We start from the raw sequence: 72089 nt of genomic DNA on the forward strand, positions 1-72089 counted from the left end.
CCACAGTGGTCTGGACCCACCCACATCAATCAGCAATCAAGAAAATGTGCTAGAGACAGGCTATTGGCCAATTTGCTGGAGGCAATTTCTCAACTGAGATTTTTCTCTTCCCAAGTGACTCTAGTTTGTATCAACTTGAAAAAAGGTAACCAGAAAAGTCTGTAACTATAATGCTCATTTCTCTGAAGGAGCTTTCCTACCTTGCTCTTCATGTTCCTGATGTCTCTACATTGAGAATTACTCATCTATTGGTATAGTTTACTATGTTCGTTCTGTAGGATGACTTTTGGCACAGCATATTTTTTTCCTGGAATGATTTCTACAGTGTTACTTGGATGGAAGACTGATTCCAGGTGGCTTCATTAATAGTATAGCTGCTGCAGGTGTCATCAACATGAGTGATGCCAGGGACCAGTATTTGTGGGAATGTTCATGTGCTTAGTTGCAGCTCTTTTAGGGAGCGTGAATTCACCCATAGCCCTTCTTAAAGCAGTTTGGTTGAAAGGGCAGGTCACTTGTGGGTTTCTATGGGTTGCACAGTGCAGGCCTTGAAGTGAGATAGAGCTGCAGTGGTAGCAAAAGGAGCACACACGTCAGTGTTTACCAGGCCATACTGAGTGGCCAGAAAAGGCAAGGAGCACTTTCTATGTGTGTGTGTGTGTGTGTGTGTGTGTGTGTGTGTGTGTGTGTGTATGTGTGAGTGTGCGTGTGCATGCGTGTGTGTGTGTGTGTATGTGCCTATATGTGTGTATAGACAAGAATACAGGTACCTCTGATCAGCTATAAATTTTCCATTTTCCATACTCTTATCACTTAGAAAGAATCATTTATTTTGCTATCTCCCAAGTTTAACTATTTTTGATTCATTTTATAGTTGGTATCATGATGTTTTTTTTTTTCTATTCTGGTTGTATTTGTTTATTTTGCTTAGTGTGATGTCCTCTTGGTTCTTCCATTTTGTTCCAAATGAAAGAACTTTCTTTTCATAAAAACTGAGTAATATTCAATCGCATGTCTTTCCTCTACTTTCTTTGCCTTTTCATCTTCTGGTGGTGATTGTCTCCAGGTCTTTTCTTCTTCTGGTGGTGATTGTCTCCAGGTCTTTTCTTCTTCTGGTGGTGATTGTCTCCAGGTCTTTTCTTCTTCTGATGGTGATTGTCTCCAGGTCTTTTCTTCTTCTGGTGGTGATATTCTCCAGGTCTTTTCATCTTCTGGTGGTGATTTTTTCTCCAGGTCTTGCAACTGTGAGTGATGCCACAATAGGCACAAAAGTTCTGATATTTTGGGCGGAGCCTTATTTCAAATTATTCAGATATGTAATACATATCCAGAGAGGAGGAATTGCTGGGTTATATAGTAGTTATAACATTGGCTAATCACTTGCTCTTCACCAAAGTAATAATTAATGTATAGTACCTCTTTACTCACAAAGATAACAACAATAGAAGGGTAACCCCAGTGTAGGAGTGATCAATGCCAACAGCACAAAGGAGTAGACTACTAATCATTGTCTGAAAGGATGTACAGTGAAGCCTTTTCATCTTAGCATTATGACTTCCATTATGGCATTGAAATGGTTAATACAATCAAATGAGAAGAAGGAAGCATCAATTTTGTAGTTAGAGTTGTCATGACCTTTCCTCCGTGTTAAATTAGCAAATTACTGTTCACATTTATGATTCTTGAACAAATATTATTCTCTTGAAGATAATTTCTCCACTTCCCATGGTTATCCCCTGTGCCCCTGTGTGCTCACAGCATTCTTAGACTCTGTGCACCTCATCTGTCAATGGCCATAATCACCTCTGAGACAGGCTGTTTCTCTGCACCTGTGTGTGCCTATAAACATTGCATTCAGTAAACCATTAAGGTCTCTGTGATGGTACTGACAGGGTATATATATATATATCCCCACATTTAGTTATCTATCAAATCCTCAAAGCTATTAGGCCCTACATCGTCCTTTTGATTGAAAAAAAATATTGAATTCAATACTGAAGGGTGTTTTGTTTAGCTCAGTCTAAAATAAAGGGTAGAAATGGCTGACTGTTTCAGCAGAGGTGAGAGAAGGAAATCAGTGAACAGTGCACAACACCTCCCAAGGAACAGTTTCCTTTTCTATTCAGAAGATAAAAATAATGCATACAAAACAGGATTTAACCTACTCCTATAGAGAATATAAGGACATTAGGTAAAACTCCATGTATATGTGAAGTGATTGATCAGTTGTCTAGAATGCCTAATGTGTTCAGTTTTGTGTCAAGTCATGAGTGACACTGAACACCCTGTGACTGTTCCCTCATCACTTTTCTTTACACATAGTCACATTAGGGGACAAAACTGGCTTTCCTCTTTTTCCAGATGGTAGCATAAATTTTCAGGTCAAGTGATATTAAAAATAGATAATAGTCAGGACCCCATGAGTCTCTACAGAAAGACTAAACAGTCACAATGGGGAATATCACTGTTTTGGTTTTAGTTATGAGCTTTTATGTACTCAGCTGCTTCTTGGGCAGACTTTTACTGCAGTGGGACTTGGAGCTCTCTGAATTCCGGTTCCACATCACTTCCCGTCCTTTACACTCTCTCAGCTCAGTGCCACACAAGTCACAAGAAACAGTCTCGCAGCTGCACTCCTCTCAGAGCGTGCTTTCCCCAAGGCACTGGTTTGGTTTGGCTCTCTGAACTAGAATCCTGTAAGTTGTCTCTCTAGTTCCTGTTCTCTTCAAATACTCAGGTTTCCTAACAAACATGAACTCATAAAAAATGAGAACCAAATTATTTCAAATCGACTTAAAAGGTTCAGTTAGTTTTGTTTAAAGTGGACAGGGATTAATTTGGATTTCAATTAATGACTGTGTCTGACAATCTTAGTCCACATCTCTAAGGCTATTCCCATCAGGAAAGTTTTTTTCAAGCTCAGCAACCTGAATGGTATCACTATTTCTTCTTTAGTACAACTCATCCATTTTTCAAGTTTCTTGCATCCATAAAGCACTTGCTTCATGGGACCTCTATGTGTTGCTTCCTGGTGTCCACTGTGTAGCTAATGTGAAGAAAGGAACACTTGATTCACACTGGATATATGTGTTAAAGGCAATCATCTGATATGGGCTGACAGCAGGATGTTACACACATATTAACCAGAAATGACTAATGCTGAATACACAAGTCACTTTGTGATTTCAGTGAAGATCACCTTTGTTTTCATTATCATTATTTGCTTCTAGTGCACCTTCTAATAATTACTACTAAAAATCAAAAAAACCGTGATCTGGATTAAATGTAGGATAATATAAAATAAGAAAAAAATATTATTAACATTTCATAAAAATTAAAGCTGAGATGGGCCACATAAATATTCTAAAGAACAGCTTAGCTTTATGACTGAGAAACATGGAGGCTCGAGTATGTGTGACTCACATTAGATCACACAGTCAATTGGTAATGGGTTGTAGGCTAAACTGAGGTTTTTCTGAAAGCATTACCTAAGGCAGTAAGAGAGTCATGCATTCCTGTCCCAAATTTCATTACCATTCTATATCCTTGAAGAAATTACTCAAGAATATCAGTATTAAATTGTCCCATCTGCAAAATATGCCAACTCTTAAATTTTTCTATGAAGCTAAGATAATGTAACAAACAACAAAGCACTTGCTGCCCAATGGTAGATGCAAAATGATCACAAAACTCTGTGGCAAGGTTGATGTATTATGTACCTAAGTAGTCTGTCATATCTGTGGGATTATATCTGTATTCTCCTGTTTAATCTCCTTTTAGTACCTGATACTTCATCATCAAACATGAATGATAAAGTGATCATATTTTTTTCTTGAAGAAGTGTGTGAAGAAGTGTGGTCAATCACATGTTACTAAGAGAAAGATGATTTCATCCACAACTATTATGAGAGATCACTCTATCCATATAACTTATGCTGCCATTGTTTATATATCATTGGCTACTCCAGCCAAGCCTGGTCAATGGGATCATGTCTGAAAGAAAAAGGAGAACAGAACCAAGTAAAGGAGTGGATTAGAGTTGTAGCAATGGGGAAATGGAGTGAGTCTGTTCCAATTTTGGCAATATCAGAAGCCAAAGCCCAGAAACTATATTAAAAGAAAAGGAAAATCTTCAATAAAATGGAGAAAGTAATTTGCAGAGAAAAGTTGGAGCACAGAGAGCATCAGGTAACATTATAGTCATTAGAGACCAGACATTGGCTTTGATGTGAATGATGGTGAAGTCATGTACTTCACTGAGATGGACCAGAGCAGATTCTCTTTCTGGTAATTACAATCCCATGAGTAGAGATGATAACTAGGGCTGTAGATAAGGCTCCAGGAGCAAAGGAAGGAAGGAAATATGCTGGATAATTCTATGTTAACTTGTCGCAAGCTAGAATCATTGAGAAGTACGAACCTTATCTGAGAAATTGTTCCTGCCAGATTGACCTGTAGGCAATATAGTACATTTTCTTGACTGACAATTGATTCAAGAGGACCCAGCTCACTATGGGTAGGGACAACCCTTGGCTGTTAGTGCTGGGAGCTACAAGAGAGCAGGCTGAGCAAGCCATGGAGAGCAAGCCCATTGGCAGCACTCTTCCATAGTCTCTGCTTCAGTTTCAGCCATGAGGTTATGACCTTCACATCGACATCTGGCCTTGACTATTCTGGGTAACCGACTATAAATTGTAAGCTCAAATAAACCCCTTTCCCTCCAAGTTGCTTTTGGATATGATATTTTTTAATGAAAGTTTAAAATACACTTACTTATTTTAATTTCACTAGAGAATTGTTTTGTTGTTTTCTAGAGGGCCAGTTTGTTTTGTTGTTGTTTTCTTTTACTTTTGTGATGATATTTTATATATATATATATATATATATATATATATATATATATATATATGTATGTATATGTATTCGATCATTTATCCCTTCTTTTTGCTTGCTCCAAATAGTTCTTCATATTCTCTTTCAAATTTATGTCATGGTATTTTATCAAAGCAAAATAAATATTAAGACACACAGTTGGAAAAGAACTTGTTCCCAATATCAGAACTAGATTGGAGTTCCTTAGCCCCTTTCTAATGGGATGTCACCCAGCTACTTCCTAAGAAGTACTTATAAAAAATATAAAGATACTTCCTAAGATCATGTGGATTCAGCATGAGACACAGTTCTTATACCCATCCCCCAACCCAGGCTTAGCCCCTCTTCCTCCTCTGAATTCTTGAATGGTGACCATGTGAGCTACCACCCAAATGTGTGGTCCAAGCTGGCCTTTGAAGATTGCCATAATGATCTTTGCTGACTTCTGCCCTGTGCTTTTATTTGGAAGCCCTGGCTGTCTGTTTGCTTTTCTAAATGTTTGCAGACTTAGGGCTGATGAGTTTTAAGTGCCTACACTGACCAGCACCAGACCCTTCGGTTTGCATTTACTTTAGATATTGAGAAACGACATGGAATGTGTCAAGATACACAGCATGCCTTGTCCATACCTCCCTTTCTTCTATCTTCTTTTCTTTCATTTCCTTCCATTCTTCCCCCAGTCCTCAAGGTCTGTTAAATAGTTAATGGTAATAATAACCACACTAACATTTTCTGCAGGATTTAGATGTTATGTTCATTATAGAAAATTTGAAAAATAATAAATGTATCAAAAAAGTACCAGGATTTTATCATAAAGCTCTTTGGCCTGGAGAGTGAGGGAGTGGGGGTATGGGTGGAGGGGAGGGGAGGGAAGGGGGAGGAGGAGGGGAGGAGATGGCAATTTTTAATAAAAAATAAATAAACTGGAAACAAAAAAAAGGAATCATTACAATTAACTTTTGGTTTATCCATTTTCTTCTTTCCCAGCTGTTCTTGGATAAACAGTAGATAAACACGGAAAAGAAACTGGTGTATCACACTGAATGATTTTTGCTTTCAATGCCATCAATCCACATAAAGATATCTCTCACAAACATTCTTGTAAATCATTATCTTTAACCACTGATATTTAAACTCGTAGACAGATGTACTACAACTTGTTTAAATCTCTATTTCAGTTAGTAATGTTTTATATACTAGATATATACAATATAGTGAATAGTTGCTATATTTATTTTTATTCTGTGTATATGAGTTTTACCTGAATGTATATCTGTGTACTATGTACATACCCAGTGCATGTAGAATCCAGAAGAGGATGTTGAAACCAGAGGACAGACTGTTTTTAACTTCCTTGTGCCTTCCAGCAACCAATCCTGGGTTTTCTGCAAGGATAGCAATGTTCTTTATGACTGAGCAACCTCTCCATGCCCACTTGCTATATTAAAATAAAGTGAAACTTAAAAGTTATTCAGTGTTAGCTAGGATAAATTAATAAAACTAATTTCATGGTATTAAATGTTATTAACTTTGTATGAGAACTAAATGCATATTTCCAGGAAGTTTATTCTAAACTAAATTTAGAAAATTTAGAAAATCTGAGAGGCTCTAACATATTCTTACCAAGGTCACAAAGGTCATCTGAGAGGAAATAGGAAAAGACAACAGTGCAACAGTAGAGATGACCAGTTTCACTGAGTTAGTGAGTACCACCACTCTTTACGTCTTTACATATGTAAACCACAGAACAGCCCAGCAGGGAAAGGGAAGGAAATCTTTACCCTCAGGATTAATTACAAAAGGAATTCAAAAATGCAGTGAAGGAGAAGCTGGAGCCAAGACCCCAGTTAAGAACAGAACACTCAGGTGACAGCTTCCAGCAAATTCTGTTTAAGCTCCTATGCACTAATGATTATGCCATGCAAGTATGAACCTTTGCAAGGCTTGTGGGCCTCCGTCACACTTTGTAGTACTCGTGTGGACTCATAGATGTTTCTCTATAAATGCTTGCCCATCAGTCTATAACTCTGGTTCCAGAGGAGCCAACATCTCTTCCTGGCCTCCTTGGGTACTGCATGCATGTAGTGCACAGAGACACGTAGGCCAACACTTACAAAAATCAAATAAAAATATATACATTTTATATAACAGTAAAGGATAAAATAGCAAACAGAGTGGAATGTCTATGAGAACAACAATATCTTTGTTAATCAATTGTCAAGTCAGAAAACAGTGGAATTATTGTTAATCATCATTGTCTCAAAAGAAAATAATTTTTATTTAGCTAGAGTTGCATACAGAAACTATTTAGACATGAAAGTAAAAGTTATTACTAACATAAAAGTTGAGAATTTACCAACTATCTTATCACATACATTCTAAATAGAAATGGGTCCAGATCAAGTGGCAAGAAAATACATGTGTTATCTTTTAGGTAATTTTAAACAACCACTAACTGCATGAACAATTGGTATCTAACTTATAAAAAATATAAAATAAAATCTCAATATCTTGTTAAACAATCATATAATTTGTAAGGTTATGAGAGGAGTTAAATTAATATATGGCTGATTTCCATTTATTATTATTATTATTTTTAAAGACAAAATAGTGTTAAATATTAAATATGTTTTGTTTGAGGTATTTCATAAAACAGATACTCCAATTACTAAGAAAACACAATTTCCAAACAGCCATTAAGGGAGAAAATAAAGGAAGAAAAATTAAGAGGAAATTTATCCTCAGTAAGAACCTGAAGAGAGGGGCAGATTTGACCTGTTTTTCTCTGTTTTGCAGCTTGTGGCTGCTCTGAGGTCTTTGTGAAGATTCACCAAGTGCGCCAAGGGATACCAGCAACTTTCTCTGTGTCTGTATATTCAAACTAGAATACTTGTTTAAATAATTGGCTAGTGCTACTGATTAACATGTTGGTCTATTTTAATGGTAATCTCTGGCCACCACCCCCACCAACAAGTCTCTATTCTTTCTGCTATTTTAACTGGGAGATAAAAGCTTTTTTATTACATATTTTCTGTAAATAACATGTGTTTATATGTTTATTGCTATTTCATTGTCTCCATCATTATGTGTTATCTTTTAACTCTTTCAGGTAAATAAGAAAATCACTTTTTTCATGAGGCTTGTGTTTCATGCATGACCATTGTTCCATTACAGTATTTTTTTCTAGATGGATATACAGTGACAATCAAACCACTATTCCTAGATGAGCTGCATGGTAAACTATGATAAAAAAATTATCTTTTGCAATTTTTTTCTTTTTTTACTCACATCATTATTGAAAAGAATTTAATTTGCTACATGGTTCCTATTAATGTGACATCAAGACTTTCAGGAATCAAAATTCCCTTTGGTGACATTCAGATGCATTGTGTATTCTGTCAGTTTGGTATTCATGATCCAGTATCTCTGCACACAGTAAACTGGGCTGTGACTTCACTAACTGGTGTCTTTCCCGTCCTGTTTTGCTAGTCTTCTGGCTTTTCTGTTCTTCTCGGGAGCCACATTCTATCGCTGCTCTGTTGGGGCATCATGTAGTAACTTTCTCACCTTGCATGTGTGCTTCAGACTTGACTCTGCGGAACGTGACTGTGGGAAGATCTTCAAAACACTTGGGCACTTGGTTACCTTTTTTTATGAGCATAAAATTTCAGGGATCGAAAGCCATTTTCCTTCAGAACTTTAAAGGCAGCTCTGCTGCATTTTGTCTTCCAGTGATGATATTTAAGTTGAAAACTACTCAGATTCTTGATTTTGCACACACAACATGCGTATTTATTGATCTACAACTTAACTCTAGGGAATCTCTGTTTGTGAGGCTGAGTGATCCTGTCTGAAGCTGGTATATTTTACAGGTTAGGGTAAGGTGATTTTGTTTTCTAGTCAAATCACACTTATTTTAGGCTCTGTGGAATTCAGATTCTCTGTTAAAACGTCAACATTGTCATTGTCTAAAAACTGCTGAGAAATAACCTGATTCATGGAAGAAAGAATAGGTGTCCTGCCATAGCAGGAGATACTAGATAGACATCAGGAGAAATGGTAAGACACGGAGGAAATGTTATCTATGACACCAAGGCATCTTTTCCTTCCTTTTCTGCAGGAGCAAATGCCTGGTCCCTGTCAATGGCATTCAGCCAATGTCCATTTTGTTTCTCAGAGAGCTGTGTGACAACTTAATACTATAGGTAGTAACAGACTTCGGTTGAAGCAGACATATAATAAATCTAGTTCCACTTCTTGAATATTTGAATGTAGGGAGAATTGAGATAATATAAGACACAGGTTCTGTTTCTTTCTGCTTCTTCTTTTGACTCTGTTGGTATTCAGACATTGATTATATTTGGATAAATCTGGACACACACCAGCCATCTTAGAAGAAATGATAACAGAAATCTCTTTAAGATGTTAGAGTTGAAGAAAATTACAGTTTTGGGTTGTTAATGTATCCAGTAACTAGGTACTTATTTTTTCTTTTTGCTATATGTGAATTTTAAAGCTTGATTATCTTTCTACAGAAAAATTTGTATCAGTGGAACAAATTGTTATATACTGCAAAGTGTCAGTCTTCTGACTATATAACCTGTGGGTAGTTATGATAGTTTTGCCATATTAATATTTATACTTAAAGGAAAATTGTGGTTAAAGGAGTTTTAATATGAGGTGAAGGTGTGGCTCAATAGGATAAGATTTTTCCTGGTGTGTTACAAAATCTGACTGGAATCCCTGGGACATCTAATAAATAGGGAATTTTTATGTAGTCTATATCCTGTGTGTGATATTTATTTTTGAAAGCTACTAATTTTCAAAATTATACAGTTCTGTATTTAAAAGTATCTAACATCTCTGTTTGTAAAATTCACAAATCAAATATATTAAATGGTAGAAGGTAAACCTAGTATTATTGAGTAGCTATCATAAGAACTACGTTTAACACTTAAGTGGTTTCTCATATACACAAGATTTGCAGCAATCTTGTTGTGCTGCAAATTCTGTTTAAGCTCCTATGCACTAATGATTATGCCATGCAAGTATGAACCTTTGCAAGGCTTGTGGGCCTCCGTCACACTTTGTAGTACTCGTGTGGACTCATAGATGTTTCTCTATAAATGCTTGCCCATCAGACTACATCCAGAGTTTCTTATTGTCTTCTACTTTTCTTTATCATTTGTAATAAAACATATGGATATGGAGAAATTTTCAATGTGTTATCAGAAACATTTATTAGTATATAGCCCACTGAAACAACATATTGTAAATTATTCCTGAAATTGTTTTGATTATATATACACACAATTAATTGGGCACTACACACAAACAACACAGACATAAAAAAACTTTGGACCAACTACAGCAACTATAATGTTATATTATTATCTGTATTTTATGCATTGAAACACATTTTTCAAACAAAGAGTTCACGAAGTCCTTGGTGACTGAAAAAGATACCGAAGATGTCAGTAAAAATGCAGACGAGGCCTTGCCCTTTTGACATGGTGAAAATGATTCCATGAGGTTCAGACAGTCATTAATCTCTGAGAATGTGGTATGGAGGGAAGAGACAGAAACAGAAAGGATGGACGTGTGCCACCCTAATGGTCAGAATGAGTTCAACACTATTCATTGAGGACAAAGAGTTCTGATTGGTTTGACAAAAACTCGGGAGGGGAAAATAAAATGGTTTGCAGACATAAGGCTGAGGGAACATGCTACTTTAGGACCTGTATAGATGGGGAGAGAATATCTGTGGGTGTGTGGCGCGAGGTAAGAGTCACTCTGCAGGTATCTGTGGCTTCCTCTTTGATGTGTTTTAGACGGCCTTGCTTTTTAAAGAGGCTGCCCTCTGCTGGCTTGGTCCCTTTTCATGCTGTGTATAGTAAGACACAGACACATACGTAAAGCAACCGGAAGGTTCGGGTTAGCACAATGTGGGGAGACTGATGGACTTGGAATCCGGGTCTCATGATATGTTTGGGAAGCAATACAGAAAAGCAGCTAAAGGGTACGAAAGCGCCCTGGTACTGCACATACAAACCATTTGTCTCTTGTTTCTTCCCATGCATTTGGCAACAGGTAGATGCTATGAACATTTGACTGCCACTATTTTACAAAAAAGACTCAGAAGCTAGCTCCCTGGGGTGGCCGGGATGTTTTGGGGTTCCAGGCTGGGAATGTTTGGGCTTAATTGGTTCAGGGGGTGAAAATTGGTTGTACCTCACAGCGCAGGAAGATTTAATACTTTCCTGACATCTGAAATAGAGTCTGTGCACTGGGGGATGACCAAACATTTAAGTCGTCGCCCGCTATTAACTCTCTGGGCAAGGAAACACGCGTCTCCATTTATACTGAATGTCTTGGCGCTCAGGCGGAGGCAGTGCTGGGGCATATGTTTCTCTGCGTCTGTGGCAGGAGGCCACACGCCATGCCTAGGTGCACGTTAACATGACATAAATGTTAATGTCCTGTTCTAAAACCAAAGCCTGCTGGAGAGAGGAAATACCACCCCCACCATGCCCAGCCCGGTGTTTGGATACTGCAGTCTATATTTTGACTCCAGAGTGTGATGACTATGTAACTTTTCACAAGGATTTCATTTTTTCCTTGTCAAGCCACATTATTTTAAGGGTGACAATAACTTGGCTGCAAATGAGCTGAAACCATCAAGGTGATAAATGAGTTACAGGGAGTGGGAGGCACCGGCTGGGCCTCTGCCTTGCAGGACCACACACCTCTGTCCTCTTCCACTTTCTCTGAAGAACAATGTGTCATAGATCTCTCCTCTCCGTCCCTCCCCCAAGGCTCCTTCCCTCCTGGCCTCCTGCTTCTTAGGGCAATAGAGGACCATGAACACTTGACTTTGGAAAATATACTGTATTGCAGAGAGTTTAAGAAGACGGAGGCAGAGTTGATTTTTTTCCCTTTCTCTGTTAGCAAGGATCTGATTTATAAAACTGCCTTGGAGACAACTTCTCACCGGGTTTATTTTCTCTGTCAGCTGGGACTGTCTGCGAAGTGCTGTTGCCGATGGCTGGCTCAGTGGTCAATCTTAGCTCTTGAGCTGAAACCCAAGAGTTATGTCCAGAAAGGCCCAGGGAGTTGGGATGCTGGGTTTTATGCCAAGAAAGATGATTTTCCTACAATTTTTCAGAATGCAGTAGGGGATAAGGGAAGGCTATGCTTTGAGTTTCACATGCATAATCTTATGTAAGTTGTTCTTGTTTAACATTCTAAAGGGTTCTCCTTGAGACTTAGCAGTCAGGATTTGAACCTGAGCTGTTATTTTCAAACTTCTTTCCATGCTGCTCCCTTCATTTTTGCCTAGGTTTCTATTCAAGGTAACCCTTAGGACAGTAGGGTGTACTGGGACAAGTGAGCCTTGCCAAGGAATGTTCAGGAGCAGAACCCTGCGATGGAAAATGTGATGTGCATTTGCAGAGCCTCACAGAGAACACCAAGCTTTCTGCGTGCTACAATTACATTTGCCTACACTCAGTGTTCACCTGTGTGTGTGAATACACATACTCCTCACATCTGCTTCTTTTTATTATTCTGCCTATGCAGTGGGAAGGCAGAGGCACTAGGGGCATGTATGAACTGTATACGTTGCTGTTCATTGCACCCTCAAGTGAGGCAGCCACTTCAGACGGATTCAGTACATTCCTGGCTAGTAGGCAAAATGGAAGTGCAGTTACAGCAAGGGGCATAGGCCAGGCCAGCTGTCTTAGATGTGACTATGAGGTGGCCTCTCCTACGGATAGCCACTAATGAGGCAGAGCTTCAGGGTCTCGAGAGCTGAGTCATGTACCACAGTGCCATTGGTAGCTTTCACTTTTATAAACTGCTTTGTGAAAGTTGAGTTGAGAAGTCATAGATTGAGGTGTAAGCTCACTTAGGACTAGGTATTTAGTGCAATGATTTGTTTCCATTGTCTAACACGTTCATGAGACTTCAGGGAGCCAGAGAGGCTGGATTTGGTATTATTTGTGTCTTACTCTAGGACAGAGTATAATTTTAGACACATGCTCAATGAATAGTGAATTAATCTGCTATGGAAATGTGCATGATTCTTACTTCTTGATCCTTCATTTGTTTCATTACTAAAGAATAATATAAATAGTGGTCAGACTATGCTTCCGTGAAGAGACAGAGGAAGTTCTCTTTTGTGTGTCAAAGGCATTGTGAAAATTATAATGTAGTTTCTGACATAATATACAGAATGAGTAACCCATAGTGAAATTGTTGAATTTATACTTATAACGTTAAACTTTATAACTACAAGATCAAGCTCCATTCTAACACTACCTTCAAATCTCTAGACTCAGTGATTAACCAACAACATGATAGCTCTGTATTATCTCAAACATTTATTACATTTTATTTATTTATTTTGTTGGCTGCAGGGTTAGTGCATAATGTCATGGCTGTGTGGTGGTTGGAGGAAACCTTTATAGGAGTCATCTCTCCTTCAACCATATGGATTTCAGGGATTGTGTGTGTGTACACATATGTAATATATGTATGTATATATATATAATATGTATGTGTATATATATATACATACATATATATATAATGATTTTGATCTATCTGTCTTTCTTTTGATCTCTTTCTCTCTCCAGTGTATTGACTAAACATGGGTCTCCTGATGAATCTAGAGCTTGCCAATTTGGGTAAACTAGTAATCCAGTTAGCCGACTTGCCCTAGGCATCATGTCTTCACCGCTTGAGCAGGGAGATTATAGCTAGGCTTCCACACATGCTCAGCTGCTATGTCAGTACCAGTCATCTGATTGCCAGTCCACACACTTGGGCTGCAAGAATTTTATGTACTGAACTATCTTCTCAATCCTTTGCAGAAATATTTTTAAAGTAAAATGCATGCTTAAAAAACTCATATACTACAAGGTAAATTTGTAGAATATATTCCTTTGATACATTTATAAAAATAAATTTACTGCTTAATTATTAGTTGGGAATTGAATCTGATCAATTTATTCCTCACTGTGGGTTTCATATTTTCATGTTAATTTTTGTTTTAAATTATATTATACTCATAGTTATGGATTAATTCTTCCATGCAATGCATGACATCTTAGTTAGGGTTACTATCACTGTGATAAATAGTATAACCCAAAGTAAGTTGAGGAGAGAAGCGTTTATTTGGTTTATACTTCCACACTGTAGTCCATTACTGAAGGAATTCAGGATAGGAACTCCAACAGGGAAGGGACCTGAAGGCAGGAGCTGATATACAGGTCATGGAGGAATGCTGCTTACTGGCTTGCTCCTCATGATTTACTCCATCTGCTTTCTTATAGAATCCAGGGATAGTACCACCTACAATGGATTGCACCCTGCTACATGAGTGATGAGTTAAAAAAATACAGATTTGCTAGATGCCTAAATTTTATGAAGTCAGTTTCTTAATTGAGGTTCCCTCCTCTTAGATGACTTGAGTTTTAGTCAAGTTGATTTAAAACTATCCAGCACAATGGGTATGGCTTCAAGTCCAAAATGATATAGTTAACAAGTAGCTGAAGATTTAAAGTAGATGTCTAGATGTCCTCAGCACATTCGTGGCAATGTGCCAGGGCGATGTAATTCTGTTCTGGATGTCCTCAGTATGTTATTAGTAAGGTTGCAATGTTTGTAGTTAGGTGATAGTTTTAGCAGTGTGTATTACTCTCAAAATAAAATAAAAAAATAAACAAAATGTGGAAAGCAGGGCAGTGTGTGGACTGATGATAGCTTGGAATAACTTACAGTTGTGAGCAATTTAGGCCTGTGCATTTGAGGCACAATTCGAAATGGTCACACAACAAAGTGACACATTTTATTAAAGCTAACTTTGTTCCCCACAATTCCTGCTCCCCTGTTGTCCTTGGCAGACATTTTATCCTTTGTTTGTGCAAATTGCTGCTTCCACTTAGCACTGTTTTTATCTCCCTTCATAAATAATCACATAGAATTCCTTCAATTCCTTGAAGGTTTCTGGCTGCTTATAGGCAGGTGCTGGGGCCTCTTTTCCTAGTATCATATTGACACATGGGGCTCAGTAGTTTGATATCATATTATACATTACAGTCACCTTAACACTCGTGTATGTTCCTTGCCCACAAATATAAGTGCCTGCAAAGACATATCTATACATGGTACAACACCAGATCAAACTTCCAAGTCAATTTAAACTCCAACATTGTATGAGTACATCTGATTCATAGTAAATGAATCATCTTTGCTGTCAGGGGTGTGGATTGCAACTGCTCTGACTCATTCTGGTGGAAGTGAAAAATGACACAGCCACTTTAGAAGGCTGATCAGCGTCTTCTGCAAATAAAATATGCTCTCACTATTGCCAATCAGTAATCACACTATCTAGTCAAATAGCTTTAAACCTGAATGTTCACATGAAACTTGCACAATGACATTCATTATAGTGGCTTTATTCATCATTGTTAAAACTTGTATGCAACCAATATATTCTTCATTGGATGAATTTCTTGCCTCTGGTATATCCAGACAATGAAATAATATTCAAAACTAAACAACAAACAAATAAACAAAACAAAACAAAAAACAGGATGACCAAATCATGATAAGAAATGGCAGAAATCTTTTTTTGCTCAAGAAAATAATTGAAGTTACATAGTATTCAGTCCAACTAGAAAAGGAAAAAAATCTGTAGAGACAGTAAAATGATGACTCTTCATTTGGGAGGAAGAAGAAATTCAGACAGATCAGAAAGAATCTTCCATGATATCACTGATTATAAGACTGCAATGGTTGTCAAATGTATAGTTTTCAATGCTTATAGAAAGTATAACACCATATGTGTTTTCTATTGGAAAGTGTGGCCTATGGGGTGATAAAGACTTCTCATTGAATGTTGATTGATTGAACTAAATGTGCCATGCTGTTTGATGATGTCTCAAGAATAAGGCTGGGCTTGTGTGGGGAAGACACAGAGACTTTTCAACACTCTCTACTGACCATTTCTGTGAAAGTAAAGCTTCCCTGAAAATTAAAATCAATTTTAAAGTGAAAATAATATTTCATATTATTATATAAAAGTAATATCTATTCATAAATCCATGGATACTTGTTGATTCAATAAACATTGCTGACTTTCAAGTTTTATTCATGACTTTAGATAGCAGACTGTTTTTGATCTGATAGGTGTTGAAGATTTTACTGAGACTAGTGGAAAATAAATGAATAATCATAACACAGCCTGATAAATATGAAGAAGGGAAGGAAGACATCTCCTTGAATCATTCTGTTCTGTTCTGCTGTGGCTTTCCAGAGTCAAGGCTATGATACAAAGAGCCTGACCCCTCAGTTTATTTGTTTTTCCCTTTCTTCAATGGTGCACCTGTGACCCCAAAGCTCTTCATGACTAACTTTGGTGACCTGAGAAACTGAACTGACTTACCCTGACCTTTAACAACCTACCTTGAGGCTAAATCCAAGCCTAGGGGAACAGACGTTGGTGTGGTCAGGGGCCCAGTTCAGCTGTGTTTATTAAGAGAGGGTCTCAGGGGTGTCTTTGTGCCGTGCAGCCTTCTCTCTGCATGCTTTATTTTTTACGACTCTTAGAGTCATTAATGCATTTCTTGCTTTTGCTGTAATGTGTTATTTAAAATATCACATATCTTAATGTCTGATGATGGGAAGTAATTTTGCTTGAGCAGTTTCCTTAGAGTGAGAGTGGCAAGCAGAGCACAATCAGTCACCGGTATTCACCAAGCTCACTTGGTGAAGACAGCAGGCTCCATCAAAGCAGACACACTGCCTGTTCCGTTCCCATCTGAGTCCAGACATCTGGAGGGCAGGGAGTGGAAGACTCTACAGCCAGCTTTCGGGTTCACCACTCACTCAAAGCCACATTTTCAGTGCTGTCTGTCCATAGTCTGCAGTACTGTCTGTCCATAGTCTTCAGTGCAGTCTGTCTGTCCATAGTGTTCAGTGAAGTCTGTCCATAGTTTCCAGTGCAGTCTGTCTGTTCATAGTCTGCAGTGCTGTCTGTCTGTCCATAGTCTGCAGTACTGTCTGTCTGTCCATAGTCTTCAGTGCTGGTTGTCCATAGTCTTCAGTGCTGGTTGTCCATAGTCTTCCGTGCTGTCTGTCTGTCCATAGTCTTCCGTGCTGTCTGTCTGTCCATAGTCTGCAGTACTGTCTGTCTGTCCATAGTCTGCAGTACTGTCTGTCTGTCCATAGTCTGCAGCACTGTCTGTCTGTCCATAGTCTTCAGTGCTGTCTGTCTGTCCATAGTCTTCAGTGCTGTCTGTCTGTCCATAGTCTTCAGTGCTGGCTGTCTGTCCATAGTCTCCAGTGCTGTCTGTCTGTCCATAGTCTCCAGTGCTGTCTGTCTCTCCATAGTCTCCAGTGCTGGTTGGCCATAGTTATCTGTCTTATCTGTTTGCAACCTCCAGTGTTGTCTGTTCAGCTGTCTAGCCTGTTCAGTGTTATCTTGGGAAAGCTGTTACCTCTGTCCTGTGTTCATTTCTGTTTTATTAGTCCTGTGCAGTGGTCTTTGACCCTGCTCATATACTAAAGATCCTAAAAGGCATTGAAAAAAACAAAAGAAATTGAAAAGAAAACAGTCTCTGAACTGAAGAGATGACTCAGGAGTTAAGAGCACTGACTGCTCTTCTAGAAGATTCAGGTTTGATTTTTATCACCTGAATTGTGGCTCACAACCATATGTAACTTCAGTGTTAGGGGACCAGACACTTCTTATCTACATCTGCACCAGGTATGCAAGTGATATGCAAACATATGTGTAGGCAAAAAAGCTATATACCTGTAAATAAAACTAAAAATAAATTACAATTTTCAGGATCCATTTTAAATAAGTTCAAATATCTTGTGCTAGGTTTAGTTATGGACATTGTTGACTTTTCTTTCTTTGGTCTGACCTCTCTGAGGGTTTCATATACATAACCTGCATGCGAAACCAGAAGGAAGTATTAAAGGTCCTTTCATCTCATAAGACCTCTGGACCTATGAATTCTTATCAGTAACTAAACCTCACAAGATCAACCGTGTTCCCTTATAATAGCTTGATTTGATTCATTTATTCATGAACTAGATACAGATAGGGAATACACTACCTGTTTTATTCTATAGAAGTTGTAGGTGTTACAGTAGGAAAAATTCTGATTGAGTAGAACAGATAAGGGAGCTAGGTAAAAATCTTAAACAAGGCAGGTGGGAAGATTACCTCCACCTTGTTTTAAATATAGTGGTAATTTTTAAAAAAATATTGTAAAATTTTTGAAAGAACAGATATCAGTGCACAAAGTCTGGAACTGGTCATGTGCCCATTGGAGGACTTTGTGGTCCCAGGGGTCTCTATAAATTGGTTCCATATGTTGGAACAGTTTTACAGGAAAAAGAAAAGCCATCACATACAGACATGAACACACACACACACACACATACACACACACACACCAATTCACATAACAGAAATGCGTGGGTACAAGACAGATTTCAGGGATGCTTGACACAGGACTCGTTTCTGTATGGCTGTCTGCTTCCTGAGACTGGATACCATGGTGTTGAGTGCTAATGTGCCACCATGGGTGCCAGAGCTGGGGGGAAGGACAGCAGTTTCTTTGCCAAGGATTTAAACTGTCTTCTCCCAATTAGCAACAAACTCAGCTATGCCCTGTCTGGTCATCGTATACTGACTGGTACATGGTTTTATTGACTGGCCCTGGCCAATCATAATCTGTTGATGGAAAGCTATTCTTCTTTTTAATAGAAGAGGAAATTGGAGCAGAGAGGTTTATGGCTTGCCAAGGTCACAAAGCTAGTTGAGAGTGAACCTGGAATGTGAACCCAGGCACATGATTTCTGGCTAAGCAGGGCTCGTTTGTCCATGGTCTCTTCTTACTGGTAAATGCAGCCCTCTTTGAACTCCAGTGCACCTGTGGCTCTCATGACTTACTTTTACCAATTGCTATTTTGGTACCTGCTGCCAACTCGCTAATATTCTCTTTCCTCTTTCAGGTATTGGATTGGGAGGATGGATTGGCCAGTCCTGACCCTGTCTGAACAGGACTTACTTGTCAGTTCTTGTTACAGTCCAGCTTGCTCTGGAAGGTCTAACCCTTTATCAACTGAAGGTTGATATTCACAGGCAGACACTGCTCCCTTCAGTCCTCCCAGCTGGAACTTGGTCCTGGGCTGCTTCCCTTAGAAGTAAACACTGGTGTTGATTGTGCACTGGAGAGTTCGTAGTGGCAGTCTGAATTGTGGGGCCCAGGTCAGAGCCAACCACACTGTTACAAGGAGTGGGCCCTTGTTTGTCCCGGCTGCCTGGCTAGCTCACAGCCAAAATAACCATACAGAAACTGTACTAACTTAAACACCGCCTGGCCCATTAGCTCTAACTTCTTATTGGCTAACTCTTACATCTTGATTTAGCCCATTTCTATTAATCTATGGATCGCCATGTGGCAGTGGCTTACCGGAGGTTCTAACCGGTGGTGTCCGTGTCAGACAGAGGATCCATGGCTTCTCTCTGTTTCTGCCCTTCTTCCTCCTAGCATTCAGTTCTATTTTCTCTACGTACCTATGTTCTGCTCTATCAAGTAGGTCAAGGCAGTTTTTTATTCATTAACCAATGAAAGCAACACATAAACAGAAGGAACTCCTATACCACCACAGTATCATAGAGACTAAGCAGAAGGAAGTCCTCAAGCCACAGACTCTTCCATATGTGGCCATAACAAGGATCTAGAAGGGAAAGATGGCAAATTAGATAAAAGGACAAACAAAAGCCATGCAGGCTCAAAAGTTGCTGTGTAAAATACTGTGATAAACCATTTCTCTACACAGGAGGCACACATTTAACAGAACTATATTCCACAGAAGCCCATATTTCTGGAGCTGAATCTGAGGAATGAGGGAGCATTGCCAAGTACAGACAAGTGACTGCTGTGGACCAGCAATGGGCTTTAGTTCAGTGCCAATTGTCCTCAATATAAACTCATATATGATCTGCAACAACTTCTATGACTTTACCAAGGAGGTCAGGCTGATATGCCTCCATGGTAGGCCGGCTCCATAGAGGAGGGAACACTATGAAGGGCTTGGATGAAAGGCTAAGACTTGGAGGAAGGCAGGTGAGGTAGAAGGGGAGAGAGAGTAGGGCAAAGAACAGGTCAGGCTTTAAGTCAAAGTTTAAGAGTGACACTTAAGAAAGTGCTGATGGGAGAATGGAGCATGAGGGACCAATGCAGCTCTGTGACAGCATGAATCACGGCAGAGCCAATCTGTTCCAGAGATTACCTAGTAAAGGTGGTCTGGACCATTATTTGTAGAGTTGAGGCAATGCCAAAAAACAGTGTGATGATGTAACTGTGGACTTCTGGCGATGGACCTAAATGTGTCAGACCTTGAGGACGGAAGACCAGATTCCATGTGACAGCTGTTTTCTTAGACTGACTGAGCCATAAACATATGAGACTATATCATATGGCCAAGCAGAAACTCACACAGAGATGGTGTGCTATATTCACGGGTGAATGTATTTTGTCTTGCATGCACATCTGCATGATAATTTTTGATAATTTTATTCCAGTATATTTAGTGTCTGAGAATCAAGGCCACGTGTTAATTCATTTCCCAAACCTCAATATCTAACAACACAAACAGCAGCTATTCAGTAATTACTGAAGGAACAAATGAGTGTTACATCTCCTTCAGTAGTCAGTGGAAAGTTTTGAAGGCAACAGTTAAATACTTGCAGTTGGTCTGGTAAAAGACTCTTCAGCCTTGGTGGTTGCCTTAGAGATGGGGCAGGAAGAGCATCTTTGTCAGAACTGTTGTTGAAAATCATTTTGTGGTGCTGATTAAATTTCTATCTTTGGACAAATAATTTGTTTTCTCAAAGGATTAGTTGTTTTTTTTTTTTTTTTGTTCAAATATAGTATCTAACTCAAAGCTTGGTGAGATAATTTCCTACGCATGGCTAGGGCAGAGCTAGGCATACATGAAAACGTCTGAAAATTTCATATCCTCTCTTGTTCTTCTAAGAATGAATCACCCAGGTCATTCTGCAGACAGTCAGCTTATATACAGGCTCATTGAGAGGAGGAAGAGGACAGCCAACAAGTCACAGCCGCAATGATTCAGCCTGGGGCATAGGAACGACTGGACTGATTTACAGGCAGGCTCATGGCCTGTTAAACCTCTCAACTGCCTATTTGTAATTAATGTGGCAAAGTGTGCACCAATACTACCCTCATTTTACTAGAGTGAAATGGAAGCTTACGGTGGTGAGAAGTCACCCCAGGAACGTGGATGCAAGTGGATACAGTAGGATTCATACCTAATTGTGTTGAAGATGAGTTCCCAACTGCATGTATTTTTCCCCTAATGATGGATAAATAGGAATTCTGAAGAGCAAACAGATCTGGAGTTCTTCCAAGAATTTCCCAAGACTTCAAGGAGTAGTAAGAACCAGACAATACCATCAAAAGAGGATTTAGGGGCTATATGACTCCTTTTGTTGGGATGTTCTGCCCTCTGCTGGTAGATTTTTATGTTTTGTTTTCAAGTACTTAAAAAGCTGATTTTAGACTTTTACATTGGGTCTCCTTGGTGGTAACTAAATTGTTTAAAATGAGAGTACTTTATGTGTAGTTCATTCATAAACATGTGGCTATTGGCCACTGTTTGTATAGGTATTTATGTGTGTATGCATATGTATGAATATATATGTACATATATTCATATGCATATATGTGTAATCACAAAGCTATAAAACCCAACACAATGCCTGTCAAACAGTAAGCAATAGGTAAATATTGAACAAATGTGTGACTGAACGTTTGCACACAGGAAGAACCAAGGAAACCAAAGCGTGACTGTGGGCATCAGCTGTGCCCTGCTCTAAGCACCTCTGTTTTGTACAGAACCATGGTTTTCAAGGCACTGAGTGATGTGCCCCAGAGTGACTCCATTTGATAAGAATGAAGTTTTCTCCAACTTGAGTACACAGGCAGGGGCCGAATGACTCTGCATCATTGAGGTGCTTCAATATTAGTGATTGAGATTAATTCCTGCTGTTCCGCATCTGATCTCTAAAGGGTCATCTTTCTATATCTTCCTCTCAGTGGAAGGCTGAAGAGCAAGTGCTCACCAAAAGAAGATGAACTCACCATTTCATTAGGATCCCCTTCCACCTTAACTGACCAGCTCCTGCAATAATGACATGAATACATTTCTGAGCGCAGAACTTTATGCTGCTTCTTTCTCATTATTACCTCCAGGAGGACTGAGTTTTCAACATTTCCTTTTGAAAATACATTGAAACCATCTGATGTTTAATGTGATCCTTCACTCGAAAATTTGGTTTATAAATATTGTCCTATACATGCCTCAAGGACACCTGAACATACAGAGCTTTCCCCAACATCTTCAGATAAAGAAGAAACTGAGAATCAAAAGGATGCTTGTAGATTGAAACTTGAATGGTCTCCCTTCGTGCCGGGAACTGAGAGCTCATGCACTCAGGGACTCGGCTCATAGCCAGGCATGGAAACACATGAATACTGAGTTTGTTGACTTCAAGGACTTACTGAAATTTCTGTGAAAATGCAATGTAGTATTCAACAGATGAGAAATGGGGGTACTTCTGCTGCTTCATAGACTACAGTTTAGCAAAAAGATTCTAAACTGCCTCTGAGTGCAGATAGGCTTCTGCCAAAGTGTTGGTGCTTGGTGTGTCTTGAATGAATGAATTAGTGAGTGAATGAATGAACCCATGTAAATAATCAAACAGTGTTCGGAGGAGACTGCTTGTTTGTCCTGGCCACCCAGAACAGAAATAATCACACAGAAACTGTATTAATTAAATCACTGCTTGGCCTGTTAACTCTAGCTTCTTATTGGCTAGCTCTTACATCTTAATTTAACCCATCTCCAATAATCTGTGTATCTCCACATGGCTGTGGCTTACCGGATAAAGTTCCAGCATCTGTCTCTAGTGGAGCTACATGGCTTCTCTTTAACTCCTCCTTCTTTCTCCCAGAATTCAGTTTATTTTCCCCTGCCTACCTCTATTCCCTGTGCAGTCCCAAGACAGTTTCTTTATTAACCAGTGGTATTCACAGTATACAGAGGGGAATCCCACATCAAAACACTGATTACTTTCCTGCATTTACAATCGAGTTATGAGATGACAGTTTCTGACCTCTTTTGAGCCTCAAGTAGATTTAGTTAGCAAACTGCAGCTTTACTTATCTTTCCCTAGATAGTCAAGCTGGGATCTTTTATTTTCCCTCTCTCACCTCTAAGTATACTCAACATGTTGAGAGGAAGTCTTTCTTCCCTGGGCCAAAATATTTAATGGAGATTATGTTGAATGTCACTGAATACTTTGACACTTCAAGATGTATACTTTTCTTACTACATCTCTTCCTTCCCCCACTTTACCTTTCTTTCTCTCCTTTTAACAACAGACAGAAGACAGCCCCAAGTGGCTGGGACTCCTATCCTCTGCCATGTTCTTGTTCTGTCTCTGTCAGCTTGAAAATAGCCACTCTCCTAAGGCAGCAGCTGTGTGAGACAAACAACACATTCCCCCTCCCCCTCATCCTGTGAAAACCTCAAAAATGGAGGACTGAGTTTAGAAGGGATTCTGGGATTCTCCCGACTGCAGCATCAACTGGCTCAATATTTCAGGATAGTGTAGATGCATTCACTCTTGGGATCAGTCAACAGACAAGACCACCCAGGTGAGCTGACCTAGTGAGTGTTTTGTCTTCCTCTAGTCAGTGCTCCCCAGCCTGTCTAGTTAGCGCTATACTGCACATGGCTTGTAACTAATGAGATCATTCCAAAGCTCCGGATTCCCTGCCCTCTGGGGACAGGTGGAAAGGGCTGGAGGAAGGGAGCAAGGACACTGCCAGAAGCAGAGCAACTGCTCCCCTGAATTACTTAAGATGGTCCCATAGCATTTAGTTTTTAAGCATATCAAGAACCCACAGAAATATCTTTTTAAAATTTTTTATTTATATATTTGCTTATTCATTCATTCTTTCATGCATTCATCCGTTCCTGTATTTGTTTATTTTATTTATTTACAGTGGGAGAGTTCAGTTGATTAGTACAGAATGATCAGAATGGTAGGGTAAAAGAGTTAGATGTCAAGACTTTCGCTTTCGTGAGCATTCTGAGGGGAACAGGTCCAGATAAGAAACCTTACTTTATGGTGTCTGCTTCCCACAAGTCCTTTTCCCAAGGTCGTGCTTTTAGATAAGCATGTGAGGAACTTCAGACCTTGCCATTAATAAATGACTGGTGCCTATTGTCAAAGTCAATGTTACACCCCCTGAAGCCTCTCCAGAAATATCTTAATAGCACAGTGAAAGTGCTTTCCCTAAAGTTAGATTTTAATGAAGAATACAAATGTGTCACATATGTGTTATAAATTGAATTTAAGTGTGTAAAATATCCACATGGCAATGTATGTTAATTATACATATGTACATATGGGCATTCAATGGTGCATTTAAGGCTTAGATAAAACCTGGTACTGGCTGATTTCTTTGAATCACATCTGAGAGTGAAGATGTATGAATTGGCCATTCACACAGTATAGACCAATGTGATTGATTGATCCTTTTGAACAGCCATGGCAAAGTATATTGAGGTTTTCATACTAGGGCGATTGCAAACTATTAACATCTTAATGTAAAATATTTTGGGTAGAATATTCTATATACATAATATATATAGAATGTATTTTAAATGCATGTATCATATTTATGATTTTCTATACTACTGTATGCTACAACATTTGTAATGGTTCATCTTCATAGCCATCTAGACTAGACTTGGAATCAATGAGGAGACACATACCTGAGGATTTTGAGCATCATTTCTATGGTGTTTAACTGAGGAGAGATGATCTATCATAAAAAATTGTCTGACAGCATGGGCTGAAAACTGAGCATGGCAAAAAAAATTAGAGATTGTCAGCTCTGCTTCTAGAGCATGCAGTACTGAGAATGATTCCACCTCTGCAGCTTGGAGTCACGCTTAGCACCCCATGTTTGCTTATCATCATGGGCCAGATCTCCAAGTGGAAGTCAGCATCAACTTGCTCCTTTAAATTGCCTCTTATCAGGTGTAAAGCTGCAACAATGAGAAAAGTAGCCAATACAGTGACTTTATGACCAATTAAAATGACAGTAATGCTATTATACTAAGTCAGGAAAATATATTTTCACAGGAATTTTGAAAAAAAAAATAAGAATAAAAAGATAGCACATTTCCAATCTCACCATTTTAACATGAGTTTTGATTTTTGTCTCTATTTTTCCATTGTGTTTTCTAAATATTTTTAGTAAATATGTCGACTTTATAGCTTTGTGCTTTATTGTTTTCAGTTATGATAGCAAATGTTGCTATATACTGTAATTCCTTATGTATATTTCTACTTTCATAGTTTTGCAACAGTCCATCAAGTGAATAAAAATGGTTTACTAGCAAATCCACCATGGGGCTTTCCTATTAACAGTTAATACGTTTTTGAAGTTAAAGATTAAGATCACGACAAACGCATTCTTAAATGCCAATACATGATTTACACTTCAGTATGTTTAGAACAAGCTTAGCCACCATGGCAAGGAAGTGTAAAAGCGTTATTTATTCACCCAGTCATGTTCCCTGATGCCTATTGTCAATATCTATCAAATCAGACCCTGCACCCTCCACATAACGTTAGGGAAAGAACCCCGCCCTTAATAATGGTAAGCAGTCATATTATCACTGAACTCTGCTCCAGCCTCTATTGCAAGTGTGTTTGGCTTCCTTTAAAGCATTCTGGTGAGTTCCCCAGGACAATGCTTCAATCTTGAAGGAACACACACACTATATCATGGTGTCATTTTCCCCTCTGTTTTATGTAAGCCTCTCACTTTGTTCTGATTCTTAGAAGTTCTACAAAGCCTTTCAAATATCAAAGCGAGCAAACAGCTCTGAGGAGCAGTTGGGTCCAGAGGAATACATGATCAAGACGTGATGGCCCTTGCTGCAATGTAGAGGTCTGTCTGGGAGGTGCCTTCTCGCGGGCCTTTGGAGAAAACTATTTTGTGGCTCTTGCATTTTCTCATCACCATATCGTCCCTAAATTTCCTCAGACCTCTCCCAGCTGGAGTCTTGTCTCCTTTTCCTCTTAGGCCGGGTGTTCATTAAACAACAACAGGGTTTTCTTGTGGTTTAAGGGATCAAGAACCTCATGTTCTCATGGGCTGTGAAAAAAAAGAGGAAAGTCCAGTGGCTTGGCATTGAAAATAATCTCTGTGTAATTAAGCTGTTTATATTGCTGTTTGTGATGTATGGCTCAGTGGTTAAGAACACTTGATGCTCTTCGAGAGATTCCAAATTGTGTACCTAGCACGAATGTCAGGTGACTTTCAACTGACTGTGACTTTAGCTCTGGGGGATCAGATGCCCTCTTCTATCCTCCACTGGCATACACTTACATGCATGCATGCCCACATGTATGTGAGCATGCACACACACATGCGCACACTATAAATTAATAAATGAAATTCTGGAATTGTATGTATTCTCTTGCTCTCTCTAAGTATGAAAGGGTAAGAAATGAAAGCCACTCTGCATCATTCTAATATCTAATATTAATATCTAATTAATAATTAATCTAATCTAATAATATCTAATATTAATATATATATATAATTAGATAATATCTAATATCCATAGGACAGTGTACATCATTAAGTGCATCAATCAGGGTGTATTATTATAATGAAACCTATTTAGTGAAAATAAAATAGCAAATCTCATCTTGATTGCTGATGCAATAAGTGTACAGTACTGTCTGCTTTCCCCCAATGACATCAGTGGGGCTCTGTCTAACTATACCTCATGTTCAGGGTGGCTCTAGACAAATGGAGTTACACAATCTCTTTTTGCCAATGAGCTGACAAAGAGTACATGTTTGAGGCCCGATGTAGTGTCACATGCTTATTATTCTGGCACTTGGGTGGTTGTAACAGAAAAATTATCAACTCTGAAATAGCCTAGGCCACAAAGCAATACACAGTCTTAAAACAAAAAGAAATGGCAAGGGCTGGAGAGATGGCTCAGCAGTTAAGAGCACTGGCTGCCCTTCCAGAGGACCCAGGTTCAATTCTCAGCACCCACATGGCACCTCACAACTTTCTGTAACTCCAGCTCCAGGGAATCTAGTACCCTCATACAGATATACGTGCAGGAAAACACTAATGCATATAAAAAAGAAACAATAAGAAAATTCAAGTTACCCTCCTGGCCAAATTTTAGTTAGGCTCCCATTAGGCCCACCTGTGTAGTCATTCTAGTGAAAACCCAGTCTAAGCAATACCAGCAGACAACAAGACCTCCCACTCTGTCAGATCTGATGGGTCATGTCTGGTCACATACACACTCTGCATTCAGTCACTCCAAATTACTAACTTACCCTTAGCAAGAAGAACCCTTTTAGGCACGTTCATGCAGAACTGACTGTAATGGAGTAATTAAAAATGCTGCAGATCCCTGAGTAGCTGCAGTGGCAGAAATGTTGCAGGTCCCTGAGCTGCGACAGGCAGTGGGCCATGTGGTGGCAGGTAGGGGGCAGCAGATCCAGAGAGCAGCCAGTCCCAGGCAGGGATGGTGCATGAGACCACACCACAGGTCTCCAAAGGCTGGTCCTGGGCGGCAAGCCACGTAGTGGTGGCCAGCGAGAGACAGATGGATAGACACACAATGCAGAGTGAGGTTGGGTATTTATTTAGTGGGTTATGGAAGTATGGAAGGGAAGGGGAAGAAAGAGAAGAGAAGAGAGAGATAAAAGAGAGAGGAGAGAGAGAGAAACAGAAGCTGCCTCTCTGAGAGGGAGATTGAAAAGAAAGAGACTCTGACTGCAAACAAAAAGGAAGATCTGCCTGCTTTAGTGGAGGGGTGGGATAGGCATGGCTTGCCTCTTAAAGAAACAGGACAGACCATTACAATGACCCCTTACCCACAGTGGTTTCTCTTAGCAGTATTTCCTTTTGTGACCCCTCTCCTTGACAACCTTGCTGCCATGCTTCTTAGCTATGGGTTCCCTCATGCCATCTTGACTTCAGCTCAAGTCCCCTAACTATGAGAACCCACTGCAGCAGCCCTGAATTTGTGTCTACAGTCCTGACCAGCATCTTCCTTATTGCCTTTTAACAAGAACGAGTGAAAACATTTCACTTTGACAGAACACAACAAATCCTGCAAAGTTAGAGTGACTATTTCTTATGAAACCCAAAATCTGTCATCTGCAAAGACTTACTCCCGAGTGGGACATTGTAGTGCTTTGACTGAGAGTGGCCCCTGTAGGCTCATATGTTTGACTGCTCAGTACTCAGTAAGTGGAACTGTACAGGAAAGGCTAAGAGATGTGGCCCTGTCGAAGGAGATGTGACTTTGTTGAAGGAGGTGTGTCACTAGGGTTGCGTTTAGAGATTTCAAAAGTCCATGCCAGGTGCAGTGTCTCTCTGCCTCATGGTTGGTGCCTCAACAAGTAAGCTCTCAGCTACTGCTCCAGCATCATGCCTGTCATCTGCCCACCATGATGGCCATGAAATCTTCTCTAAATAGTAGGTCTCCAGTAAAATGCTTTCTTTGATAAGACTTTGCCTGGCCATAGAGTCTCTTTACAGCACTATAACAGTGACTAAGACAGACATTATCCGTTTATTGTCATTTGTTCACATTCAACATTAATTTGTGAAGTCACTCGGAGAAAACTTTGCAATACTTACTTATTTAATGAAATAGATACTATAAAACATTATGTGTATGTACTTGTGCCGAGTGTGTGTATGTGCTCGAGTTCATACAGGGGCTCGAGGAAGGCAGAACAGATTATTGAGTCCCCTATAGACTATTTGCAAGCTGCCATGTGGATGCTGAGAATTAACTTGAGGTCTTTTGCAAGGACTTAGTTGCCTCTTCAGCCTCCTTCTGAAGTATTCAGAGAATGCTCCGCTTATGTGACTTCCAGTAAGTTGAGTTTCTTTTAAGTCAAGCTCTGAAGGTATCCACATAAAAGCTGTGGTTCATGTCCAGAGATCTCTGGGCTCCTGCATAGCTTTTTCTCTGTCCCCTATATTCCTGCATCATTTCCAGTTAGATGGGCCCACATCAATAACTCCGGCCAATGGACCGATGGAAAAAGTGATTCTGGAGCTCTGCCTGCCTCCTCTACTTTTCTTGGCATAGTGACAAAGTGGGACAAAAAGATCAAATAAAACTGTTAACCCCATATCAAGTTGTGACACAAATAATTTTGTCATTGTGATTTCAGGGGGTCTCTACTGCAGTAAGTTATCCTTAAATAACTCTCTAAGAACATGAGTTGAAATTATCAAATCCATTGTTTCACAAATCACACCAGAAAACCGAGCCTGCCTCACAGCACACTCAGCCCCATCCCTCAATTACTTAAATATACTGTTTTATAGTGTAAATTTTCAATGATGCTGCTTTTTAGAGTGTTCTTGTTCAGAATGTGGTCAATTTTACTAGGCAGTCACATCCCAAATAACTCATTATGTAGTTTAGTTCCTCCCTACCATGACCTCATTAAATATGACTGAATGTATTTATCCATAAATGGGCGAGTGAGCATCTTTTCTTTGAACATACCTTCTTCCTTTTAGAATGGCAGTTTACCATTTGTTTCCTCATAAAAACAATAGCTGTGAGATATGGAGGCTGTGGGGGATTGGGTCAGGGAAAAGACTGAAAAGTGTGAAGCTCTAGCTGAATCTCATTTCTGCCACGCTGCTGCAAGTGTTTCTGCAGGCTCCCCACTTCTTTCTGCCCATTACCCAGACCCCTACACTAGAAAAAGATACTTGTCATTAGGCTGCTGTGAAACTTCAATGGGTAAAAAAACTGATGATGTTTGACATTTTTTTCATAAGAAAAAATTAATTTTTTTCTCAACAGACATTTGCTGCCACTTTTGCTGGAAAAGTTCAACCTTGGCTAGGTTAAAATAGGAAAGCAAAACCTCTCCTGTTCAGCGGCTTTATATCACAGGACCACCAGGTGGCACAATTGAGTCAGAATTGTCTCTTCCCAGACTATACAGTTCTTGAAGTTTGTATATATGCATTTGTCCAGTGTGATTCCCCAACTGCGTCCTTTGTAATGGCCACAAGATCTGAATGTTATGACCTTGGGAGTCTCATGCTGTGCACTCTTTGAGTTTCTTTCTAACCCTATGACATTTCCAGCATGGCCACGTCGTAATTCTTATTCACTATTATAGATCACGAAGTTTTTGTTCATTTAGTGAAAGGAATTGTCTTATTTCCACAGACTAGAAAAAGAAAATTCCAAATTACTTAAATATATGGCATTTAAATGTAACCTGAGCAGAAGGGCTTTTTCCATGATGGTTGGTCCCCAAGGGAAAAAAGCTGCCCTTTACCCCAGAAACCCGAGGAACCACAGAGAAGACCCCACATCTTCTATATCTATTTCCAGGGTTACTTCAGAGAGCATTTTCCATCAGTCCCTTAGAACTCTCCCTTGTTAGCACCTCTGTTTTGGAAAAAAGGTCCAGCAACCCAGCCTCCATTGAACATTGCTAACACCTTGAATCTTTACAAGCCAAGCCCCTGTGTGCCTTAAAGTTCCTATTGCATTCTTTCTCTGTAAGTTAGGAGGGCTGTTTGTTCTGTTTAATTCTGGAGGTACTGAGGGAAAAATTATTTAAAAATTATATCAAGATATGTAAAGCAATTACAAAAGTATATACATATATAGATATGAAAATGTGGCTAGTATGAATATTAGTTTGGTTTCTGTTGTTACCATGACCAAATGCAACTTGGGGAAGAAAGAATTTATTTGCCATACAGGTTATATATAGTCTATCATGGATGTAAGCAGGAACTCAGGCCAAATACAGAGGCAGAAACCATGGAGGGACATTGGTTACTAGCTTGGTTTTTATAGCTTGCTCAATTTGCTTTTTTATACAGTTAATGAGCACCTGCTCAGGAATGGCACTTCCCACAGTGGACTGAGTTATCCCACATCCAACATCAGTCAAGAAGATGCCCCATGGATTTGCCTAGAGGTCAATGTAATAGAGACAATACTTCAATGTTTCCTCTTCCCAGATGACTCTAGCTTATACTAAGTTGACAAAACCAGTAGGGTATGACATCTATGATGCTAGAGATGAAAGTGAGAATTCACTGGCCTTCTGCAGGGGGACAGCTATTAGGTGTAGATCACTAAACATACCCAGTCGTATGTCCTTTCTTGTCTATCCATCTGCATTTACCCCATCTTCATGTAACAGGTACCATGTGCCCATAGTAACATGGGATGCTTTCCAGATGAAGTAGTTGAGAAACAGAGAGGAAGGCAAGACTGTAAGACTGTAAGAGCACAATGACAATTATAAGCAAGTCCTATTTTCTCTCATGACGCCCTGTGGCTAAGGGAACAGTGGATGTAGGACCCTGGAAGTGTGGACAGAACCTCTACTCTTATCAGGAGCTCTCTCCTTCCACCAAGAGGGTCCCCGGGGTCAAACTCAAATCTTGATGCTTGCTTATGATGATTGCTACCCACTGAGTTGTCTTGATAGCCCTTCTACTTGGATTTTGAGGCAGAGTCTATCTTGTTTCTTCCACTTTGCTTGGTATTCAAGGCTTGCTGGCCTTCTAGCATCTGGGTTTTTCTCCTGTCTGTTCCTTGTTTGGGATATAGATGCACACTATCTCATGTGGCTTCCCTGCTGTGCTTCAGGGATCTGAAATTAGATCTTAAGGCTTGTGCTGTTAACATTTTTACCCACTGAGCCATCTCCCCACAGAATTATTTTTTCTTGATGTTTTGATGTTTCCCATGCTCTGGCCACATGGTCTATGTTCTAGGAATTATTTCTGTCCAGATAATGCTTCCTTAGGGTGGATCTTGTCTTCGTGGTTATATTACTTTTGTCCCTGAAGGTTCAAAAGTGTTTCTCCCTTTACTGTCCCGTCTCTCCCGATTCTGTTTTTGTCCCCAGCCCTGACCTCCTTCTTTTCAGGGAACCATTCTTGAGAACTCACATTCTCTTCTACGGACTAAATTGCTTGTTTGGCTCTGTACTTTACAGCCCCCTAAACTATACATGTGTCTTTTTGTTATTCTCCTTCTCTGGACATATTACAGGTACTTTCTATGTTTCCATTCACCTCCCAAGGTGACAACTGCTGCAGGGCAATTACTGTAAATTTCTCACCTCCAGCAAATCCAGCCCAGAAATGGGTTCACTGTATCACCATTAATGCATGAACAGCTTCCCCCTGGAACAGCTCCAGGGGAAGAGAAGTTCAGACTCATTTTATTTTTGCCTCTCCTACCCCTGTGTATATTTGAAGAAATAAAGTTTTTTAAAATCTATTGCATTAGTGTCATAATCCTGCTATTCTGACCTAATTTAAACCTCATCGATTTTGGGGGGAAAGTAAGGACTTAGTTGGGTTTTGAAGATAATATTAAATCATCTTTTTATATGCAAATGACTGCAGAAACAAGAGTTCTCTATTGCTGTTTGCTTCTTAAAGAACCTGTTCAACCTTCCAAGAGGTTGACAGTCTGTATCGATGAAGACACTGCCAGGCAAAGCCTCTTCCAGGATTCTGACTACTCAGCTCTTGGACTCAAGCCCTGTGCTGGATAACTCTTTTTAATTAGCCCCTTGATAATCTTCCCTTTCTCCAAAAATACTATTTTTTCTGCAGGGAGAGAAGAAAAATCTCTTCTCTCCAATAGATAATTCTGAGTCTCATTTCCCAGGATAAAAGTTGTAACATATTCCAGGTCAGGGTGGGGGTTTGTCAAAATGTGCATGATAACTTATCTTTGTCTATCTCTACACATTAAAGAAGATTCTCTAGAGACATGCGGGTGACATGTTCTTACCTCATGTTCTTCATTTTGAGTGAGTTATTTTGAAATCATTTTAATCACCATTTAATCCTCCCTTCTTTGTTTGGAAGATGTGCCTTTTTTTCCTACTGGATGGAATGCTTACATAGATATGCAGACTCAGAAGGTACCATGTGACTTTAACTGGTCATATTCAGCTGCCTCAATGAGACCCAGTCATTTGTCCTGGGATGAGGCTCCTGGCATTACTTTATTTCTTTTTATATGGAAACCTTCTAGAAGGGTGCTTGTGAAAGTAAGCTTTTGAAGGACACAGAACATTTTTTAAAATTTCTGTTTTTGCTTTTTAAATCTTTGACTTTTCAGAGCATGCTCAGAGTTGCTGCTAGATGTGTCTTTTGAAGATGATTGAGAACAAAGTAGCTGGAGAGGAAGAATGGGATCTAGTATTGTATGTGTATATATATACATATATATATATATATGTATACACACACACACACACACACACACACACACACACACACACACACACATATATATATATATATATATATATATATATATATATATATAATTTAGCAGTTAGGGTTCCCTACCCTATGGGAAGTCCAAGGTTCTCCCCACTCCCCCCCAGGTCCACGAAGGTGAGCATCCAAACAGACAAGGCTCCCACAAAGCCCGTCCATGCATTAGAATCAAAACACAGTGCCATTGTCCTTGGCTTATCAGTCAGCCTCCACCGGCAGCCACATTCAGAGAGACTGGTTTGATGGGATCTGGTATTGTGATGTGCTATTTCTCTCTTGTCCCCTCCAGGACAGTATCTTACTGAAGGAACTGATTTTGCATTATACCCAGGCAAGAACATTCACTTTGAATATTTTTAAAGATATTCAGTTGTCCTTGATTTCTTTGTTGATATGCAACATAGTAAGTCATATCAAAGAGTTTATCATTAAATATAAAGCTCAGTGGGAGCACATAGTAGGGTTCTTTTCATCTATTCTCACATACCAATTGGTGATTGTACAACTGAATTGCAATGTTGTCCCTATATACATAAGACTGCATAGGGCACTGTATGTTGAGGTTTTTGCTATAGTAATCAGGTATGTAGATGAGTCAAAGAAGGTCAGATATATCAAGCTACAGACTTCCTTCTATTTAAGAACTGGTTAGAATGCGAAGTCCGATGTCTTAGAAACAATCTTTTTATTTCATGAATTCAAAGATTATCATTACCAAAGCCCTGGTTCCAACACTAGAACTGCAAAAGTGTCTATTATACAAGAATAGCCCAGGGCCAGTACTTCTTATCGGCTTCTGGAAAGAGCTCATCTTTGCTTTGAGAGGTTATTTCTGTGGATTTGAAAACAACTGAGTGTTTGGGGAGTCAGATGACTCATCCAAGTAAAGGCATTTACCACGGAACTTACAGATTCTAGTTCAGCCCTCAGGACCCACATCATGGGAGAAGAAAGCATGCTTCTGTAATTTGTCCTCTGACTCCACATGTGCGTGCTCTCCCTCCCTCCCTCTGTCCTTCCATCCCCAACCCATCTCTCTCTCTCTCTCTCTCTCTCTCTCTCTCTCTCTCTCTCTCTCTCACACACACACACACAAACACACACACACTACATGTGAAGAAAATAAGGATGAACATTCATAAGCAGAAAAATACAAACTAAGCACATTTTTAAGAGTAAGATATTTTTGATCATCTTTAATGAATGCATAAGTGAATTAATAAAACATTTAAAAATCTATATGTGCATAATAACTACTGGTTTAATTAAGTTATAGTTTCAGAGTTGTGAGGTGTTTTGGTGGTGATGATAATATTAACAATAATGGGAGCTAATGATTAGCAAGTGAACAAAAACTTAAGAGTGTGGCACTGGGTTGTTGAATACAAATATACTATCCCTATCAAACGCAAAACTCCAGTAACATTCTGGATCTGTAGGTGAAGATGCTGAAGCTTGCATATGTTTCAATCATCACAAAACAGTAAACACTAAATCTCGGATTTGACCTCAGAGGTATTTTGGGTCAGGGATAAGACTATAATACTCACATAATCTTTAATTTTTATTTACTGAAATTGTTTCACAAGATACATAGTGTAAATAAACCAGACATGCTACATGTTATGCCTAGGGTTAGTCAGTGTGCCATAAATAAATACCAGAGACACGGGTATTGAACCCTGCTATTCTGTCATGCTTTGATATTTATCAAACCTGCTTTCAGTGTAATTCTCAGTGCAGATGCAATCATACCTAATGTTTTTAGCTCAGAAAAGTCTGTCCCATTAGCTGATTCTTATTCTCTAAGTCTCTAAGCTTAAAAATTTACCATTAAAACAAAGCAAAACTAAAAGAGTCACAATAGGCCAGATTGCACTACGGTTCACAGGAATCCCAGTGGCTTAAATCCCCAAGGTTAACTTTTGCCCATATTCTATGCCTACCACTGAGCAGTCAAGGGTTCTGCTTTGTATATAGTTGCTCAGGGTTAAGATTGGTGCAACAGCAGTGATTTAGAAGTTGTTCTTTTCCCATAAAAAGCTAAAGAGCACTAAAATCTCCTTTTCCAGAGCAAGCAGTCAGTGGAGTGATGCCTGGAGTCTCACTTAGAGTTATAATCCTTTATTGGGAAACAACAGGAGGCTCACCCAAACACAATGGGACCAATAGGAAGATGGACCTTTAACATTTACCTGGCATCAGGAGAGCTGGAAATACTACACAAGTATTCTTGAAGACCTCCACAGACACTTCTTGTATCGGGCACAGTGTTTCTTTTTCTTAACCTCAAGTTAGCAACATCTTCCACTTGAGCCACAACTTGTGTAATCATTCCAATATCAGGACTCTGATGCAAGTTCCTCCCACTGTTGCTGTTCATAGTACTTGATGCTTTCTTCTGGGGAGTGGGCTTCTTTAACCCAACCAACAGCTTTGCACACAGTCTTAGCATTCAGGTTCCCTTGGTAACTACTTGGGGTGTTCTGGCTTACATTTTGGACCTATAGTATTCCTTAATCTGTAAACACAGAACAAAGCTTTGATCCTTCCTATTGTCCTTATCAAGGGGAGTTGATCAATATCTTCATACTGATGCCTCTCTTCTTCATAGAGTACAGCATGATTTCTGCCTTTTCTGTTACAAGTTAATCTCTATAGCACAAAGCAAATGGAAGAAACTATTCTTATATCATTTGGATTCTCCCTTTCCCCACAAGGTAAAAACAGAAAAGATTCACATGTCTGCTCTACAGGAGGGAATATTCAAAAAGGACACAGGTAATTGCTTTCCTTTGTCTTTAGGTTATGGGAAGTTTGGATCTGGAATTTGGGACATGTTGATAACTTCACACTCAGGAAACTTCATGACCTCTTCCTTGCCCTTGGTAAATGTCTGTAAAGGTAGTGCCAGGGCGTGATGACTAAGAGGTTGGAAGTTCATTACTATCAAGTGACTTCTCCTCCAAATGTTTGCAGCTGTCCTTAGAGCAAATATTTAATGTACCAGTGTTCCCTGGATTCTAATCCCTGCTTTAGAAACAATGGAATAATCGTGACACAAACTGCTCTCTCTACCTTTAAATCTGATGATCTGTTACCATCTTACACCTGTCAGAATGGCTAAAATCAAAAACACCAATGATAGCCTTTGCTGGACAGGTTGTGGAGTAAGGGGTACACTCATCCATTGCTGGTGGGAATGCAAACTTGTGCAACCACTTTGGAAAGCAGTGTGGCATTTTCTCAGGAAATTCTGTATCAACCTACCCTAGGACCCAGCAATACCACTCTTGGGAATATACCCAAGAGATGCCCAATCATATTACAAAAGCATTTGTTCAACTATGTTCATAGCAGCATTATTTGTAATACCCAGAACCTGGAAACAACCTAGATGCCCTTCAATGGAAGAATGGATGAAGAAAGTGTGGAATATATACATATTAGAGTACTACTCAGAGGTAAAAAACAATGACATTTGAATTTTGCATGCAAATGGATGGCAATAGAACGCAGTATCCTAACTGAGGTAACCCAGACCCCAAAAAGATGAACATGGTCTGTACTCACTCATAATTGGTTTCTAGCCATAAATAAAGAACATTGAGCCTATAATTCATGATCTTAGAGAAGATAAATAAGAAGGTGAACCCAAAGAAAAACATATAGTTATCCTCCTCGATATTGGAAGTAGACAAGATTGTCGGGCAAAAATTGGGAACTTGGGGGTGGGTGTGATAGGGGTAAGGGGAGATGGGGAGAGAAAAGTGTGAAGGGGAGGATGGAGAGAGCTTGGGGTTATGGTATGGTTGGGATAAAGGAAGGGTGGATATGGGAGCAGGGAAGTATATATCTCAATTAAGGGAGCCATTTTAGGGCTGGCAAGAGACTTGAATCTAGAGGGGTTCCCAGGTGTCCAGGGAGATGTCCCCAGATAGTTCCTTGGGCAGCTGAGGAGAGGGAGCCTGAAATGGCCAAATCCTATAGCCATACTGATGAATATCTTGCATATCACCATAGAACCTTCATCTGGCGATGGATGGAGATAGAGACAGAGCCCCACATTGGAGCACTGGACTGAGCTCCCAAGGTCCAAATGACAATAGAAGGAGGGAGAACAAGAGCAAGGAAGTCAGGACCGTGAGGGTACACCCACCCACTGAGATGGTGGGGCTGATCTAATGGGAGCTCACCAAGGCCAGCTCGACTGGGACTGAAAAAGCATGGGATAAAACCTGACTCCCTGAACATGGCCGACAATGAGGGCTGCTGAGAAGCCAAGGACAATGGCACTGGGTTTTGATCCTACTGCATGTACTGGCTTGGGGGGGGGGGCGGGCTAGCCTGTTTGGATGCTCACCTTCCTAGACCTGGATGGAGGGGAGAGGACCTTGGACTTCCTACAGGGCGTGGAACCCTTACTGCTCTTCGGACTGAAGAGGGAGGGGGAGGGGACTGGAGGGAGGAGGAGAGAAATGGTAGGTGGGGAGGAGGCAGAAATTTTTAATAAAAAAAATAAAAAATTACACAACACGAAGTAGCTGATAACAGTACAGCTTCCTTATATCTGGAGATCTCTGGAATTCGAGCAAAGCTCAGATGAGAACCATTCTACAGCATGCAGGTGCTGGCCTGATGCAGCTCGGGAAAATCAATTCTTTCTTTTCTTTCTTTTTTTATTGATTTTTATTGAGCTCTACATTTTTCTTTGCTCCCCTATCTGCCTGTTCCCTCCTTTTCAACCCTCATCCTAGGTCCCCATGCTTCCAATTTACTCAGGAGATCTTGTCTTTTTCTACTTCCCATGTAGATTAGATCCATGTATGTCTCTCGTAGGGTCCTCATTGTTGTCTAGGTTCTCTGGGAATGTGATTTGTAGGCTGATTTCCTTTGCTTTGTGTTTAAAAGCCACTTATGAGTGAGTACATAAGTTCTGGATTACCTCACTAAAAATGATGTTTTCTAGCTCCATCCATTTGCCTGCAAATTTCAAGATGTTGTTATTTTTTCTGCTGTGTAGTACTCCATTGTGTACATGGACCATACTTTCCATAACCGTTTTTCAGTCAAGGGGCATTTAGGTTGTTTCCAGGTTCTGGCTATGATAAACAATTCTGCTGTGAACATAGTTGAGCACATGTCCTTGTGGCACGATTGAGCATCCTTTGGCTATATACCCCAAAGAGGTATTACTGGGTCTTGAGGAAGGTTGTTTCCTAATTTTCTGAGAAATCGCCACGGTGACATCCAAAGGGGCTGTACCAACTTGCATTCCCACCAGCAATTCTGGAGTGTTCTCTTTACCCCACAACTTCTCCAGCATAAGTTGTCTTCAGTGTTTTTGATCTTGGCCATTCTTACAAATGTAAGATGGATTCTCAGAGTTGTTTTGATTTGCAAGCCTCTGATGAATAAGGATGTTGAGCATTACCTTAAGTGTCTTTCAGCCATTTTAGATTCCTCTGTTGAGAGTTCTCTGTTTAGGTCTGTACTTCATTTTTTATTGGATTATTTGTTCTTTTGAAGACCAATTTCATGAGTTCTTTGTATATTTTTGAGATCAGACATCTGTCTGATGTGGGGTTAGTGAAGATCTTTTCCCATTGTGTAGGTTGCCAATTTGTCTTATTGACCACGTCCTTTGCTTTACAGAAGCTTTTCTGTTTCAGGAGGTCCCACTTATCAGATAACCATGACTTAAAACTAGAATTCAACAGGAAAATCAATTATTAAACACCCAGAAAGTATGTACTTACTACAGTAAACCTTCAGATGCTTGAAACTAGATGCAGTACAGATATTTGCATCTCTGAAATGAGTAAACATGAAAATCCATTTTAAGCTTTTCCCCAGATGACCATTTTACCAGAATGCTCTTGCTTCTGCCTGGAATATTCTTCACCCACGGGGATATCCAGCTGGCAGCTGCACTGCCCTTGAGGGGCCATGAATGATTCACTTATGTGGTAGATACCTCACAGGGGATGGCTAGAAAGCTCAGAGGCACTGTCTATCAAACACAGACACTTACACTCTCTGCATGGTGTTCTCAGGGTAGTCAGAGAGATACCATCACTTAAGGCTTTGGGGACAACTACTCTAAGACCTAAGGCAGAAGTTGCCAAGGTTTTATGATTAAATTCAGTTGATGAGTTCATAGGTCAAACAAGTCCTTATGTAGCCTAGATTTGAATGAATTAACATCTAATTTTCAAAGGAAATTATAATAAAGAATTAGTGATTATCTTAGTCTTCTTTTCTTCTTTTAGACATTTGCACAATTACCTTATTAATCTTTCAGTCTTAATGAGACACTGGCATCTTTATCTTATCTTGTACCATTGTATTAATCAGAATAAGTCCCACCATTTCTATGGCATATATATCCCACAAAGTGGTTTCCTTCCCTTATCTTAGTTTGAGGTGGATAAATCCAGGTCCAGGCAGACATCTGGTCACCCTATCTTTCAGAACTCTGTCTCTGTTGTGTTTTAGAAGGGTTTTTAAAACTTGTAGTTATTTCTTATGGTCTGGCAGGAAAGAAAAGGAACCACATTGGAGATTTTAGAGACCTGACAAATTTCTCCCACACTGATAGCTATTTTACCTTCTTTTCAAGAGATGTAACTTAACCTCAGGGTCTAAAAATATTAGACCCATTATAAAACTAGGGTGTTTTTGAATGGGGGTGCTTTGCTATCTCTTCATAAAATCAGATACTGTTCCTTATGGCTCAGTGTTCCTGAATAAGAAAGCAAGTTACCTTTCCCAGGAACCTATACATCCATCAGCTTGATGCAGGACAGCAGTAACACAATTCTCATTTGTTAGGAAACTGAGAGAAAGCATATATTGTTTTCTGGTCTAAGCTAATTCAAGTCAATTTCTTTGCTGCCATTGTCTTCCTTTCTGTCCAAAGGCAGTGAGGACCAACCACAAGGCTTGCCCCTGCTCTGACCACCCAAAAAAGAGAGAACATGTGACCTCCTCCTCAGTTTTATCTGGTCATATATTCAGAGAAAAACCACACCCATAGGGTTAGTCACTCCAAAAATCATTGGCGATATGGGTCAAGCCCCCACATTTCCCCCCTTTTTCCTAATTATGAAAATTCTAATCCTAACACAAAACTATATACAATAATAACTATCAAGAATTGTCCAGAAGAAAGAAAAGGTAATAACATAAACAAAATGAAACTACAACCAACAAGAACAACCTCAAACAAGAAACATATTCTAAATGTCCAGACAATAGGTTAATGGCAATTTAGAGATTAGTCCAATAGTTGTTTTATCCTGAAGAGTCTAAGTCTTATACCTAATATGCCCTTATTTAAGATATGGGGGATTGTAACTGCAACTGTCTAGTCTTCAACCCCATCAAAGACCTGAAAGGGAAAATAATATTACCTGAGTAAGCAGAAAGTGCAAGCAATCAATTTCCAAAGAAAAAAAGTAAGAAATGACAGAAATAGCTGACTGCCTGGACAGTCATTCAAGGGAGAGAGCACATGACCTCTTCCTCAGTTTTATTTGGTTAGGAAACCTTAGAAAAACATGCCCATAAGGCTAGTCACCCCAAATGTCATTGGCTAAATGAATCAGGCTCCCACAGCAGAGACCAGTTCCTCCCTGAACTCCCATTGTGCTGTCAGAAGGACAATCTTCTATTTGATGATCTGTAAAACTACTGATCTTATAGTTTTAAAGGATGTTCTATTATCTAAAGCCATCATTGGCTACAATTGATGTAAATAAAGAGAATAGAGTTTTCCTTATGGAAAACTTAAGCATCATTGATAAAACAATGGTGAATACAGTCTTGTTTTTGGCCTTGAACAAACCTTTTCCCATCTTCTATTACTTTTATTCTAATTTCTTGGTGAAATTGACAAAATACATTCTTTAACAGTTTTACTGGTTCCTATTTTATCTCCCCGCAGGTAACCTCTTGCGCTACGCAGAGTCTTTCATAAGTCATGGCTCTCTATTCTGGTATTTTTTTTGCTTCCTTGTTGTAAGTAATCTTTCTTTCTTGAGTCAAGGTAGTAGATATTTTAAGACATTCTGAAAGAGCATATGAAAAAGCATCAACTGGATTCAGATCTTCTCTGAGGGATGAGATTTTTGTGTAACTAAGAAGTTGTACAGGGATTTCCCACAAAGCCTTTTAAAGGTACATCTGTAGGACCAGAGCTGGCTCAGCTGTTAACAACACTGACTGCTTTTTCCAGCATCCACATGGTTCACAACCATTTGAACTCCATTTCCAGTGGGCACGATACCATTTTCTGGCTTCTAAAGGTACAAGTGGCATATGGATTTACATGTAGAATAAAAAACTCCACATACAATAAATTAAATAATAATTTTCAAAACAAGTTAATAAAATTGCACCTTTTGAATCCCAAGGCTTAGGAATGACTGATTTTCAGATTTTACAGCCCAGTACAATGCTGAATCCCTGAACCTGAACATTCCCTTCTCTGCTACATGCCAAGGAGCTAGTTCATTCACAAGGGTTTCTTTCTTTTTTTTTAAATACTTGCAAACACATATAAAATGACAAACATACACTAATAAAAATCTGTTTATAATTTCTTTTCAGCTCAAAAGGAATAAGGTCCCACTTCCAAATGCATCATATTTTTTTCCAAATGTTGTGGTGCTGTGTGGAATGAGTCTCTGACTGTCTAGTCAGTTGTAACTGCTGTTTGTCACATGGGGATCTACATACTGCAAAGTGATAGAGACCTAGATCAGGCTAATTTTGTTTTGTTTCTGTTGTTTATTTTGCTTTAGTCTATTTTTACAGCAACCACTATCAAGGCACAAATTTCAGATTTTTCAAGGCTCTGCTGACCAGTGAGAAAGAGTACTAGATCTCAGTGAGAAAGTATCACAGAGGATTATTCTTTACTAACATTTTGGTATTACGTGTGTTGGGAGGATTTGTTTGTTTTTATTTTTTATTTTGTGTTTTTCTTTAATATGTTTTCATTGAATTTCTTCCACTTTGTGTTCAAAAACCACCCTTAAATCTGGAAATAATGCCACATACTTTTATTCCTAGCATTTGGGAGGCTGACACAAGAATTTGATATGGGAAGTCCTTCTGTATATGTATTGCTTTTATTGGTTGATGAATAAACATGTTTAAGCCATGGCTTAGAATAGTAAAGTAAAATATTTTATACACACACACACACACACACACACACACACACACACATATATATATATATATATATATAGAGAGAGAGAGAGAGAGAGAGAGAGGGAGAGGGAGAAAAGGCAGAGTCAAGGAGACATTATGGAGCTTCTGAAGGAGACAGATACTGGAGGGAAACTTACCAGTAGGCCACATCTTCATGATGGTACACAGATAGGTTAGTTAATAAGAAACCTGAGCTAACAGGTCAAACAGCGTTGTAATTAATATAGTTTCTGTGTGATTATTTGGGTCTGAGTGTTCGTGAAACAAACAAGCAGTCTCCTACAAATTGGTGCCAACATGGGTAAACTAAATCCACATAAAACCTGAGAGAGCTTGGGAAGGAATTTTAGACAAAAAGAAAAGAGTTAAGCATGGCTTCTTGGTAGCAGCATTTCCTTGGGTAGACTGTTTGCTAGAGACAAGTAGAGCCATGATTTCTTTACGAGAAGGTCTCTGACTCAGAATTAACACTAAAAATGGTACAGCTCCTTTAAGATCTGGCTTCCTCCTTTGTGCTGGTGCAGTTAAGGAACACTTAAGTGGGATTTGTGAACAACATGATACTAGTTGCTTAATAGCAGTATAGACATGCTGTGTCCTTAGAGCAGGGGTGGTGAACATGACTCATACAGCTGGTTGTGAAAATACCTTTACCATGTTGAACTGGGTGGGACGAAAAGACAAAGCAGCCTTAGTCCTAGCCATGCCATTTAGCATTTTAAGAAGTGATCATGGTCAGAAAATGATTACAGATATGCAATAGAGACAGATTCAGATAGAAATAAACCTCTGAACAAGTCATAGTGTATTTAAAAAGTATATGTAGGCTTGGGAGAGAAAGGAAAAAGAGTATGGACAGTTATAAAAAGAAGTTAATAGTTTTTAAAAATAAAACAAAGTCTTTTTAAAAGAGTCTCCTTTTAAAGAGACAGTAAAAGTACTATAAAAAGAGTACAGAGAGTCATAGATTAAAGGAATAAAGGAAAATAAGCCTCGTAAAGGTGGAATATACACAAAGACTCTGAATTATGTATATTATTGTGTTTTCTTTATATTTTTTGACTGCAAAGAGATTTGATTCTGGGGATCCTAATATAAACCAATATAAATTTGTCTTGACTTGAAAATTTGGGTCTAAGGCTATGTTTCTTTGGAAATTAGGTTCTGCTTTTGTTTCTGCAGTAGATGACAACCTGTGGATTCTTTCCAGGCTAATGTGGTTTGATGTATCAAGACCTCCTGAAAGGTATCTGTGTATACTTCACCCAACAAACATCATTAACCAGTTTGGAAAAAATGCCCAATTTCTCAAAATGATTGTTTATAAATGTTTGTTTTTATTTAAAAGGGGTTTATCATAAATGATAAAAGTCACAGTCAAGTTCTAAAAAAAATAACGGAAATATAATATAGAGATAAACACTTTGCATTAGTATGTACTTTGGTCTATTGATACAAACTTAAGGTCAATTTGCTACACTGAGTATATATATATTTCTGCTCTTGTTTAAGGTATTGTGTTTATATAGCTCATTTAAAATATAATGTATAATTAAGAAATATAGATTAATAGATAGTCATCTATAATAGTCAAACTGTAGTTATGTAAGTTATGTTTTCTAGATGTACATAGATATATTTCAGTTAGATAGATAATCTTCAACACTTCAAAGACCTACAGAACATCACATTTAAAAGGTAAGAACTTAGTCTTATCTCAACAGTGAGACATGGCTGTTTCTGGTAGCACCAAATCCTTCAAGAGGATGATGGGCATCAAAGAGACTCCTTATAGTTTTGCTAGCCATTTGAAAAAGAAACTTCTCTTGCCTGGACTGTTTGATGGTATCTTGTATAAACTTGACATGCAGACCCCCCAGAAAAGTGACTTCTGAACTTCCCTAAAGAAGGTGAGACAGCCCTTCAGGGTTCCTGCTTCATTAAAGAGTCTGTGAGACATTCTGCAGGATACAGAGAAAAGTGTCTGAAAAACTGCCAATATAGGCAAAACAGTCTTTGAAATTTCCTGCTTCATGGAAAAGTCTACCAGATACTATGGGCCTGTAGGCTAAAGATGGATGCCCCAGTGATACAGAAGACCTTTGGGTGACTGTCCAAGCAGTGAGGTATAACTGGCAATTCTGAAGTTTTGGAAGTTGCTTACAATGTACTTCCCTTTTACTTAAGCAATATTATTTCATTCTTGGGACTTGGAAGAGCTGAAGACAGATAGTTATAGTTTTCCTTAGTTATGTTAAGGATAAATTAGATATAAAACTTTAAATTCACAAAATAGGACAGATGATTAAATATTGTAACTGTAATTTTTGCTTGATATTTGTATTGTTATATCCAAGTTTATTATGTTAAGGCTAAAATCTTCCTTTTTAATTAGACAGAAAAGGAAAGATAACGTGGGATGTCCTTCTGTATATGTGTTCCTTTTATTGGTTGATGAATAAATGTGTTTCAGCCAATGGCTTAGCAGAGTAAAGCCAGGTGAAATATCTGAACAGAGATACATATAGAGAGTAAGCAGAGTCATGTAGATGCCATGTAGCTGCCTAAGGAGACAGATGCCAGACAGAACCTTACTGATAAGCCACATTCTCATGGTGATACACAAATTGATAGAAATGGGTTAATTTAAGATGCAACAGTTAGTTAATAATTAATCTGAGCTAACAGACCAAACAATGTTGTAATTAATATAGTTTCTGTGTGATTATTCAGGTCCCAGTATCTGGGAAATGAAAAAGCAGTCTCCTCTAAAAAAGATGCAAGTTTGAGACCAGTTTGTGCTATATAGTGAGTTTGGGGCTATCTTGAGATATAACATTATAACTGTATCAAAACAAAAATGTAGAACACTAACCAAGCAACTGAAACAGTGTAGAATCACCACTTGGGTATTTCAGAGACAAGGCGTAAATCCTGTAAACACAACTGATATGCAGATCCTCTTGTCAAGAACTTATGTCTTCAAGCCTTTGTCTTATGTGATACGTAAGAAAAATAATTAATTTGAGGGGTACATAGAATTGTCTCAATCATTATACCCCATGTTTTCAATGTAATTAATGTTAATATTATTTACATGGTCCCAAAGTTATATGCTATAGATTAAAGTGCACATTTCCAATTTTTCACTGAGTCTTAGCATCATGGATCTCTTTCCATCTTGTTTATTGTTTCTGCTGGGATAATAACTGTCATAGTTCAGACATTTACTTTAACATTTTAGAAACATATATAGTAATAACCTTTCTGACTTTCCAATCTCCTGCCAAAACTTTTTCAGTCAGACTTTGAAAGTATAGAGACTTTCTGTTGCCCTCCCAACATTTCCATTAGCAGCACTTCCCCATAGGTGGTATGTGCATTACAGATGATCAAACCACTTCACAAACACAGAAGTCTGTAATTTACCCTAGGGGATACTCAATGTTTAGCTCCCTATGATGTCATGTATTTACCAATTCAGTGTGGAATGCAAGGATGGCTTAACATGCAATTCAATAAACACAATAAAATACACAACAAAAATCAAAGATAAAAATTATGTTTATTTCAACACATAAAGAGAAAGCCTTTAGTGAAGTTTAATATCAGTTCATAAAAAAAGTTCCAAAGAAGCTACAAATATAAGATCATACATCATCATTGTAAAAGCTGTGCACCATAAACCTATAGCCAACATTATACTCAATGGAAAAAAGTTGGAAATATTTTCACTAAAATCAGAGATGAAAAGAGTGTCCATTCTCTCCACTTATGTTCAACAATGTATTTAAAGTTTTAGACCAATGACACACAAACAAATGAGAGAAGGGTCCCACATATGTAAACAAGAAATCAAATTGTCTTGATTTGCAGGTAATCTGATTCAATACTTGAAAGGCCTCAAAGAGTCAACCACCAAACTCTTGTCTGAAAATATTTAAAATGAAGTGTCAAGATACAAAATTAATATACAAAATTTGGAAGTTTTCTGAATACTAGCTATAAATAGGTGAGAAAAATTAGGTAGGCAATCTCATTCACAAATTGATTTTTTTAAAAAAAGAACCACACATAGAAGTAAATCTGGCAAAAGAGGTGAACCACCTACATAATGAAATGTAAACACGAAAAAGGGAAACCAAAGAATTCACTGAAAGAAAGGAAGACAAGACAGCAGCATATATACTGTGAAAATGGCTGCCTTACCAAAAGCAATCTTACCAAAATTCAGTACAATTCTTATTACAATTCCAAAAGGACCTAGCAGTCATAGAAATCCATAGCCCAAATAAAAAGAAAACTATGTTTGTATGTGTGTGTGAGTGTGTATGTGTGTATGTGTGTGTGTATGTATGTATGTATATATCTCACATATATGATTTCAAATCCCTCTGCAGTAGTGAACTCTTCATGTAGTTCCATCATTCAGGAAGCCAATATAGTATGTCTTGATTTTAAGGACAATGTAGGGAACATTTACCTAACTCTGAGAATGATTATGAAACTATAAGCAGAGACTTGGCTGTACACACATACAACACACACACACACACACACACACACACACACACACACCATGAAAGAAATGGAAGGAGACTAGCAGGATGGGAAGAGCTGGCAATAGTGTAAATATAACAACGTTTTATGTATATAAATGAAAATATTATAATTAAGTCCAATATTTTATACAATGAGTATATATTGATAAAAATCATCCTGAATAGATAGCTCACGGGGCAAGAGTGTTTGCTCTGCAAGTAAGAGAGCATGTATTTGAATTCCCAGTATCCATGTATAAAGCTTGACATGGTGTCACATATCTGTAATCCTAGTGTTGCACAGTAGATTCAGGTCGATTCTGAGAGTTTGCTTGAGTCAGGAGAGCTGAAACACCAGCTGTCATGTTCAGTGAGAGATTCTCTCTCAAGGCAATAAGGTGGAGAGTGATCCAAGAGGACTGCAAATGCTTATCTGGCTTCCATATGCATACACTTGGGCTTGTGTGGATGTGCTATACATATACACATACACATACACATACATATACATATACGTATGCATATACATATGCATATACGTATGCATATACATATCATTACACACCATACACACACACACACACATATACACAAATAGTAGAAAAGAGTTAGTCTTTCAGCCTTTCTTCCAAAAAGTAGGCATGAATATATTACTCCAGGGATTTAACTATTTCCAGAACTCTTGTGTCTTGTAAAGTAAGTAAGGTTTTTTCTTTCCTGAAACATAAAGGCCTCTTAATTATCTGCTCTTGTCTATTTAGAATTGTCATATATAAATTTTTTATTAATTATTTGAGAATGCCATATGCATATATAACATATTTTGATTATATGCATCCCTCATTCCTCCCCCTAACTTCTCACATATCTCAGAGCAATAAATAATCCTAATGTGACCATAGATTTCCTGAGAATAAACTGGCTAAATAATGTTTGCTCATTCTGGTTCTGAAAATGAAAGTTCCATGCTTGCACGGGGAGTAATTAAGTATGTGGTCTATCCTCACATCTATATTTAAGGAGAGAGTTCACCATATAAATGCATTATGATATAGAAAAAAAACTTATATTGGCAACTCTGAATCTATTAGAGAGGATTAAGGAGAAAGGAAAACAGTTTTACCGTTGGTTCCTAAGAAAGAATTAATTCATCAGGCTGAATTATGTTAATCACACTCACTCTTAATGTGGTGGTCTTTTGATTAATATTTGCGCATATCTGAAGCAGGGAATGGATGCATTTTTAGAAATGAATTTTAATTTTGGCTTCTCCACATAAACCACTGACAGCACTGTGTCTCCCCTTTCTTATACACCTCTGTAATAAAATGAAGGTTGCAGGTCAAAGTGAACTTACAGTAGCATAACAAACTTTTATCCTATTCTATTCTTATCAGAACTTTCCCAGTGTTTCTTCTGTTGCTGTCAAGCAGGAAGTCAGCATAGCCAGCTTATGAACTTTAGCCAGAGGAGGAAATTGAATTGTCCTGGAGCCACAAGATGCCCTGGCCATGTAAAAGGGTGAAGACTGTCAGGCTTGTATTCTGCTTAACAGGAAAAGTCATCTGCACATTATACATGGAGGAGAGCCCAGTGTGAGGCTTCTTGGGGGTGCTGGAAAAAAGCCATGACAACCATATAAACAGACAGAAACTAGTGGGCTCTTCAGTGGTATACACTGAAGTTGTGATACAGTTCCCTTTAGCCATTCAATTCCCTGGAATTCAGAAATTTCTTGATGCCCATGTTGTCCTTTTTAATCCTAGACATACAAACCCTGTCCTGGTTCGTTTTCCTTGTAAACTCAACACAACAAAGGATCACTGGGAAAAGGAGGTGTCAATTGCAGAAGCATCCAGATTACATTAACCTACAGTCATGCCTGTGAGGAACTGTCTTGATTGTTAATTGATGAAGATGGTCTAGCTCACTGTGAGTGTTTTACACTATGGGAAAATGACTCTAGGAAGTATAATAAAGCTGGGTGGTCACAAGCCAGAGGGAATGAACCAGTAAACACGTTCCTCCATGGTTCATGCCCTAGATTAGTTTCTTCCATGGTTTCCCTTGGATTACTACTTGAAAGTGTAAGTTGAGAAAAATAATTTTCATTTCCAACTTGTCTTTGATTGTAGAGTTTATCACAACAGCAGAAAGAAAACTGGGAGAAGCCTTAAACAACTGGAGTGGGGAAGTTCAATTGGTGAAGTTCTTGCCATGCAAACATAAGGACCCGAGTTCAATCCTCAGCAAACGTAAAAAGTCAAGTGTGGCGGCACGTATTTCTCATCGTAGCTCTGAGAAGATGAAGATAGGAAGAGCCACGGGGCTCACTGACCTTTCAGGCTATCTGAATCTATGAACTATAGATCTCCATAAGATAGATGCCCTGTCTCAGAACACATGAGGCAACAACACCTGGAGGTGATTCCTGCCCGCCATTCATGTACACCTTCAACTACTCAAATTCTGCGAAACTGTGTGACTAATTTTCTATCGTCCCTCTGGAAAGTTGCATATCTTCATCATACCCAGGCTGTATCACAGGAATTTCTATGCATGGACCTTCTCACATCACTCCACAATCAAGACAATTCTCACAGACATGGGCACAGACCAGTCTGATTTCAACAATCTCTTAATTGAGAATCCTTCTTCCCAAGAGACTCTTGGTTATGTAGATTTGATAACAGAAAGGAAAAAAAAAACACATATCTGAACATACACTATCTAACAAAGACATAAAATTTGTCTGACTTACTTTTATATTCTAACACGAAACGTTTAGTGAAAAGGTGGACATGAATAAATGCTTGAACAAACAGAGGCTACCATACAAATGTGTATCATTATAAGAGAATAAAGTTTGGGAACATTGGAAAATATAATTGTTGGATACCTACCCTGTCTCAGGCATTGCTCAAATAAGTTGTGTGACTGGGACAAATAATTTACATTTTCAGTTATGGAAATTCTTAGTTTCCATAACCATAGAGATAGTAGCTTCTAACATAAGGGATTCATGAACAATCGATGAGTAAAATCTGACTCAATGTATGATTTACATAATAATTTTTATGTTCCTGCTTTCTTGCTTTATCTATTAATAAGCAGAAAGCATTCAAACAGAACTGTTTTTGCCATGCTAAACTAAATACTGTGGGACTTCCGTTCCTTTAAATGGAACACAGCCATGAGCAAAAAGAGCATTTTATGAACAGAGGTATATATATATATATATATATATATATATATATATATATATATATATATATATATATAATTTTGTCTAATACCTGACTGCATGATGATGCATCCTTGCATTTCTCTGATATTTTGTATCCATCAACCCTGTGAAGTGGGATAAATTTAAGCCTATTTATTAAAATGTAAATCTAAGGCTTAGAGAAGTCTTCAGTTTCTCACATCTATGCGCAGGAGCCAGAGTGAATATTCTTTCCACATCCCCCTCCTGACTCCAGAAGAGCTTTGCCATATCTGCACCTTCTATCCATAGCACTCACTGCTCTCCAAGCACACATTCCAAGACAGGCTTCTCTCATCAGCTGCCTTCTACCTGTTTTTTTTTTTTTTTTTCCCAGTTGGCTCCATTTCCAGTAAGTACTCTCATCTTCCAGCTCCTGGTCTCTGGCTCCTGCAAGCAATGTCTGGTAAATATGTCATCAAGGCAGTGTGTCATAAATCTATCAACTCTACCCAGCTCTGCCCTGGCACTACTATAACCTAGTGAGCACAACCCAGGTAAGCTTGGATGAGCCTTTAATGGGAAAACAAATGAGCTTGCTCTCAATGAGCTGGAACCTTCTGCCTGAGTGAATGTCACAGTGGATTTGTTTGCTTCCTGCAGCTGGCTAAGCAGTTCCTGTGACTGTGACAACAGTTTCCATGGATTTGTTTTTGCTCCTCACTAGACTCGACATGGAGCTGGTGTGTTTCACAATTTACATGCTGCAAGGGCTTTGTGATGAGCTTGACATGGGGTCTTGCGAGGCTGAGCCACGGATATCAGAAATACCTGTGCGCAGGAAGAGAACACTGTCAGACTGGGCAGTCTAACAATCCATGCAGACCCCAATAGCTCTTCTGTAACAACAATAGACTGAATGAACTATGCCTTGAGGAACCAAGGAACTGGGCTTTTTTTCTCCTTTAGATATACCTAGCTAACTATAGATAATTCTCTTAATCCTCAAACTTGCCCAACTTTAAGAATTACTTAAGAGAAAGAGAATACAGATTACTCAGTTCAATTCAGATCATTGAGCCAGAATAACTATGAGAAAACCCTGGGATCTTATATTTTTAACCAGTGTTTCAGATGGTCTTTGCAGTCTGATATATTTGAAAATCTTGGCTTCCCTGATTTCCCTCCTTCCCTGGGATCTCATGGTTCATATCTGGCCCATATCTTAACCTGATTCTGATAAACAGGACAGTTTCTCAACACTGAACATTCTTAAACTGAATTAAAGGCTTACAGAATCTGCATCCTTCAAAACATGACTTAGGAACCTGTATGTGTGACAAGTTCACCAAGGGATTTCTACAGACATCAAGATTGGAAAACCAGGAACAGATTTGCTCCCTCTACCTAGTGTTTGAGGATAAACTTCATATGGTGGTTGCAAGCTGTGTGGGAGATGAAGTATTTAGCATACTTTCCACCATGTGTGTCGGGGAGTGCCTGATAAAAGTTAGTTAAAGCACTACAAAGACTTCGGTGCTCTCCTGAGCAGAATTTGTGCCTTTGTTTCTGATTTCTCCACCATACTAGGAAGGTGCACACCAACTAGTCAATATGGTATTATTGATCAAAGCTGCTTTTCCACTTCAGATATTTCTGCTTTCTATTCTCCTTGCTTATGTCTATTTTGGGAACACATTTTAGTGGAGTGAGTGCTGCTTATTGACCAGAGCTATTCATGTCATCATAAAATGTTGCCTTTGGACTTGCTGAGGCAGTGTCTTTTGAGGTGAACAAAATGATTATTAGTTCCACTATAAATGAAAAAGCAAAGCCAGAGAGGGAAGGCCACTCTGTCCAAAGTTATCCAGTTGGGGATAAGAAAGAGAGAGAGAGAAAGAGAGAGAAAGAGAGAGAGAGAGAGAGAGAGAGAGAGAGAGAGAGAGAGGAAGAGAAGAAGGAAAAAGAGGAGAGGAGAGGAGAGGAGAGGAGAGGAGAGGAGAGAGAGGAGGAGAGGAGAGGAAAAGACCAGGACTGCAAAACAGTTGATTTAATCTGTGTCATCACACTGTTTGTCACAAGTGTGATCATACGACCATTGTCATCATCATGTCTTTCCAAGCCTTTCTTTTCTCATAATGTCACTCATTCCATACAGAGGCTTAGGGAAGGCCTAATGTTGTGTATCAGTTATGTGGTGTCATATATATACACCAGGTTTTGAGGGCCAGTGGTTTTCTTTAAAATGTCAGCTGTAATAAGCCACTTCTGAAGGCTAGAAAGTCAGGTGCAATATGTTGATGTCAGGGCAGTCAAGGATTTGCTCAGAAGAAAATAGCTGGTCCCCTTGGCTTTAATAATATCAGCTATTGCCCTATGCTGATTCTGGGAATATATTTAAAATTTCTGTAAAATATTTGTAAATTTTGTCTATTGACCTTTAGATGTCTATTGAACATCTAATCTCCTCGAGTTGTCATATAATGTACCATAGATGTGTTAGCTTAAACAGCAGGTATTTAATTTTAAGTTTAAGGACTAAGTAAGCTGAGAAAAAGCTATGAGTGGTTTGATTTTGTTGAGAGTCATTTTTTTGGTTTGCAGGTGGCTTTAGAGATCAAAGAGCTTTCTCTTTTTCTAATCTTGTGAAGGGACTTGTCCCCAGGCATAGTGGCACATGCCTTTAATCCCAGTATTCAGGAGGTAGAGGCAGGTGGAGCTCTGAGTTTGAAGCCAGCCTGGTCTACATAATAAGTCAGTCAGAGCTACATAGTGAGACCCTGTCTCAAACAAACAAACAAAAAAATTAAACAACAAACAAACACAGTAGTGGGGAAAACAACTTCATTATGAAAATGAATGCCCTGTTCTCAAGAATTAACTTCAACCTCATTATTATCAGAAGACTCCATCTTACAATAACATCACACTGAGGTCTTGGGCTTGACACATGAGTTCACTTGATTTATAATGTTGGATGAGCAATAGTAAATGTTGCCATACTCACAGTGCAGGTGGAATGCAGTTTTACTTAGAATTAAAAGAGCTTTAAACAAACACAGCAGAAAGCAACTGCTTTGTTTCAATAAGAATGAGAATATATACATTCAAAACATTTTAAAAACTGTGTGGGAAATGGCCCCTAATTTAAGGGAAGTGAGCTCAACAGGCAAGCAGAATTGCAGAGGAACTGAGTTGAACTGGAGAGCTAATTCAGTGTTTAAGAGACTTTGAGGCTTTGGCAAAGGACCTGGGTTCAGTTCCCAGCACCCATATGGTGGTGCTCACAATCCCCTGAAACTCCATTTCCAAGGGATACAGCAACCCTTTTCAGGTTCCTAAGAGCACCAGACATGCACAAGCTGCTTAAATACATACAGGCAAAATACTCATAGGGATATTGCCTGGTCAATATCCAGGTCACTGGGTTTCTGGGAACCAGAGTCAATGAATGGTTGTGAGACATCATGTGGGTGCTAGGTATTAAAACCTAGTCCTCTGCGAGAGCAGTAAGGACTTTTAACTGTTAAGCTATCTCTTCAGCACAATAAATGAATCTAAGAAAGAGAGAAAAGGCAGAAAGAAGGAAAAAAGGGAGAAAGAAAGGAAGGAAGGGAGAAAAGGAGGGAAAAAGGAAGGAAGGAAGCAAAAACAAAGTCAAGGATCTGTCAGCAAGAGACAGCTAGGAATTTAAAACTGAGTAGTAAAATTTCAAATGGAAAGGGAACAGCAAGAAGGAAAACTAATAATGCAGAAAATAATATCAACATTGCTGGCTACAGGAAAAGAGGGGGATGAGAATCTGGAATAAGAAGGAGACATCTGGAAATGGCCATGTACAAAGAATGAAGAAAAGATCACAAGGAAAAGAAAAGAGCTTCCCCAAAATACAATTTCTGCACTTATTGATCAGTAATATTTTTTCAGACATTCAAAATACATCCCATTAGCTTCATGGTTAACAACCTCAAATGGCAGGTCACAAGGTTATGAAGGCTTTTGATTTTAGGCTCCTAGGAGGCAGTGTGAAAGGTAAACTAGACTCTATACTTAGAAATGTCCATGTAAGAATTTCCATAAAGAATGTTATTATTTTGTGTGTGTGTTGTTTGCTTTTTGTTTTTTCTTGATTCCTCAAATATATTTTAAAAGTTTTCTACCTTATCTCTCCCAGAGATTAGCCAAATTGCTTGAAGTCTCATACTGATTAGTAAATATCTAAATGCTCAAATAAACTTGGTGAAATATTTATGTATATAACTAACTATGTATGAATTTATGATCCCTTAGTGTTGTGCCTTAAATGAGAATGCACTCCACAGCTCACCAATTTGAGAACTTGGTCCTCAGTTGGTGGAACTGTTTTAGAAGTATTAGGAGTCATAGGCTTGTTGAAGGAAGTGTGCCACTGGGAGTGTGCTTTGAGGTTTTAGAGGACTCATACCATTTCCAATGTCTCAGCCTTTTGTGTGTGTGTGTTTCAAGATGTAAGTTCTCAGCTACTGCTCCAGCATCATGCCTGCTTTCCTATTGCCATGCTTCTCACCATGGTAGTTACGAACTCTAACCCTTTAAAACTTTAAGCCTTCAATATACTCTTTCTTCTATGAGTTACCTTGGTCATGATGTTTCTTCCCAGTAATAGAAAAGTAACCAAGACACAGTCACCCAGTACTTGTTTTTGCTGAATTAAGTAAATTGTTGACAATGTATGTTACAGAGTGAATATTACTATTGTTCAAAAAAGTTGAAAATGATTTGTCTTTAGTTATACAATTTATATCCAATAAAATGACAATTTTAACTATATAATCACTAAATTTTGAGCATAGTACCATGTCGGACCAACCCAAACCACCATCTAGATGCAGGGTACTTCCCACATGCCCATTCTTCTCTGATCCTAATCTTCATCCTCTGGGACAGTTAATATCATTGAAATTCCAGATGTACTGCTTTGAATTTATGGTACATATGCATATGTTGGTGCTCACAAAAAAATCAGACTTACATTTCAGGATCTGAGGCATTCTCTCTTGCTGTCTCATTTTTTATGACTTTCAGTAGTTATGATATCCTTGAAGGTACTTCTACTTGTTCTTCATGACATTATCCTGTCCTTCTCTGTCATAAAATAGCTACTACATAAGGAGCACTTCAGGTTGCCCATTTAATAACAGTCACAAACACACAAAAGTCCCACTATGCTACTTCATTTTTTCACTGTTGAGCCTTCTCCAGAAATTTCTTTCTTGTTTGTTTTCATCCTTCAGTGTCTCCTGGCAATGGCGATATTGTGCTTTACTTACAAGTACAGTTTATTGATAGAAGAATCTGTTTCCTAGGAGTTTGTTTGATTATATAAGAGGGAACAAAATACACTTGAACTGTGGTCTTTAAGAATTAAATGTAGATCCTGTTAAAAAATAAACAGAGCAAACTGTTACATATAAAGAAGTGATCAGTTTCATTTTATTGTCTGTAATACCAAATTAGAATTTTGAAGAAGTATGTATTTTTAATGATTTTTTTGGTTATTGTTTTTATATCATGATTGCAGTTTCCCTCCATCCTCTCCTTCTAGTCCCTCACCCCCACATTCTCTCTGCTCCACATTTGATCCTCCTCTATTTCTATTCAGAAAAAGGTTGGCCTCCTGTGGATATCAACCAAACATGGCATATCAACTCTCAGTAAGAGATACCTCCTCTTGTATAAAGGATGGGCGAGGTAACCCATTGTGAAGAATAGGTTTCCAAAATCTGGTTAAATAGAGACAGCCCCTACTCCCACTGTTAAGAGTCTCACAAGTAGATCAAGCTACACAACTTTAACATATATGTAGAGTGCCTATGTCCGTCCCGTGCATGCTCCCTGGCTGTCGGTTCAGACTCGGTGTGCCCTTATGAGCCCAGCTGAGTTGTCTGTGAGTTTACTTGTGGTGTCCTTGACCCCTCTGGCTCCTACAAGCCTTCTTCCCCCTACTCTGCAGGATTCTGTGAGCTCCCCGAGTTTGGTTGTGGGTCTGTATCTGTTTTCATCAGCTTCTGAATGAAGCTTCACTGATGACAATTATGCTAGGCACCAATATATAAGTATAGCAAAATATAAGTAGACATCATTACATTGACTTTTTCTCTTCTTTTCTTTTTCTTTATTTTCCCTAAACAGGTTTGATATAACCTGGATATCTGGACTGTCTAGCTTCTGGGTCCCGGCACTCCAGGCAGCATCAGGGATGGGCTCTTTCTCACAGCATGGGTCTTAGCTGGACCAGTCATTGCTTGGCACTTCCACCATTTCTGTGGTACCTTTACTCCAGCATACTGTGTAGGCAGTACAAATTGTAGTTAGAAGGTTATGTGGCTGGGTTAGGTTACAATCCCTTCCCTGGAACTCTTGCCTGGTTACCGGAGATGGCCAGTTCAGGCTACACATCTCCTACTGCTAGGAGATATAGCTAGGGACACTGTTGTAGACTCTTGGAATTTCCATTGCAATAGATTTCTACCAAATGCCCCTTTCCTGTTGCCTCTTCCAGTACTCTCCTGCTCCTCCCCTCTCCCCGACCCCACCTGATCCCACCTCTTCCCCTTCCCTTCTGCCCCCAGCCCACCAATAAATATATTCTAAAAAGCAAGCATTTTTAAGTAAACAAATTCCTTAAAAATAATCAAAATTACAGAAATCAATATAGAGATGATTGGCAATTTGAAGTATTTATTGATGAATTTTAAAAGGAAATGACCATAACACAGTATATGATATTTACACATACATAAAATACTACAATTACTAAATTACCAAAATAATTTGTAAATTCAAAATCACAACTTAAAATAAGGGTTAACTTATATTAATTCCAGGTGTACACTATGCTAACAAAGATTATGTTAGATTCACAGAAATAATTTCACCTAGATTTTGAAAACAAATAGAAATTAAAGATCATTATTAAGCTAAGTGGATCAAATAGTATGAATAATAAAAATTTTAAAATGCATGTAATAATTGCACATTTAAAATGAAATTTCCAGAACTGGAAATATGGCTCATCTGTTAAGAGCACTTTCTGCTCTTGCAGAGGACAAGCGATTCATTCCTAGAAGCCCCTGACAGACAGATCACAGCTGTCTGTAACTTCAGTTGTTACAAAATCTGCCGCTCTATTCTGGCCTCCTCAGGTGCTGCATGAACATGGTGCACTTATATTCTTGCAGGTAAAACATTTATAATCATCAAAAAGTAAGTCACAAAACTACAATGAACTTTCAAACAAAATCAAAAGAATAAATTTTATAACAGTCGGAAAAATCTACTTTGATTATTCTAAATGTGACTGTTATTTCCTTGTGGAAAGGCAAAATAGTCATGTGGGATTTTTATGTTCCCTATATTTCATTATGGTTTTCATATTTTAGCAGTAAGCACACATTTTTAATAACTAGGCAAACATGAAAATATCTGCTTAAAATACTTGGAACAATATGAATAAAATAATTAACACTGGAAAAATTCTAAAACTATGACATACTTTATATTCATACTAAAACAATTTCCCTCACATAACACTATTTCACTTAAAGCCATGAAAAAAACCCACACTTCCTCATTACCTCTGAGGAATTCACTACTTCTTCCCATGACATTTTTTCCTGTGTACTTACGTTGCTGTTTTATAGACTAAGCATTACAGTTAATGACTACTGAAAATGCCAAGTGTTCAGAATGCATGAGGAAAATGTAAATCGTCTAATCATTTAAAAAAATCCTCTAATATATACAGTTATGTTAACAACTTGGGAAAGGCATATATTTGAGAATATATGCGGAATTCAAAGGGAGTTTTGTATGGAATAATTAATTGAATACTTTCTTTAAAGCTTTAGATTCAACTTCTGACTGTACTGGGAGGGCAATATTTGAAAGAAGAGATCATCACCAAAGAATAACACTGTGCTGTCATTAAAGCTCTTAAGATCAGCAGAAGCAATGTGAATGAACCTTAATTGCTGTTCTCAAGAGACAGCAATTACTGACTGTTAAAACAGAACATTTTAATTTTTTATAATATTTTTATTCTTTGAGAATTTCACACCAGAGTTGGAAATTCTTCCTCCCCTCTTCCCCAGTTTTATATGAAATCAGAGCTAGGGAATGAGGTGATGAAAAACTTGTCTAGTCACCAACTCTCTAGCTTTTCAAGAGCAACATGAACAGTGCTTGAAAGACAATGTAAAAACTAAGATGGAGCCAGGCGGTGGTGGCGCACGCCTTTAATCCCAGCACTCGGAAGGCAGAGGCAGGCGGATCTCTGAGTTCGAGGCCAGCCTGGTCTACAAGAGCTAGTTCCAGGACTGGCTCTAGAAACTACAGGGAAACCCTGTCTCGAAAAACAAAAAAAAAACAAAACAAAACAAAAAAAAAACTAAGATGGAGTTAAAAGAGGGGAGCAAAGGCATATGCATGTGGGATGCCCACTGTAGCACACTGGGTGCTGCCATAGGAGAACTTGACATTAACCTTACTCTAGGAGGAGTAAGGTACCTGATCACATGTTTCTGCAGTTGTAGACAATGTAAGCATTCTATATGGTGCAACAGGAAACTCTTCTAAGGTTGTCTCCATAGGAACAACCTGGAATAGAAAGAATTAAGGGAAAGTAAAGGATGTTCTGACCTTTTTCTGCTTCTAGAATAGCACACACATTCCTGGAGTATAATTAATTGGACTCACTTTTGTGAAACTATCTGTTTCTTTGATTCTACTACAATCCTCTTTTTTTAATTTTTAAAATTGTTTTTATTGAGCTATATTGTTTTTATTTTTTTGCACTTTCCTTCCTTTCTCTCCCCTCCCCTTTTACCCTCTCCCAAGGTCCCCATGCTCCAATTTTCTCAGGAGATCTTTTCTTCTACTTTCCATGCATATTAGATCCCTGCACAGCTTTCTTAGGCTCCACACTGTTGTCTAGGTTCTCTGGGATTGTGAATTTTAGGCTGGTTTTTCTTTGCTTTATGTCTAGAAATCACTTATAAGTGAGTACACATGATATTTGTTTTTCTGGGTCTGCGTTACCTCATTCAATATGATGTTTTCTAGATCCATACATTTGGTCACAAATATAAAGATGTCATTATTTTTTTCTATTGTGTAATACTCCATTGTGTAAATGTACCACATGTTCCTTATCCATTTTTCGAATAGGGACATTTAGGTTGTTTTTCAGTTTTGGCTATGACAAACAATGCTGCTATGAACATAGCTGAGCACACATCCTTGTGGTATGATTGAGTATCCTTTGGATATATACCCAAAAATGGTATTGTTAGGTCTTGAGGAAGGTTGTTTCTTAATTTTTCTGAGAAATCACCATACTGATATCCAAAGGGGCTGTACAGCTTGCACTCCCACAAGCAATGCAGGAGTGTTCCTTTACCCACATCCTCTTCAGCATAAGAGTTTTTCATCTTGGCCATTCTTACAGGTGTAAGATGGAATGTCAGAGTTGTTTGATTTGTATTTTTCTGATGACTAAGGATGTTGAACATTTCCGTAAGTGTCTTTCAGCCATTTTAGGTTCCTCTGTTGTAGTGATGAGCTGCAGGCCGGCTTCCCGCCACCCTGCTCCCAACCACCGGCTAGCTTTACCCGAAATAATTACACGGAAACTGTATTCTTTTAAACACTGCCTAGCCCATTATTTCTAGCCTCTTATTGTCTAATTCTCACATCTCTTGCTTTAACCCATATCTAATAATCTGTGTAACACCACAAAGTGGTGTCTTACCGGGAAATATTCAGCATGTCTGACCTGGCGGCTGGCTCCATTGCATCTCTCTCTGAAGAGAGGCATGGCAGTCTGTCTAATTTAGGAGAGGCGTGGCATCTGACTGAGCCATCTACCTCACTTCCTTCTTCCTGTTCTGTCTACTCCACCCACCTAAGGGCTGGCCAAAGCAGTTTCTTTATTAAAACAGCAGACTCTCCCACATCATTTCCCCTTTTTCTGTTTAAACAAAAAAGGCTTTAACTTTAAAATAGCAAAATTACATATAACAAAAGTTATCAAGTAAGAATTACAGTTACAGTATTTATATCTACTTTATCTTTTATCATAACTAAGGAAAACTATAACTGTCTATCTATTCTTCAACTCCATCAAAGACTCCAGAAGGATATAATATTACCTAAGTAAATAAGAAGTAAGCAACTTACAAACTCTAGAAATGAGAGAGACAACTCGCTGCCTGGACAGTCACCCAAAGTTCCTCTGTACCATTGGGGCATCCATCTTCGGCCTTCAGGACCATAGTTTCTAGCAGATGTTTCCATGAAGCAGGAAATTTCAAGGGCAGTTCAGTCACTATCTGCTGTGTCCTTCAGAATGTCTTGAAGACTCTTTCTTGAATCAGGAACCCCAAAAGATCATCTCACATTTAGGCAAGTTCAGCAGTCCTCTCTCTGTGGGTTCTTTGTGTCCAGTTTCTGCAACAGTCCAGGCAAGAGCAGTTTCTTGCACAAATTGCTACTAAACTCCATAAGGATCCCCTTCAATGCCCATCATCTTCTTGAAGTAGATTGGTGCTGCCAGGAGCAGACGTGTCTCATTGTCATGAAAAGCTCTAAGTTATTAAAACATTTAAAATGCCATATTCTTTAGTCTTTGGAAGATATGAAGAATGCCTATCTAACTGAAATATATCTCTATATATCTAGGAAATCTAACTAACATGACTACAAGCTTAACTATTATCAATGATTATCCATTAACAACCTACATTTCCTAATTATACATTACATTTTTAAATGAACTACACAATCATAACACCTTAATTAGTATCAAAAATACATATACATATAACAAAATTGACCTTAAATCTCTATCAATAAAGCAAAATCTATACCAATGCAAATTATTCATATCTATATCATATCCCCCTTTAATTGTAAAAGAGAATTTATAAACAATCTTTGGGAACATGGGCACAGTTATTTCTCTCCAAACTGCTTCCTGCTGAATGGGGACGCTGTTAATCAGATCTTTTATGGTGTAACCTGCGTGCCAGGTTCATCTCAGTCATCAGTTGGGTGAAGTAATTTTCTGAAGGTGTTCACAGCAACCTTTCAGGAGGGCGTGGTCTATCATACCGTATAGGGATAGAAGCAATCCATATTGTCTCATTTTCTGTAAAAACAAAAGAAGCATCTCTTTTCCAAAGTATCATATCCTTAGATCCAAATTCTGAAGTCAAGGTATTTTCAAAATGGATTAGTTCAGCAGCATTTATAAACAAATATCTTTTAGCAGCTGTTGCTTTTTCCTCAGCATTCAAACAATTCAAAGAGAGCATAGTAGTATACAGTATCAAGATTCTCTGTGTATTTTCCATCTTTATGTGGCTTTACTTTAACCTCTATTTCGTTTATTTTTACTTTTACTTTTTGAGACAGGTTCTCTGTATATATTTGTCCTGGATTAACTCTGTAGACCAGGCTGTCCTTGAACTCCGAGATCCTTCTGCTTCTGCCTCCCCAGTGCTGGGATTAAAGGTGTATGCTACCACACCTTGAACTCACAGAGATCTGTCTCTGCCTCCCAGACATTGGGATTAAAGGTATATTCTGCCACACCTTGAAGTCACAGAAGTCAATCTACCTCTGCCTCCCAAGTGTTGGGATTAAAGGTGTGTACCATCATACCCAACTACTATCTTTCTTTCTTTCTTTCTTTCTTTCTTTCTTTCTTTCTTTCTTTCTTTCTTTCTTTCCCTTTCTTTCTTTCTTGCTCTCTCTCTCTCTCTCTCTCTCTCTCTCTCTCTCTCTCTTTCTCTCTTTTTACTTTAAGAACTTTAACTTTTAGCCTGCATAATTTTTAACACACTGTAAATCATTTAGAGGTTTTGTTTTTTTAATCATCCTTTACTGTATCTTTCTTTTTCTGACCACATGAGCCTTTAAATTACTGAGCAATATGGGTAGGATTCAAGCCCCGGCTTTGCCAGCTAGATCTATCCCATTCCTTAGCTTTCCAGCCTCATGGCAGAGGTACTTGCTAGAGCCATTTTTATTATCACAACTCTGTGGTGTTTTAAGGTCCCTGCCAGCAAGCAAGCTGCAATAGTGTTAAACAACAATCAAAAGCTCCATAGTCAGGACCGCCTGCTTGAAAGAGTCAGAGTTTGCCCTGGCAGGATGGCCCAGAAAGCTGGCATTTTAAAACAGCACAGCTTTTTTCCTGCAATGGCTGAAAACCGAAAAACATGCATTCAGCTTTTCATAAACATCGTTTAAGTGTTTCGTGGCAGGACCTCTTAAAAAAGCTGCAGAGTTTTACAGCTAAAGCTGAGTCAGGAAACCTCTCTTAGATGAGAGCACTTCCTTGCCTCTTGCAAGCAGAGGTAGACCCGAGAAATTGGTGCTATCATGAAAACATGCTTTATTCTAGTCTTTCCCAAGCTTTCTCAAGCTTTCTGTGGATTATCCACATATTATTATCCACGTGTGGGTGCCATTCTGTAGTGATGGGATGCGGGCCACTTCCCGCCGCCCCGCTCTCGGCCACTGGCTAGCTTAAAACCTGAAATAACAACACACAAACTTTATTCTTTTAAATACTGCCTGGCCATTAGTTTCTGTCATGGGCTATATTGTTTCTCCCACATCACTCTGTTAAGAGTTCTATGTTTAGGTCTGTACTCCATTTTTATTGAATTATTTCTTCTTTTGATGACAAATTTCTTGGGTTCTTTGTATATTTTGGAGATCAGCACTCTGTCCAATGTGGAGTTGGTGAAGATTTTTTACCATTCTGTATGCTGCCATTTTGTCTTGTTGGCCATATCCTTTGCTTTACCGAAGGTTTTCAGTTTCAGGGGGTTCAATTTATTAATTGTTTCAGTGTCTGTGCTACTGGGGTTATATTTAGGAAGTTATCTTCTGGGCCAATGAGTTCAAGTGTGCTTCCTACTTTTTCTTCTATGAAGTTCAGTGTGGTTGGCTTAGTGTTGAGATCTTTGATCCATTTGGGCTTGAGTTTTGTAAATAATTATAGATAAGCATATATTTTCATTCTTCTACAGGTTGACATCCAGTTATGCCAGCACAATGTATTGAAAATGCTTTCTTTTTTGCATTTTATATTTTTTGCTTCTTTCTATTTTGTTGATTTTTACCTCTCAATTTGATCATTTCCTGCCGTTTAGTTCTCCTGGGTGAGTTTGCTTTATTTTCTTATTCTAGAGTTTTCAAATTTTCTGTTAACTCACTAATGTGGGATTTTTCCAGCTTCTTTATGTATGCAGTTAGTTAGTGTTATGAATTTTCCTCTTAACACTATTTTAATCGTGTCGCATAAATTTGGGTATATTGTGTGGCAATTTTCAATGAATTTTAGGAACTCTTTAATTTCTTCCTGTATTTCTTCCTTGATCCATGATTCAGGTGAGCACTGATTAATTTCCATGTGTTTGTGGACTTTCTAGAATTAGTGTTGCTGTTGAATTCTAATGTTAAGCAATGGTGATCTGATAAGATACATGGGGTTATTCCAATTTTGGGGAGATTCTGTTGATGTTTGTTTTGTTACCAAATATGTGGTCAATTTTTGAGAAGGTTCCATGAGGTGCTGAAAAGAGGTATATTCTTTTATGTTTGGATGGAATATTTTAATATGTTTGTTAAGTCCATTTGAGTCATAACATCTGATAGTTCCTTTATTTCTCTGTTAATTTTTATCTTACAGACCTGTCAAATAGTGAAAGTAGGGTGTTGAAGTCCTCCAGTATTAGTGTATAGTGTTTAATGTATGATTTAAGCTTTAGAAGTGTTTGTTTTACATATGAGGGTACCCTTGTATTTGGGGCATAGATATTCAGTATTAAGATTTCCTCTTGATGGATTTTTCCTGTGTCTAATATGAAATATCTTTCTTTGTCTCTTTGGATTGATTTTAGTTTAAGGCCTATTTTGTTAGATATTAGGGCAGCTTCTCCAGCTCGTTTCTTAGATCTATTTGATTGGAAAGTTTTTTCCCAACCCTTTACTCTGAGGCAATGTCTGTCTTTGAGGTTGAGGTGTATTTCTTGTATGCAGCAGAAGGATGGATTTTGTTTTCATGTCTATTCTGTTAGCCTGTGACTTTTTATAGGTGAGTTGAATCTATTTATATTAAGGGATATTAATGACCAGTGATTGCTAGCTCCTATTATTTTAGTTTTTGTTGTTGGTTATATTATTGTGTGTGTTCTTCCATTTTGGGGCGATTTGCTGCTGAGAGACCATCTATTTTCTGTGTTTTTGTGGATGCATCCAACTTCCTTGGGTTGGTATTTTCCTTCTAGTACTTTGTGTAGGGCTGGGTTTGTGGCTAGGTATTGGTTAAATATGGTTCTGTCATGGGCTATATTGTTTTGTCCATCTGTGGTGATTGAAAGTTTTGCTTGGCATCATAGTCTGGGCTGGCATTTGTGGTTTCTTAATGTCTGTATAACGCTTGACCAGGACCTTCTGGCTTTCATTGCTTCCATTGAGAAGTCAAGTGTAATTCTGATAGGTCTGCCTTTGTGTTACTTGGTCTTTTTCCTTCACAGATCTTAATAATTTTTCTTTATTCAGTATGTTTAGTATTTTGATTATTATGTGGCTAGGGGACATTATTTTTGATTCAGTTATTTGGTGGTCTGTAAGTTACTTATATCTACATATGCATATCTTTCTTTAGGTTCAGAAAATTTTCTTCTATGATTTTGTTGAATATATTTTCTGTGCTTTTGAGTTGGAGTTCTTTTCCTAATTCTATCCCTATCATTCTTAGGTTTGGTCTTTCCATAGTGTCCCATATTTCCTGGATATTTTGTGTTAACCATTATTTTTTGTGTTTTAATGTTTTCTTTGACTGATGAGTCTCTTTCCTCTATTGTATCTTCAGTTCCTGAAATTCTCTCCTTCTCTTGTATTCTGCTGTTTATGCTTACATTTGTGGCTTCTGATTGTTTTCTCATAATTTGCATTTCTATAATCCTCTAGGTTTATGTTTTCTTTATTATCTCTATTTTGGTTTTCAAGTCTTGAATAGTTTCTTTCATCTGCTTGATTGCTTTATCTTGGTTTCTTTTAAGGAATTTGTTGATTTCTTCCAATATTTTGTTTGTCTTTCCCTCCATTTCTTTGAGGGAATTTTTCATTTTCTCTTTAAGGGCCTCAAACATTCTTTTAAAGTCATTTTTAGGTAATTTCTTCTACTTCATCTATATTTGGTTGTTCAAGTCTTCCTGTTGAAGGTCTACTAGTTTTTATTGCTGCTGTGCTGCTCTTTGTGGTATTGAGTGTGTTCTTACCTTGTCTACCCATATTTTTCTCTTTTTGTTGTAGTTTGGGCTATGTCCTTGGTGATCAATCTTCCAGGTACCAGTGGTTCCAAGTTCAGATTGTTGCTCCTCATGGTGCAGTCAGTGCCATGGATCCAGTCACCCCAGAGGTCACTCGGTGTCTCTGGAGGTCACTCGGTGTCTCTGGAGGTCACTCAGCACTCCTGAGCATCACTCTGCAATCCCAGGAGTCATTCAGGCCTGTTTCCACAGAAGTTGCTTACAAGAGGCTACCCTCACTGAAGTTGGTGCCTTGGGACTGCTTTGTTAGAGGTCCTGTTGGCTCAGACCTGTTACCTCAGAGGTATCTGATTCATGCCAGGTTCCCCAGAGGTCTCTGACTCAGGTCTGATCTTGCTGAGGTAGCTGGCTCAAGACTGCTCTGGCAGAGGTTGCTGGTTCAGGCCTGTTCCCACAGATTTGCCTGGCTCCAGATTGCTCCCTGGGATGTTCTCAGTCAGGCCCCACAGAGGTCTCTGACTTGGGCCTACTTCCTCAGAGTACCTACTCCTACCAGGGATGCTCTATCAGAGGTTACTGGTTCAGGCCTGTTCCTATAGATTTCCCTTACTTAGGCCTGCTACGGTGGGGGTTCCTGTCTTGGCCTCAGTTCACAGAGGTCTCTGGCTTGGGCCTGCTCCCTCAGAGGTCCCTGAGTCACATAGAGGTACATGTCTCAGCTCTACTATACTCCTTTTGATGATACTATTGTTGATATACCCACAATCAATGACAAATTCAGGGGCAAGGTAATGATCAGTAACTATCATAGGGTTGCAAGGTCCAGAAAAGACTAATGAATAAATTGTACCTGATCTGAGCCTTCTGGTTCTGTAAAATTTGAATGGATTAAGAATTCTCCCTTGCCTCCATTTCAGTTTTCAAGTCTTGCACTGTTTCCATTATCTGTTTGATTTTTTTTTTCTTGGTTTCCTAGGATATTGTTTACGGATTTACTCAATTCTTCAAACTTTTTGTTATTCTTCTCATCCATTTCTTTAAGGGAGTTTTTCATCTCCTGTTTAAGGGACTCTATTACTTTCATAAAGTCAATTTTTTCTACTTCTTCTTGATTAGTGTGTTCAAGTCCTCCTGTTATAAGTTCACTGGGTTCTGGTGCTTTTATGTTGTTTTTCAAATTGTTGGAGGAATTCTTGCATTGGCGCCTGCCCATTTCTTCCTCTGAATAATCCCCTTTGGGTATGTGGCAACAGTATCCAGGGTCAGAAGGATGAAAATGGTAGTAACTGAGGAGGGGGAAGGAATCAGTGGAGTGGGGAGTATACTGCAACTTAATTTGCAATTATTATAATCAGCAACATCTGTGATCTTTCTCTAACAATATTTCTATCTCAAATTTTTTGAATTAGAGTCTTTGGGAAAGGAACCAACACTCTGTATTTAAAATGAGCTTCCCGAATGATTTATATTCACAAATCAGCTGTAGGAAACTTTAAAACTTTCTATTTCATTTGAATCCTCTTTATTGAGTCTGCTAGTGTTTCAAATTATGCATTTCAATATTAGCAAAACTGAGCTGTGCAATTTAAATTTTTAATCCCCCAAACACTTAAAACCTTGCATTAATTTGCAGCTCATGCCCCCTCCTTTCAGCGTGACCTTTATTTTCATCATGGTAAAATTCATGAAACTTCATTCATTCTCCTGTCTTATTATATCAGAGCTAAATCCATTTTGAAAATAATTAGACTATTGGTCCATATTAAACTTTTAACATATATACATGTATAATTATTGGTTCTACTGAATCACACAGACAAAAATACAAATAATGGAAATATAATTTTGGTCAAGCTTTCTGTTTTTATGACTCAACAAAGCTTGCTAAATGCAGGACCAGATAAAAACATAATGACAAAGCCACATTTTCATAGATTTGGGTTAATTGTATATACCTGGTGGCAATGAGCAGCATCAGAGATGCCATGTATCTAGAGCAGACTAGTTGTTTTTGGCACAGAAGAGGTGAAGCCTTAGGCTACCTAAAATGAGTGAGTGAGTAGTTCCAGTATACACTTTGGACCAGAGTTTATTTTTTTCCTTGTTCCATTTTGCTTTCCAATATGGTAGGCAGTGAAATGCAGTTGCAATGTGATGAAGCCAAATGACACAACAAAATACCAGAATGTCTCTTGGGGTCAGTTTTGAATCCATAAAGTAACTGTTCATATTTTTCCAATATCCATTCCAAAAAAATTAGGGATCATGGTGGTATTTCTGAGCCTCCTCTGGAGAAGATAAAGACAAAAGTGAAATATAGTGTAGAGAGATATTTTCTTCTGAAAATGGAAACTGGAAATGCAATGCTAGTGAAAGAGGGTCAACTTTCAATGCAACAAGATGCCATTTAAGCATTTAAAAACATTGTTTTAATTTATTTACTGCAGGTATCACTGTGCCTTGAGGTAATATTACAACAGAGGAAACTGAGACTTAAAGTCCTTCAGGACATGGACCACAGCTCCAAATGCTGGTGACGAGAGAGCAGTGACTTACAGTTAGGATTGGAAAATTCCAAAAGTCTACAGTTCTCTTCAGCGAAAAGTTGAACTAAAATGCAAATGAAAACAGAGATAAAGTTCTTCATACAGACTTTTACTTAATCAATAATATTCTTTTGAAAATAAAAAGGGTCATTGTAGACAGACGGAAACAAGGTCCCTTTTTATTGCATCTCAGAAATGTTAACATTAAACTTGTTTTTAATATTGTAAAACTTATACAATCCAGATACACATATTACGAGTCTGGTCCTGCAATTAGAATTGTGATAATCTGCCTCAAAAGAGAGAATTTTAGATGAGAAGCTCTGATTATACTTTTCAGTTTTCTTTTCTGGATGCTCTTGTTTGCCACTGGGATTCATGGGTGCATTTTATCACTCCTGGGTGCTGAAAGGAACATATTTTGAACTACATGTCAGGAATTTCATTCAGTTGTAACTGTCCACAGTCTAGAATGATGAAAAGTAGGTCTGTAATGTTGCCTGATCCCTAAGTTGGGTGGGAAGTTAGGTGTGAAAAAGGCATCATTAGCCAAGAGTATGGTAGAATTTGAGTCTCAGCAAGGACTGTGGCTTTGGAATTGTGTTTTCTAAGGCAGTGTTTTACTGTTGACACCCTTGGACCTGCCCAGGACAGTTTCTCCAGTCTCTACAACAGCCTGGGTGCTCTATCCATTATTCTTGTTGACAATCACACAGGGATATTCTGATGAAAGGATATTGGCTATGCATTCTCCTTAAATTGGGTCTTTGCTTGGGGCTTTAGAGATTTCATCAAACATTTTGAAAGGAAAACAAAAATGTAAAATATGTTCCATCGCCCTGGAAATATTTTGAAACTGATATTCAATGTAAAAAAGAGAAAAAATGCTTTAAGAAATTGATTTCAAGAGAATTTTATCTAGAACTTTTTAAGCAAGGTGTCATTTCTAGCTAAATAATCATATATTATTTGAAGGGGCATGATCGACCAGCAGTTAGAATTAACCAGACTAGCTCTAATATAAAATATTTAGCTTTAATAAAGGGAAGAAGGGGAACTTACAAAACCTGGGTTTCAGTGATTCAGGAGCGCAGGAAAACAATGAGAAAGAGGCAAGCACACCTGGATGTTTTTATAGGCTATTTCTGGCGGGGAGGGGGGGACACACCTTATACAGCATGTGATTGGCTGAAGTCCCCCATCAATTATTATTTAAAATTTGTTTTTATGTAAACTACGTTGTACATGTTATTATCTAAACAAAAGAGATAAGTTGTACTGGAATTGTATGAATGAACTGGGTAATGCAATTATAATATTCTATTATCTTTCTAATACCTTTGTGTAACCCCAAAGGAATATGAATAATGGAAGCAAGAGGAATTTTTCTCAATTATGAACTAAAGATGATCTCAGGGGTAATTTTTCATGATTATCTATTTGGCATAGAGATGGTCACCCTTTCCTCTGTCTTCATCTCTGCATTTTTCTGCATTCTATAAACATGCTTGTCATGTTTAATTAAGTCTCATCTATATCACCTTGTTTTAACTGGATCTTTGAAGAAACAGTGGCTAAACATAGTCAGCTCCATAAGTACTACATTTCAGGAATTAGGAATACAAATGCCTCATAGCAAGCATTAGTGTGGATGATTTTATATCATTAACTATAAGTGTTTTAGAATAGTTTAAAATAGGACAAGAACTGAGTGCCAGAAATATTGAGTCCCCTTTTCACAGTCAAAGAGCTTTAAAAAATATATAGAGTAAAGCATGTCTGGAAAACTTCAACATAAATTTCTACTTAAACCCCATACCTTCTTTATAGGCTGTCTTAGCTTTACCGCTGTGAAGAGACACCATGACCACAGCAGCTCTTATAAAGGAAAACATTTAATTGGGACTGACTTACAGTTCAGAGGTTTAGTTCATTATCCCATGATGGGAAAGCATGGTGGCATGCAGGCAGACATGGTGCTGGAGAGGTAGTTAATAGTTCTACATCTGCATATGCAGACAGCAGGACCTGGCTTGAGCTTTTGAAACCTAAAAACCCACCCTCCGGTGACATACTTTCTCCAACAAACACACACCTTCTCCAACAATGTCATACCTCCTAATAGTGTCACTCCGTCTGAGCCTATGGAGGCTATTTTCATTCAAACCCCCGCACAGCTATCCACTGAAATTTGTTAGTATTTATTTCTCCCCATGTGTAGACTCACTGAAGTTTTTATAACCTGATAGCATTTTTCCTAAGCTGAGAACATGTTTGGTGAAGTTTCTGAGTAAAATATTTAACTCTGATAAATGGAACATCCAAGAACTAGATATTTACCTATCTTTTTAGCTTGTATATAAATAGTTTTTGATAAATTCATACATGTAGGAGAGAGAGAGAGAGAGAGAGAGAGAGAGAGAGAGAGAGAGAGAGAGAGAGAGAGAGAGAGAGAGGAAAAGGAGGAGGGAGTAATCTTTTACATTTCCTCTCAAAAAGGAATGGATCTCATCACAAGGACTATACCTTCAAGAGCTAATTTCTTGCCAGAGGCCTATCTCCAAGTACTATTACAGTATAATAGAGTTGCAGCCTAGGAATTGGGGACACTAGCATTTCTCTCCTATCAGCTCATAAAGATAGCATATTTTGAAAGTGGCATGTTATCTACACATAGTCACTATGTCTTGTCATAAAAGTATTCTGGGATAAAAAACACCTCTAATATTTATTTAATTTTCTTCTTTTATTCATGATTTGTGACTATGTTTGGTAGGTAGCACAGTGTTATCCATGGGAGTCCAAGTTGGGGAACTAACTAACTTGGTCTGGCTTTTAGCTAAGTCTATAGGTATTTTCCTGATTAGAGATTGATATGGAAGGACCCAGTCCACAGTTCATGGTCCTATCTCCACATAGGTGGTCCTCAGTTATATGAGAAATCAGGCTGAGAAAGCCAGAGGGACAGCAGGTCATCAGGCAGTATTCCTCCAGGCTTTGTGCTTTAGTTTCCGCTTCTAGATTTTTGCCTTCGGTATCTGGTGTCCCTTGATGATAGGCCTTATGGAATGAATCTATAAGCTGAAATAAACCTTCGCTCCTCAAGTTGCTTCTGGACATGGTGTTTATTCCATAAACAAGGAAAAAATATCCTAGCATACTAGATCCATTATTCCCTCACTTACAAGCTTCCCAGTCAAATAGCCATACCAGGTTTACAAAATAGGAGGCAGGCAAAAGGAAGAATATTTTAGACTCAAAGAAATTAACATATTGTGAAAGGATGAGGAAATGGACATAATGGCAGGAAAGAAGGAGAATGATGATCAAACACATGGAAGAAAAGCATTCAAAATGTGTCCTTACCACACTAGAGCCTGAGCTGGTGAATCATTGTCCAAAGCCAGCGTGGACTACACAGAGAGTTCAAGGCTAGTCTGGGCTCACTTGGGATCCTCATTTTTCTGTTATGTATTTATATACATGCTGAAACACACACATAAAAGTTTTGAAAGCTTAAGTATGCTTTAAAAGAAATAATAGCCCTCCAATTTGGTTTTATGATGTTTATAAGAGCACCTTACTTATACATGAGTCTGTGGGCTGCCGAAGAGATTGCTCATAAGGACATAAACACCAGTCTCAAGTAGAGTGTTCTGTTCCATCAGAGAAAACAAGAGAGAAGATAGCATAGTGTCTGCATTATAACACAGCAGGTACATAATCAAATTGCAATGACTCTTTGAATTGTTTTCCTGTAAAATGTTTTAATCTGTTCTCACTATATGGCTAAAGTGAAGATTACACTTATCTAGCACAATTATGGTCAAGTAAACTTTGACTGAAATATGAACGGTAAAAGAACGTGAGTATCCTATAAATAG

This window comes from Arvicola amphibius, chromosome 1 (genome assembly GCF_903992535.2).
Source record: "Arvicola amphibius chromosome 1, mArvAmp1.2, whole genome shotgun sequence".
NCBI lineage: Eukaryota > Metazoa > Chordata > Mammalia > Rodentia > Cricetidae > Arvicola > Arvicola amphibius.